This window comes from Ixodes scapularis, unplaced genomic scaffold, assembly GCF_016920785.2.
Source record: "Ixodes scapularis isolate PalLabHiFi unplaced genomic scaffold, ASM1692078v2 PGA_scaffold2__306_contigs__length_199485367, whole genome shotgun sequence".
NCBI classification, from domain to species: Eukaryota; Metazoa; Arthropoda; class Arachnida; order Ixodida; family Ixodidae; genus Ixodes; species Ixodes scapularis.
The window spans coordinates 1,834,670-1,905,890 of record NW_024609857.1 but is presented as its reverse complement, the minus strand read 5'-3'; the positions used below and the strand labels follow the sequence as shown (position 1 = coordinate 1,905,890).

At 45.7% G+C, this 71,221-nt stretch overlaps 4 protein-coding genes across 4 annotated transcripts in view; 3 read left to right on the top strand and 1 right to left on the bottom strand.

The window, feature by feature from the left end:
* Window positions 1–1,119, top strand: part of LOC8040907 (basic proline-rich protein) — a 5,484-nt gene extending 4,365 nt beyond the window's left edge. The window contains exon 4 of the mRNA XM_042292147.1: window positions 366–1,119. Coding sequence (XP_042148081.1) covers window positions 366–605 — 240 coding nt within the window. The 3' untranslated portion in view covers window positions 606–1,119. The remainder of the gene's footprint in view (window positions 1–365) is intronic.
* A 320-nt stretch (window positions 1,120–1,439) lies between these two features.
* Window positions 1,440–2,795, bottom strand: LOC120849464 (presenilin-1-like). Its single transcript, XM_040221684.2, has one exon. It carries the CDS (start codon window positions 2,793–2,795, stop codon window positions 1,440–1,442), a length of 1,356 nt encoding a protein of 451 aa, XP_040077618.2.
* Window positions 2,796–9,995: 7,200 nt separating this feature from the next.
* Window positions 9,996–23,436, top strand: LOC8040909. The gene is made up of 9 exons (XM_029991498.4): window positions 9,996–10,162; window positions 10,242–10,371; window positions 11,136–11,266; window positions 14,814–14,952; window positions 15,200–15,351; window positions 18,694–18,850; window positions 19,620–19,768; window positions 20,741–20,867; window positions 22,134–23,436. The coding sequence occupies exons 1-9, from the start codon at window positions 10,111–10,113 to the stop codon at window positions 22,327–22,329; spliced, it is 1,233 nt and encodes a 410-aa protein (XP_029847358.3). The 5' UTR covers window positions 9,996–10,110; the 3' UTR covers window positions 22,330–23,436.
* Window positions 23,437–49,283: 25,847 nt separating this feature from the next.
* Window positions 49,284–68,662, top strand: LOC8040912. The gene is made up of 5 exons (XM_040221691.2): window positions 49,284–49,460; window positions 58,898–59,036; window positions 60,650–60,795; window positions 67,665–67,785; window positions 68,131–68,662. Exons 1-5 carry the CDS (start codon window positions 49,391–49,393, stop codon window positions 68,372–68,374), a joined length of 720 nt encoding a protein of 239 aa, XP_040077625.2. The 5' UTR covers window positions 49,284–49,390; the 3' UTR covers window positions 68,375–68,662.
* The last annotated feature ends 2,559 nt before the right edge of the window (window positions 68,663–71,221 follow it).

The following is a 71,221-nucleotide window of genomic DNA, read 5'->3' as shown; positions in this document are numbered from 1 at the left end:
AAAAAAAACAGAAAAGAAACAAAAACGTTCAGAAGAAAATAGAACAAGGCAAAAGCGTTTGGAACAAAATGGAACAGAACAAAAGCTTGCGGAACAAAAGATATGTATATTTTGTTCCGAACGCTTTTTGTTCACGCACCCCACTGCCCCACGGTGTGTGAAGGCGACGCCGATGATCAACGACTTCGCCGTGATTTGTCGCAGCTATTGCTGTGGCTGTACTAACCTAACCGAACACAGGACTGCTCAATATTTTATTTTAATGCAAATATATACTTTTTACGGTAGTCGCCTTCAGAAATCCAAAGCTACCCTAAATGTTTTCGTCTTCCCTAAATCAGCTTGTGGCTTTCCCGGTCTCGCAGCAGCAGCAGCCGGAAGCGATGCAGCAGAAACCTTCCTTCCCGATGGCCGAGGTGATCCGGCGCCAAGCCCGGCTGGTGCTCAACGTGCCTCCGTCGGACGAGCGGCTGGGCGTCAGCTACATGCCGTCCAAGATGATGATGACGCCCCGCATGGGATCCAGCGGCGACCTGAACCCGGCGTCGACCCTGGAGACTGCCAGCACTGTGCTGCGCTTCCTGCTCAGGAACCAGGGAGCCTGAAATCCCCCAAAGATCCGCTTCGCCAAAACAAGAAGGGCACGCGTGGCCCCCGCTCTCACTGCACGCTCTTCGGAGGGAAGCATCGATCCCAGCGATAACCCCCTTGTTTCTACTAAGGTACAAATGGATGCACGCCAGGTAGCCCAGGAAGGGACGCGGAAAGTGCGCGCGCACTCAAAGTCCACGGTGATCCCTCTAAAAGAAGTGCGATGAGGACTTTTGAAGGCGCACAAATCATGTCATCGGCAGATTGTATCTGCTTTCTCGTGAGCCCCAGTGACATCGAAGTTCCATATAAATTTTGCGTTTGGTTTCAGATGCGCGCTTGTCCGAAATTAACTTCGAACGAAGGGCGTGCTGTTACCCCTTGGGATCAACGTGCAGATTGTCCACTGTGATAGTTTGGTGGTGAGAAATTCGGTGTGTTGATCGCGAGTAAACATAAGAACGGAAATAGGTCCGCATCAATTTTTACGTCGTGTTATTTTTTTAATAAACGTGCTTGTTCACATCACTGAAGGTATCATTTTTTTCTCGCATAAAATAGACGGCGCAAACATTATACCAAACCAGCATTGCTCAGGCAGCAATACTAAGAACAAAACTTCATGGAAGCAACACGTTTATGATGCCTGACACAGGATCATTCACATTCCGTTTACTCGAATGACATCTTAGAAATTGGCGATCAGCGTATACTAGGAACGGTTTAATTTAATTATGAATCGCCAACATGTTGTTTAGCCAAGTGAACTTTGAATTTGATCTATGAATGATATATTACTCAGCACTAATAGTGAACCACAAAAGACATACGTAGATACAAAAATAACTCTATAGTGACAGAACCCCAGTTTCTTCCATGAATGGTTCTACGAAAGAAATCGTCGAAAAATATGCAAACATGCCCAAGCTGATAGACAACGGCAAGGCTGGCACCGGCTTCTGAGCGATCACGAGCAACGCCAGGGTGAGAATAATGCCGATGACAACATAGATGTAGCAGATGACCACCGCGGACACCGTGCCGTGTCTTGACGCCTTGCCTACCAGGATGCTGTAAAAAATGAAGTCACCGAGGCCCATCTTCATGCCCGTGTCTTCCGGCGCGGCGGCATCTTGGCGGCGCTGACGGTGATGGCGTGGTTGATGCGTGTGATGATGATGATGTGAGCATAAGACATCTTCTTGGCGTCGTATCTCCTGAATAGCTTTCATGCGGGACACCACGAACGAGTCTTCTGTGTTGGTAGAGCCTCTGAAGTTAAGCAGGCGTCTCGGAAGTTTTTCGGCGTTAGTTGGTGTTTGCGCTGCTGAACTTCCGTCCGGAGACCCCGGGGAAGAACTCCGAGTTGGCACTTGAAGGATGGAGTTTCTTAGGCTTTCAGGGGCTTCCAGGAGTGCGCTATGAGACCCTTGAATGAGCAGGTCTTCTGAGCGTGGCAATCGTCGGACGCTTGACAAAGGCTCTCTGGCAAGGTTGACGACACCACTGAGGTCATAACACCACGCGGAAGACGTAGAAAAAAGGAGTGCCGGAAAGAGTGGTTCGTTCCTTTCGTGTGCTGTCTCAATTAACATCCGGAGAGGGCCGATGACGCAAAGCACGGCGAACATGTCCCATAGCGAGACGAGGATCATCAGTATCCACGCCGTCCACTCTGGAAACGATTCTTCCAGAACGACGGCCATCAAAATTGACACGTAAATGACGAAGCCCTGGTGCATAACGAACGGGCCCTTGTAGTACAGTGTGCCCATACCGGTCATGCCGATGTTCCAGACGATGAACGAACAGGAGAGATGATCCATGGGGAAGTTGAAGTAATACACACACCGCCCCATGTAGTAGTAAGTGACCACGAAGAGCAGCACTCCGGAGCCCGTCATGAGCCATGCCTTAATGACATTGGTGTAGCCTCCTTTGTAGAGCAGGACCAGGGTGCAGTTGACGATCATGATCATCGAGAGGAAGCTGAATGCGTTGGCGAACGAGTTCATGAGCAAGACGGGCTCCGCGTCGTACTCGACAGGGTAGCGCACGTACGGCTGGTTCATTCCGTCGTTCTTGCTGGGCTTGAGGATTCTCACGAGACACGCCACGGAGGCCATGCAGATGGAGAGGGCACATATCAGAGTGATTACTTGTCGCATGATGTGTCTGTATTGCGCTGTCATGCTATGGCCCATCTTGGCTTTCCGCCTCCGCTGGGCTTGGAAGATCGCTCGGTAGTGCCGGGAGATGTATGAGGACGTTCTTACGAAGGCTGTGACCGTGGACGTGCTTTTGTTCGGCGGTGATCGCGTGCTGTGCGGCACGGACCCAGAGAGAGCGATCTACTTTGTCTTTTTTGACAAGATTATCCCGGGTTGGCCTATCAACTGACAAAAAAAAAAAAAAAGAACAAACGAAAACGCAAGTTTTATTTTTCTAACAAACCCAACAAGCTAAAATAAGCACTTAAACGCAAACAGGCGGGACGTAATATTTTGCCGCTATGTGACACGAAAACAAATTCCTCACTTTATTTGTCCTCTGTAAAACGTTCTAATTGGAAGTACTATTCGTATTATTTCACACCCGTTATTTTTTTTTTTTATTATGATCACAACTTCATTTTTTTTATTGTATTTTTTGTTCGGTCAGGCAGTTGGAGTTATGCGCGTCAACAAAAAGTCTCAAATGTGTTTGGGTTAAATAGACCTTTTGCCAGAATTACCCAAGCATCAAACAGCACGAACGCTGATAATGGTACCTGCCAAAACGCCGAAAAATTGGGTTCTGGGTATATTTATACAGCCTAAAGCTAGTCTGCCTCAACGGGCGACTTGTCTCTCAGCTGTAGATGAGCATTTAGCCAGTGCAGTACAACCTCTAGCCTGGAGTCTTAAACGTGCACCACGCAGTAGTGATTCACGACCGCAAGCCGCTACAATCATAATGTACGATGCTCATCCAGATCTAGATTGCACCTAGACCCGAATCTAGATCTGAATCCAGATCCAGTTCCTGATTGCTCATCTGAACTCTGAACGCGTGAAGCGAAAGCTCTCACTGCAGAACCCAGAGTAGAGTGAACTATACTCTGTTTCATACTCAGTGTACAATGCTGTCAGTGCTGCTGACACGAGCATGGGGCTTAATCTCGTTGACCTCTTTCACGCGTTTTCGCGCAAACAAAACCATAGATGAAAATACGCGCACGCGGCAGTATCTTTGACAGCGTGGTCCATTAAGTATAAAACAGAGGGGTAGCTTAGCGATGTAAGCGTTTAAATATATTTAAAACCAAAGGAAAAAATAAACAGAAGGAAAACCGGAACAGTGTGGTCACTCCTAATGGGGTACTGCCAATCCCGGTCTAAGCAAAAAAAAAAAGAAAAAAAAAAGAAAGAAAAAAAAGGGGGGGGGGGGGGTGAGGGGAGAAGGAAGGAAGAAGAAAAGGTTGAAACAAGACACACACAAATCAAAATGATAGTCAGCGACGTCTACACTCTAAGAAATGCCTGCGCGTCTACTTACCCACAAAACACTCAAAGAGCCAATCTCTGCGATCTAGGAAATCAGCTCTGCGAATGCGGAGGCGGAACACCCATCTAGACCTAAAATCGAAGTCTGCGCTGTGGCATTACGCAATGCAAAGCGTCATGCTTGCATTGTGTAGTGCCACAGCCCAGACTTAATTTTAATGTCTATGCAGATATTCCGCCTCATCATTTGCTGAGCTGATTTCCTAGATCGCAATGATTGTCTCTGAGTGTTTTGCGGGTAAGTAGACGCGCAGGCATTTTTTAGAGTGTACACTCTAAAAAAAGTTTGTGCTTCTACTTTCACGCACGATACTTGGAGAGCCAATCACCGCAACTTACGGAGGCAGCTCAGCGAATGACCATGACGAAACATATGTTAAGACCAAAAAACGCAGTCTGAGTTCTGACATGAAGCAATGCAAAACGTCACGCTTGCATTGCTTAATGTCACAACTCAGACTGCGTTTTTTTTGGCTAAACATATGTTTCGGTATTGTCATTCACTGAGCTGCCTCCGTAAGTTGCTCTGATTGGCTCTCCGAGTGTTATGCGGGAATGCAGACGCACGGACTTTTTTTTAGAGTGATATAGACCAGCACTGTTAGGTCTGCCGCCTCAATGGCAGAAGGCCATGCTACCTGTCATAGTCACAGGCCGCACGCCGGTACGATGCTGATCCAGATCGAAACGGGCAGTGGTGGGGAATGAACCCAGGACCCTATCTTGGATCCCTGGATTCTCCAGGGTAGCCAGGGCGGCTCGCATTGCATTTGCTGTGCTACTGGCAATTCGGTCGTCGTCGTCGCGGTTGTTGCCGACGGTTCGGTATTGCACCTCATTCGACATAAGTGACAAAATACACGGGGGAAACATATGAACGGAAGTCAGTTCTCGCCGCCAAACCAGCAAGCCAATCCTGTTAGCCGAAGGTCATCGCAGTCGCAGCACCACCGCGTACATCCTGGACCTTTCTACGCTTGCCGTTTCACAGCAATGCATGGCACGCGCCGGCGCCCTGATCACCCTAAGGGGATCGGTGGCCGAGTGGGCTAGCGCACACCAAAGCCGTACATGTAAAGAGTTTGGCCATTCGTTGGGAAGTATAGGAGACAAATTAGGGGGCACCATTGGCCGAAAGCGGGCTGGGCGTGTTCCAGGGCGTCTTCAGAAATTCGAAGGTGACCAACCAGAAGCCGCAAATAATACCCTGGCGGTGGTCGCAAGAAACAAACCTGATAAGTGCATCGGTGTAACTCTGACTGAAAATATGGCACACGTGTTTCAATCACGCTCATCCAAAATAATGGTGGAAGAGTGCGACTAGCGGAACAATCGACATAATCCTTGCGCCAAGCGCCGAGGGCCGGGAATCTGTCGTCCGAGCGGTCACACACTGTCCGAGCAAAACAGAGTTGAGCGGCGCATTCGCTTCTTACATCTTTCTGCATGATCGTGATGTGATCATGATCGAAGCATCACGTGCACCCTATTTTCAACCACAAAGAGTTACTACACTTCACTCTTTCACGCTTATTTACAGCATATACGAACATAGACTTTTGATCAGAACTGTTTCTCGCTACCACCGCTAGGGGATTCTTTTCGGCTTCTGGCTGGTCAAGAAAGCTTGCCAAGCCCTCTTTCCGAGTCTGGTGCACGCCCTGGCCCTGCCCGCGCCTCCCATTGACCAAACTCTCCCTATACACGGCTCTTGCGCACACCAGCTGAGAGCACGTGGAGCGAAAGCTCGCGCTGCAGAACCCAGGGATCCTAAGCTCAATCCCCACCCCTAGGGTGCCTTCATGTGCGCTTTGCTTAGGGTGGTGGCATCTCGCCATTTTGTCATACACGTTTATTTTTATTTTTTGTTGAGAAGCGCGTGAAAGAGCGTGTCCCTGCACGCGCTTGTGGCGCTGACTGTGCTATGGCGACATTTTGTCTTCGTCGATTTCTTTGTATTTTGCCCGTGAGCGCGTGCTGTCGGCATCTGGTACTACAAAGGGTGGTATCACCCTAAACAGAAGGAGATTGAGGCACCCTACCCACCCCTGCTTGTTTTGATCCGGGTGAACATCGTACAGGCGTACGGTCGTGTATCACTACTAGCGGTTTTACTGCACTGGCTAAATTGCTCATCTGCAACGAGTGAATCGTCGCAACTTTGAAAAAGGCTGACCAACTACACGCTGTATAAATATCCACACAACCCCAATTATTTTAAGCTGAGACTGCAGCCTTAGCTACAAGCGCGAGCTTGCCCGCACTCCTGATTTTGAGACGTTCGTTTCTAGCGCGAGTGCTCGTTTTGCAGAAGAACGCTTTAAAGGGGTGACCTTCATGCTCCTCGTGCTTCCTTCCTCTAGTTCCCTCTACTCAAGGATCCTGGTTTTCAAGAGACTACTTCCTAAACTTCCTGCACGCAGCACTTCGCGCGTTGAATTGGCCACAGTGAGGGGTGGCATGGTTTCGATTTCGATTGCTTCATTGACGAAGTAGTGTATCTGAGCACTGCATGAAAATTAAGTCAGCACTCGCTTGTATTGCACTCAGTCATCTTCGTAAGAGTAGTTAAAACCGGACCCACAGCGACCGTACGGACCTGCCTAAGCTAAGCGAGGAGTATGGCGTACATGAAACGGCGATACGCGATTATGGCAGCAGCGCCCTGTTAGATGCAGAAAACTGCAAATTGCTTCGTGCTAAAAGAAAGCTGCTTCTTGAATGGGTGAATGCAGCACAAAGGACGTGGAATCAAAAACCAGTTGTACGAGGCGCGGCTTGAAGACGGCATTGATGAATATCGAAGACTCCTTCATGTGCCTCGGACGACACGCGCAACAGCGCTAGCCGCAACAAGTTGCAATCTCGATTCCACCGCGGGCATCTTGCTGAGAAAAATATGTAAAGTTGCCGGACATGCGAATGGAATAAAATACCGCCAATAGCAGGGATCCCACGCCACGGTGGGGAGCGTTTGTGCAGCCCGAGCAAAAGCTCTCCTATCTTCCTAGGATGTCTACAACAGCGGGACTCCGCGCAAAAGCGTGACGTTGTTACCACGTGATTCGCATGCAGGGGAGCAAAGGAAGGGATTTCTTCCCCCTTGCGAATACACTTTTAAAGCAGACTAACTTCTGGCTTTCTATACATATATACAGCAGAAGCGCTAAGGTCTATTCGCGACTCCAACGAAATTGATGCCACTTGGCGGCTAAAACAATAAACTGCCGGCAGGTTCGCTTGCCAAGACTAAATCGTGAAAGTAGCTTAAAAAACGCGCGATTAAAAATGCCAATAGTGGGGCGCCAAGCGTGGCTCCCACGTTCAGCTTTTCTTTGACTTCAGGCGGTGGTGAAAACGGGACTTCTGTCTTCAGTGTTCCCTAAATCCACTGGATCCGAGAAAAGTAGCGCCAAGCACCCCTTATGGTCGCCATTTTCGGTTCATGAAATGAGCAATTTCTCGTTGACCTCCCCATCTTCGTGAAAACATTCAAATTCCCGGTGACAGGTTACTTTATAATGACGCATCTTGAATACCGAGGTCTTGTTATCCATGCACCGGCGAAACAAGCGCACATCTTTGCACCGCCACCACATAAGGCGTCGGTGCGTGGAGGCATTAGAAAAAATAAATTTCCTGTCTTGAAATGGGCAAGAACACCAATACCATCTGCGCAGATGAGCATGATTGATAAGTGAATTGCTTGCACATTGCCAAAGACGCTTATATTGGCGAGGAACGCTTTCTGTATACGATAACGCTTCCTAGCGATCTTCGCGTGACTGGTTCAGAACGACCCTTTCGAAGCTTCGAAGATTTGATTGTACGGAAGTGGCGATTTTCATGGAAAATCAAACCGATTAGCCATTCACCATGCGAAGTGATTGACTTTTTTACTTTATGCCCAAGATTTCGTGACTGGATCGATCCAGTCGGCGAAACAGCGCGACGCAAATCTATTCTAACTAACGTCCTTGACTTCCTAAAGAAGACCGGCTTAGGAAAAAAACCTTTAAACTCTTCCCCAACCCACCCCCATTCGGCCCTACCGTAGCCTACATCACCAGTTTTCTTGTGCCAATAAACGTCTACCGAACCGAACCAAAATGTCTGTATGTTAGCATCTGCTTGTGTCCTGACAGCAGGCAGGAAAGGCAATGGCACTACTTTCCCAAGATCCAGTGACTTTAGCGCTCCCCGACGCCTCAAGTTTCACTGATATTTACTTTTAAACAAGCCCTCTATTTTTTAATATCGGTGGACCCCTGCTCGATTCCTCTTTTATTTTGATCATATTAGATATCTCATTTGATTGCAACGCACACCGAGTTTTATAAAACTAGTTTAAATAACACTTCCGCAAAAAAAAATTCGTTTAAACTTTGGTCCATCTTCATTGTTATGCGCTGCGGGAGGACATGGAGTTTTCGCACTGGAAGTTTATGCGGCGGCAAATACGCAAATATTTCACTACCCTTCAGATTTATTTTTATCTTGCCACCGAGGCTGCTCTTTGATGCGTTCGTAGTTTTCATACATAGTTATAAGTTATAGTTTTGAGTTATAGCCATAGCTATGGCTCTCGGTGAATTTAGTTTTTCGTGTTTTATACCGCATTGGTTTATTTATTATGATTATGAATTATTGAGGCTTGATTTCTACGTTTTATTAGAACATCGTCAACCTCACACAAACCAAAGTTGGTCAAAACGAGAAACTATAACTTGAGGCTCTACTCGACCGTTCGAGACGTCAGTACGAAATCAAATCATCTTCAACTTCCGATAACTGGGACAACAATTTATATCTGTATGCCGAGTACATAGCGAATATATCAAGCTGTTATCGATAAAAATAAACAATGCCCCCCCCCCCAAAAAAAAAAACGAAGGACAGAAAGAAAAGTACACACAGCGCTATGGTGGGCTAGAAGGGGAGGCATAGGGGGGGAGCTGTGACGATAGCTCGCTTCGTCCAGCTGGAGAAAATGGTAAGTCTGTTCAGAACGAAGCGTTAGATTCGATATGCCCTCAGCAGTGCCACAACGGCACTCTGCCGCACAGCGAACATTAAGAAGAAAATTATTTTACCGTTGATCACCATCGCGAAGTGCCGCATAATAAATTGTTCACCAAAATGCAGCTCACTTACTACTGACCCTATTTCTAAGCATTGGTCGGCGCCGAAGTAGAGCCCGTTCCCATGTTCGGAATCTGTCGAGTTCTTTTGGGACACCAAACAACGTCGTCTTTCTGCCTGCAGATGTCGAGGATACATTGCCATCTCTTGCAGCCTGATACGCTGCTTGTTAGTCATAACGAAATTCGGTAGCGAAGCTATGGTGGGTCGCCCCTTTCCGGAGGTGCAATGGGGGACGGCGGATGTATCACTGGGGCGCGATGACGAAAGAGAGACAGTCAGAGACAGTTGGAAGAAAAACAGTCAACACAGGTTGTGTTGTCTGTTTGTCCGCCATGACCCTCTTTTGTTATCGTAAATTAGAAACCAACACGCTCAACCATCTACATGGAAGTTTTACCGGCAGTTGTTTTTCGGTCTTTTTCATACTTATCCGAAAACGTGGAACCCTAGCTATTACCATGGCACTGCGTACTATCTCCTATCGTCTCGTGCATATCCCTCCGACAAGAGAGCAGCGCAGGGCTGAACGCAAAGTTTATATAAGATCGAAACCAAATTCCGCTCCGGAACCTTGTCGCCAGCATTCAGTAACCGAATTGCCTCGCCACTAAGTAACGGGAAACGACTGGGAAGTGTCTCGCGGTTGAACCGGAGAAATGTCGCCGGAACCGGACGAGCCGCAGAGCGATGACGTATGATTCTCCCACTTGATTGTAGTGTTAAAAAAAGAAAAAGAAAAAGAAAAAAAGGCAGGGCGCTCTTCTTTACGAGTCCAATCTGCCGCCAGCAAGTCGCATCAACAAAGCGCTCGAACTTCTCAGGCTTCAAGATGTCGGTCTTCTACGGGATCTTAGCGGCAACGTGTCTCATTTTCGGCATTGGTGAGTGAATGCGCAGCCAGTCGATGTTTGGAAGAACCAACCCTCTAATGTTATGCGTTTCCGTCGTTTCTCCATAAAGCGAGTGCGCAGGATCCACCGCCCAACGTGTGTGAAACCTCGTTCATGGACAGCTGCTACGAGACGGCCATCAACGAGTCCATGCAGCTCATCTCCGAAAACCTCCACAACAGACTGGGACACTTGTGCGGGTGAGGCGACCTTTGTATCGTGTAACAAAAAGAAAAAAAAAGATTGGGTTGTGTGTATGTTTATACAGCCTAGAACTTGGTCTGCCTCAACGGGCGACGAGTCTCCCAGCTGTAGATGAGAAATTTAGCCAGTGCGGTACAGCCGCTAGCCTGGGGTTTTTAACGTGCATCATGCTGTAGTAATATACACGACCATACGCCGGCACGATGCTCATCCAGATCGAAACAGGCAGGGGTGGGGATGGAACCCAGAATTCCTGGGTTCTTGAGCGCGAGCTCGTATAACAACAGAGGAACTAGCTCGAAAAGTGTGGAAATATTCTTCAAGTGTGGAAACATTTCTTGGAGGCATCTATTAATATACTGAAGTCGAAGACTAAGCATCGGTCAAACGGATTGACGCCGTGAGTTGCTTGCGGGGTAAAATAAATTTCAGTTCTCTTTTTTTTTTTTTTTTGTGGAAAGGTGAAAAAGAATGTCAATTTAACTGCAAGATGTGTTATCCTAATTTGTACCCTCGGATTTTTTACCACCGTTCTAATGACCTTTGCCGACGTATTTCTCAAAAAAGGCTCCAGACAAATTGAGGTTTTGTGAACGGATTCTAAAACAAATAAAGCACTGCGTGTTGTAAAGTTTCCGCTTCTCAGTTGCTGTCATTTTACGGAGATTTATACATGGATCAGCCCAACTAACCTATTGGTTTGAATGATCTGTTCACTAGTCATAAAGGATTTTGTTTCACCTCTTGCATGTTCAATCAGCCGCCTGACGGACGCGAATTCGACCATGTTCTCGAGCTGCGGCAGCTTCGCAGAAACCTGCAGTTCCGGGGACCCCTGGAAGAAACCCATAGAGGACGTCATTGGGGCTCTCTGCAGCGAAACCAACGTCCGTGAGTTGTCCGATCCCAGATTTATTTTTTGACTGAATACAAAAAGTCTCACGGCCGGCAGCTAAGAAGTTATCAAGATGTGAGGAAACGATGGGGATTTTGTGTTTCTGTGTCTTTAGGAGAAGAAATAAGCGGAACAGTCTTTGCAAATACACTCTAAGCAATAGGGGGTGTACAGCCCTTGTCTTACATGTAACTCCCCAAGCTACATTTTGTCGTTCTGTCCACTGACGTCGAGGCGGCGATACCAACTTTTACAATCGGCTTGATAGCTGTTGGATAAAATGTACTAAATAGCTATCGTGCATATCAAAGACTACGAAACAAAATTACTGAGGTTTTGCAGCAGGGCAAAAAAGAAAAAAAAAAAAACCTTGATTGTTTTAATGTAGCCTTTTATGAGTACATTAGCTATTTTAATAAGTTGTATGGGTCGACTCTCAAGCCACCCGTAAAAGTTGATATCGCCAGCTCGACGTCGGTGGGCAGAACGTCGAAATGCAGTTTTGGGGTGTCCTATATGGGACAAGGGGTGTACCCCAATACAGCCTCTATTAGAGTGTACGGTGTTATCATGGTCAGAAGCACAGATAGACTAGATGGCGCAAGCTACTGCCTTTCACAGAACCTACAGCCACTACCATCCGTTATTTTGGGCTGTGGCAAACATCGAAAGGCCTGACCTGATTAAGGTGGGCTAGATATGGGTGCCGCCCGTGCGATGCCTGCAAAGGGTACTCATTAGTTTTCAACGGTGTCTCACTGATTGCTGAAGCATCGATTGTCTGCTAAGTGACACTGTAAAACGCGCTGACAACTAGTACAACTAGTATCGATAGTGAAAAAAAGTAGAAAAGATAAAAAAGACTATACAATGCAAAACAAAGCAATCTTTATTTCTCCTTTTTTTTAATACAGTTCAAATGTAAATCCCACATAAGCCAATGCTGGCTTGTGTGGGGCTTCGGCTTCGAGTAGCTTTGCAGTGGTTACTTGCGTTCCTTGGTCGCCCCACGCACGTTCCCCAGGATGGGTGGATCCGGACGCCCCCCGGACGCCGGGGGGCGTCCGGACGCCGGCTCAGGAGCGGCGATAAGAGGGCGCCGCTCGAGCCGCCGCCGACCGACTCATTTCCCTTGGAGACAGGTTAGGACACCACCAAGGTCGCAGTCGCTCTGCTCATGCATCATACAGGGTGTTTGCTGCCGACGCCCCTCAATCCCGTTGGGCATGTTTGCACAATACATGCCTCGAACATGCCTGCAGACAGTTTTTGCATGACCACAGGAATGTTGACTGTCTTCTGTGCGATGTATTAGCAGTGCGACCACGGCTTAAAAGGACCAAGAAGGCTGCCGATGCGCAATCCAACTGATAAGGATGCCGCGCATTTCAAAACGCAGCTATTTAAAGTCGGCGTCAAAAAGCGTTTGAAAAAAAAAATCATATACGCCTCGCAAGTGGGCTTATTTTCGTCTTCTGCGCATGAGAAAGGAAGCAGCGGTGACGTCAGAACGCCGAGCCCTGATTGGCTGATCGCGACCCCCTATCTGAGCGTCGTCTGCTCCTTTGAAACTTCGTCTGCTCGCAACGTCGTCTGCGTCTGTCTTACCTTTCCTGCGGCTTTCGGAAGTCGAGCGAGCTCGACTTCGTCTTTCAGAGGGTGCAGACGAAATAACTCGAGCGTTACGTTGTTTTTGTTTAACAACTAGCCGACGCGCATCAAGGAGGGACGTCAAAGGACTTACTGGCGAGGTGTCCCGAGGCGCCGAGGTTTGTTTGCTAAGAACCGAGAGGTGAGGGTGGTTAGTGCCCGCAAGTTCCCTCCCAAATACTTTTTCCCTCCTTTCGTGTGCGGCGAGACTTCTCAAACGGCGTCGGCGGGTTGGCGCAGTTAACGTCGTCTGCTTTACGTCTGCTAGTCAAAGCGATGGCTGCTTTACCTTTCCTGTGTCTGCCGGAGATTCACTGCTTTTCTACCGGCGAGTCACCGTTGCCTCGGAAAACAAGGAGATGACAAGAGGAAGAGATTGACCTCCTCATCAAAAATTGAGGTCAGCGACCAAAGTATAAAACGGGAAGGGTTCACAAGGGTCGCGCGGGCATATTCCATTCAGCACGCCAGCCGGTCGTGGGCAGACGGTCGCCGAGTCGGAGTGCCTGCTAGGCCTATCTGCCGTGCTTGCTTGGTCGTTGTCGGTGGAATCGTGGCCGTTGGAGCTTTTCCCGGGTGTTTGTTGATCCGGCGTTCTTGTTCCTCGTGGTCTGTTCCAAGTACTTTTTACTTTTTGCTTGGTGCTTGAAGTCGGGACACGTGAGAAGCGTACGTAGAAAAATAAACGTTTGTTGGTCGTCGCGAACGCGACGCTGTCGGCCATGCTGATTTGATTAAGACAGCTTCGGAGCTGTCGTAGGATTTCGTCGTAACCTGCGCCAAACTTACGAAAATTTCGTTTCGTGAATACGAATTTGTTCTCAAGTTTTGTCTTACGCATATTTTTGGCGTAAGATCGTTTTGTGACCCTGGCCTCTGTACTTTCGAAAGTCGCAGGAAAGGTAAGACAGACGGAGACGACGTTGCAAAGGAGCAGACGACGTTGCAAAGGAGCAGACGACGCTCAGATAGAGGGTCGCGATGAGCCAATCAGGGCTCGGCGTTCTGACGTCACCGCTACCCCCTGCGCAAGCAGCAGACGAACTTGCCCTCCGCATAGAGAAGCGTCTAAACAGCGACAAAATGTCTCGAACACTTGTTGCCGTTTGAGCGTTTCGGAAACGACAGCTGCTGCAAAGTTGGCCTACTGCCAAGTTGACTCCGCCTCTTGGTCCAGCTGCATCGTGGTGTCGTGTCGAGGGTACACTTCGGCATCGACTGTTTACACGCGTCTCGCTCCAGCTACGTCGCGCGCAGTGTTCCAAATACTTGCGTGAAGTTTTTTTGTTTCCTTTTTTTAATAAAAGCATGCTTTCCTGGTAGGGATTAGGCTTTTTCTAAAGCAACTTTCAGAGTGATCTTGGGTCAGCCGGATCCAAACCGATAATGACTATTCGTAGTTCTAATTCCAGCCGCGAGCAGTATCGCGCCACATGGTCCAGCACTCCTCTACGTGGTAAAGAGGTGTTCACCTATTTTTTAAAAAAGCTGCTTGGGACTTTTAAAACACTTGTGCCTGTCTCCAAGACGTCTTAACAGGCTTATATACAACCGGGGGCCTCTTGAGCTACCTGGGTAAGAATACGATGTCAGTATTTTTTACTGATATTTTGGGCGAGTTGGGCGCGCTGTGTATGTGCTAGTATTGCGCTGTAAAGTCGGTAACCTTTCTTTATCTTTTCTTTTTTTAACATCTGGATAGGAGGTAAAGGGAAAGGCTGCAAAGTGCGACGTGACTTTGCGCCCTTGAAAAAAAAAGGTACTCGGTACAGCCAGCAATCAGGTCGGACACAGAAAGAACTTAACTTGATCTAGTGGATTCATTAATCAAAATAATTTCTATTTGTGTTCGCGTACCGGGAGACTGACGCGGTGACTGCTTTGCGCACGCAGGTATTTTCTCAACGCCGCTGGTGCCTTCGGCCCGGTGTTTCCACGTGGACTACGCCTTCGAGTGCATCAGCAAGAGCCTAAACGTGTATGGCAATCTGACGGACTACATCCGCTCCTTCCGCAACGAGAGTACTTGCAGGTGAGCTCCGCCAACACTTCTCGACGTACTCTCTGCAAACCTTAATAGTTGCTAAAAACTGATTTTTCTGCGACAGTACAGGCTCTGCATTGAGTCCAATGCCCGCAATGTCTCCCTCTGACGCCGCAAATAAGAAATATAAACGTCTTGGAAGTGGTGCGCTAACTGTGATGAGAACGGTCATAAAGATTAAAACGCAATGCACTTTGACTGAAAACTCGTTTTTCTTTTTCTTCGGTTCATTAAGGCGAGTGGTGGGCAAGGTTCGCGAGTGTGCTGTTGGCGTCTTCGATATCTGCCACAACTCGGAAGCACTGCACGCCATGAAGGGCGCCCTGCTGAGTATCGTAGACGTGGCCCTCAACGCCACCGGTTGCGACGCCATCGAAGAGCACGATGGTGAGCACCCCCTACTGAACGCTGGTTTTTGGCAAGTTGCCAGAACAGAATATAAAAGCGTCGGATGTTTACATTGCTACGCGTTAAGTCAATATGATAGCACATTCTATAAGTACAAAATTGTTTAGAGCGCAACTCTTAGGCGCCTGTTTCCGGCTTGAGTGGCGTGGCCGTCGGCGTCGGCGTAACCGCGCGGTGCATTATGGGAAATGCCCTATATTGCAACGCGCTGGTCTCATTCGTGACCCCCGCGTTGCATTATGGGACGTTTCCCATATTGACGTCACACGTGACGTCACGAGTGACGTCGATCCCGCGCGTTGCATTATGGGAAACGTCCCATGATGCAACGCGTGGGTCGCACTCGTGACCCACGCGTTGCATCATGGGACGTTTCCCATAATGACGCCACGCTTGACGTCACGGTCGTAAAAGTCACGACGAAGTTATGCCTCCTCTCCGTATCCTCCCCTCCTCCTCCTCAAGAGCTGCGCTCTAATTCAGCATTAGAGGGTATTCTAAACGTCTTTAATTCTTTGTCTACGTGTCTAGTTTTCTACGGTGCGGTCGGGGAGCCAATTACAGTTTGTACGAAGAAAACTCGGTGCTTGAAAAGACTGATACAAACATACACACAAAGAATGTGTTTGCTGTTACATTTTCGGTTGCTGACGAATAGACGCCTGCCAAAGAACAGATTACAAGCTTTACTGTCATAAGATCAATATGTGACACAGCAGCCGTCCGTTCTTCAGACGCTGGAAATGACTGGTGGCAGTGATGGCAGCTGGAGCAGCATGTATTACCGCGTGCGCAGCTAGCCAAGTAGGCAGCACACTTCACTCCCACACAGTTGGCCGAAGTTCGAATCCCACCGCTACTTGTCGTTTATTTTTTTTCTTTATGATAGGAGAAAATTCTGAACCGCTGAAGAACCGTGTAGCTTGTTCATGCTCAGAATGTATAGTTCCAGAACGAACAATGTAAAATGTTGTAGGCACTCAGGGAAGGCCCAAAAGAAGCCGCGTGGCACCGTACGGAGTCAATCTTTCGCCAGCGCTCGACTCTGCGCTCATGTCGGCATTCGACGACATCGACGCCGTCCTATTACCCTCCGTTCTTCACTTTTGCTTTTGTTTTGGAACAAGTTCATTATACCAGGGGTGGAACGGCTGCGCCATTTGCGCCATTTTGCGCCAGACGCATTTGTCTGCGCCATCCTGCGCCATTTCACGGAAACTGCGCCACAGCCAATACCTTGCGCCATTATGCACCAAATCGCACAACGTGCGCCAAAGAAAAAAATATTTTGTCTTGGTTTCGGTTCCTATCGACTCGATTGGCAACAATTAGCCCGTTTAGCTTGGTCGGCCTTGCAATCCTTTGTTCTGTTTATTCTCCCTGTGTATCCCGAGTCGGAAGCGCGCGAAAAAAACTCGGGGATCGGATTCGAATCGCTACACCTGCGACTGGACTGTTATTCTTCAACCATAAGCTGTTAAGCAAGTCGGCCGAGGTGAGGTCGAGTCGTTAAGCGTCAGATTGCCTGAGGCTCTGCAGCCCGGGATCCGGACGTCAGCCAATTGAAAACAAATGAGCAAAATACTCCTTTTAGTACTTGATCGTTAGAAGTTGAAACCGCATTCCCGCAAGATAATTGCGATTTGATAGAACTGAAACGCGGTCCGATCCGAAACCTTGCCGGCCAGCTGCTGTCACGCGAGCGGTAGATCTGCTCGGTGTACTTCAACCTTGCTCCCGCTAATCGCTTTGAATACGATAACTCCGTTAATTGTAGTCTGCTGCTTCGATATTGAGTTGCACAATAGGATAAAGTCGAAATTTGTTGCCCTGTTCCCCCACGCAACTTCACGTCCGTTGCCTACGCACGTCATGTGGTTCGCACATATAATTACTATGTTGAGCACGTGGGGGTTGTGCGATAAGCAGTGCTGATTTGCATTTTGAGCAGCTGAAAGCCACTCAGAAAATATCAAGGACACCATCTTCAGAAACATACGGTACTTGCTTTTTGGTTCTCATTAAGGCTTACAAAGTTTCAAGTTTTGGCATCTGTTATGCTGTTATCCCATCTACCTAGGTCCCTAACCACTCATGTTCATCTGTGCTGCTAAGCACAATTGAAATTGCTCCCGTGCTCGTCTAAGACACAAGCTGAAGTGCAGTGAAAACTGATCTGAGCTGCTCCTAGCCTGCTCCAGAATGTAGTTTTAGCTGCTCCCAACCTGCTCCAAAACAGCGGTTTCAGCTGCTCCCGTGGCTGCTCCCAAATACATTTCATGAGTTCCACCCCTGTTATACTAAACGTTTAGTTTCTTTCGTTATTTACCGCCTCGCCAATTGTCATTCGTGGCAATATGACTCTTTCGACATAGACAAAATTGAAATGCGCCTAGAAATTAAGGTCTATAAAGTATTCACATGATCATATGATGCCCAACTGTGATTGGTCCTTCTGAAGAATTAAATTTCTCAGTCAACTTTACCAACAAATTCACGACGCTAAGTTTTAAAATGGATCCAATCGACGTCGATTTTCGGTGCCTTCAATTGTCGGTCCACTAGCCCTCCTAATTGTCTTGCTCTCCAACTCTTCATTCTTTAGCGAAGGTTAACTGAATGCGAAAAAGTTGAGGAACTTCTTTACTTCCCTCGACATTTTTTTTCTCGACAGAGTGGTTTAAGCAAACACGCTGCTTTTTGCGAGACCGCGATGAAGTTAGAGACTTTTTAGTGTTGTCTCGTTTACCCGCAGTCTCGGGGTTTTTTCAACCATGTGCAATGTACACCAGCTCGTTTGCGCCCTTACTTTTTGTTCATGAAGTTAGGCCGGAGATTAGAATTCTGGTCTTCGGGTATTCCGCCAAACACTTGTTCATATCGCTAAAGCCGTAGTCAGACTGCTAATTCATGATACAAATGACAGTCTACAAACAATCTCTGAGGCCTTCCTTGTATGGTAGTCCCATTGTTCATACTGTCTTCTGAGGCCTTCCCTGTATGATTGTCCGATTGGTCATGCTGTCTTCTGAGGCCTTCCTTGTATGATGGTCCCATCGGTCATGCTGTCTTCTAAAGCCTTCCTTGCCTGATGGTCTCATTGGTCGTGCTGTCTTCTGAGGCCTTCCTTGTATGGCAGTCCCATTAGTCATGCTGTCTTCTGAGGCCTTCAATGTAAGATGGTCCCATTGGTCCTACTGTCTTTAGACATGCCCGAAGCACGTATAAAGCCTTAGAACGTACTTGAGGAGTGTCTGACGTCAGGTCTGCAGCGATGTTTTTTGTGTGACGTAGACGAGCAGTGCGTCTGCGACTTTTCAGAGAGCGGCAGCGCGGTGCCGCGTCCCAGCGAGTGCCAGACGCAGATGACCCGCATCACGGACTGCCTCAAGGACATCGTGAGCCCTAACACTGTGGCTGGAGAACTGCTCGAGAAAATCCGCACGAGGCCGCAGGACTTCGACGCCACGTTCTGCAGGTGCGCCTTAGCTTAACCCGCTAGTCAGTATCCTACAAGATCACTAGAGCTATCGCCGATCAACTAGAGCTATCGCCGATCAACTAGAGCTATCGCCGATCAACTTCCCGAATTAGTGAACGATTTAAAAATCCGCAAGAAAATAAGCTGCGGCGAAAAGGTTATCATGCACTCTCAGAGGTAACTGCATGTACAATGACCCGCGCTGCACATTGGATACCACTCATGGTTCTTATCTTAATTAGTTCAATAAACGAGAATCGCAGTCGCTATCATGCACTGATGTTAATGCGGTCTCAGTGCAAAAAGAATGCGCGACTTTTTGCCAACGAGACTACACAACCGTTGCAGAATGATGCCCATTGCTTTTCCCATTTGTTTAAGCGACTAAACAAGGACCAATCATTCGTGTTTCTGGTTATTCGCGGTGTATTCCGGGCCCCTGCGGGAGTAACGCGCGATACAAAATTCACGAAACGGAAACGCTGGAAGTGCAGGTGACTTGGTTTATATAAAACATAATGTTTAAATACATCATTTTTTGTTGCTGTTGTACACTTACATGAATGTAAGCGCTTTCGCGTTAAAAGGCGTTTACTCCGTGTATCTTAGACCAAGAATATAATTTAATCGAAACATTATTGCGCGTCTTTCGGTCTAAGTGCTTTCTTCTTAGCGAAAACTTTACATGGAAGTGGGAGGGACATCACTCGCACCGACCGGCAAAAGCCTTTACAGTGTGTGTCGATGTGCCGCTGTTCTGGGGCAGGACGTACGAAAGCGTGCTGCACTGCAAGAGCAACCTGACTTCGAGCTCCTGCTACTCGGCGAAAGCCAGAGCTGCCCTCGCCAAGAACATCGACGCCTTCTCCAAGGCGAGGAGTTTCCTGTGCGCCAACAGTCGCAAGAAGCTCCTCGGTAAGTGCTTTCCCGCGAAAAGTTAATATTACCTATGTACACTTTCGAGTCTCCGATCACCGATCCCCCATTTTACCAGGGTATCCGCTGAGAATGGATATCTTACTGCAATTTTTTTTAATACTGCTCTGGCGACAGTGTAACTCACTGCCTGCTGGAAGGACATATTTGATAGAGTTAGTTATGAGCATTTTTTGTAAGTGAATTGCTTTCACATGTCTTTTTTTCAGTTTACCGATCCCATTTGTAAAATGTCACTGACGCTGGCTTACAAGTTCGAAGATACGTATTGACCGTGACGTTGGGACATATTAAAGAACGCCACCTTGCTACGGTCACTGACGAGAAGAGAACGGCAAGGATGCGTTTCAGTTGCCTCCAGGGCGATCTTCTTACCCTTGACGACACTTCGGCGTCTCATGAACCTCGAAACGTAGAGCTAAAGCACGACAGAGGAAAACGAGCGCGTGCTTGAGGCCGGTATAATAATTTTAAACGCCCTGAAGCTCTCATCCTATAAGTGACTGGTGGTGATTTTCATCGCGTGTTTTCGAACCTGCTTGCGCGGTTTCGTCTTGAGACCGCCAGGCCCTGTAAATATCTGATTTGCTCGAGAAGGCTGGTGGGAGAATCTGCTGCCACAGCGTTTTGTTCTAGCGACCAGGTGCCGTCGATTTCACTGGAGTAGCCAATTGTTGTTACCTAAAGGGCGCTTGTCTAGGATAAAACTATGTAATGACTTCCAGATGCGAGCTCACTGAGGAATAGTTTACACGGCGCTTTCTTGTACACCCCATTACGTTGTTTGTATGCGTCATGAATACTGTAAGAGGGAACTCAATAACCGCACTCATCTATGCGGCCTGGATGCGTACTTAGATTGAGTGTACTTTGTGGCGGAAGATCATTTTTCTCTCAGTTGCTGTTAGCTCGCTAGGAGATCGTCTTGGTGACCCTTGTAACCTTTTCCAGAGTTTGCGGACTCCTTCCAAAAGGACGGATGCAATCCCAACGATGACGTAATCAACGAATGCTCCCGCGACTACGTGCGGAACGTGACTTCGGCCGACACGGCCACATCTATGGAGGAAGTGCACAAGTAAGCATAACTGAAAAAAAGAAAGGTAGCGGTTTCGGTAGTCCCAGACGGCTTGAATTACCTACGTTCGTGCGACGTATAAACGGCTTGGACGGACGTCACATTCTTTTAAGTTACCGTTTCCAGCTGTTGCGGCTTCTATACTTCGTTTCACCTTATGTTGTACCGCAGCGAACGCTAGAAGCGCGAGCTCATAGCGTTGGCAGCCGCTCTTAAGTCACGAGAGCTTGTGCCGCCGAGATGTACCCTAGAGCAAGGAGCTCGCGCTTGTGGCCTTTCCTGTGGTACATCATAAGGTGAAACAGAGTATAGTCTGTGGCGTTGAATTGAGACTGCAGCCTATTGGAAGAAATCAGTACGCGTGGCCACACTGTAAAAAAAAGCCCGCGTCTACTTTTCCGCGTAACACTCGGAGAGCCATTCACCGCAGCTTAGGTAGGCAGCTCCGCGAAGGACGATGCCGAAACATATGTTTAGTCCAAAAAAACTCAGACTGAGTTGTGACATTGAGCAACGCAAGCGTGACGTTTTGCATTGCTTAATGTCACAACTCAGACTGCGTTTTCTGGTCTAAAGATATGTTTCGGCATCGTCATTCGCTAAGCTGCCTTTGTAAGCTGCGCTGATTGGCTCTTCGACGCACGAGCTTTTTTTAGAGTGCAGCGACGCTAACTCTTCTTTGCCATGCGAGTAACAATGCTTGGATTTGGGCTAGTTGGCCCCAATCAAAGCATCTTTGTCATGCGAGGATTGATTGCTTCGAATATTATGTGCACGCCACAGTGGCTCATGAAGTATCACTATTACCTTCGTATTGGGTATAGGCTTCTGCTACCCCGGGGTATTTTTAGAAAGGACTTGAGATATCTAAATTTCTTCGCTCCATACCTCTACTTCGTTTCAGCTTCGGTCCGAGCGCGGCCGATGTTACCAGCAGAAGGGCCAATCAAACAGCAAAAAAAGCACAACGTCATGGCGTGCTCTTTGCGGTTCATAGGACCAGCCGGTATTCGCCGTCTCTCTGTGCGCGCTCCTCCGCCGGCTAGTCCTATCAAGAGCGGAGAGCACGTCATGACGCTGCGCTTTTTGCGCTCTTTGATTGGCCCTTCGGCTTATAACATCGGCTGCGCTCGGACCGAAGCTGAAACGAAGTTTCAAAGTCCCAAAAGCTGATTATGCAGAGTAGATAGCCAACCTACGTAACACAAGGTACCACAGTATCGCATCCTCAGGGAGTGGATAAGCGACGTGGCTCCGTGTGCGCAGGTCCTTCCGTGCCCAGATGGAGTGCATCCGCAAGGAATTCAGCGACTGCAAGGACAAGAGCCCCGCCAGGCTCGTGTCGGAAGCCTTCCTCGACGAGGCCACGGCGGCGTTCCTCGCCGGCGGCGCCGCCTCGCACTCGTCCCTGTGGCAGTGGCTCGTCCTTGCGGTCGGTGTGGTGCTCCTGCGCGGTGCCTAGATCCACACGAGCTGCGCTCCGCCAGACGGACGTGAACAGACATCCAGGGGGCGAAAAACTATCAGCCATGTGAACCGAACTTTGGACATGTCGTAGCGTGCGGACGAACGAAGCGACACCTGAAAATGCTCCGCTCAGAGTGTTCATCCCGGTGGGGTTACTGGTATACAGCTGCCATGCGACACATTCGAGTAAATCTATCCAGAGTGTTAATTTGGAAACTTGTGGAAACCGAATGGCGGAGCGCCAGTTCGTCTGCTCCTCGCATAAGTGTTACCATGATGTCAGAACGCCGAGCTCTTATTGGCTGGTTGAAAAACAAAAAAAAACGGGTAGGCCTCGAGGCGTCTAGCTTTGAGGTCTACTCCTTATCCTTTCAATCAAAGCCAATCAAAGCTCGGCGTTCCTCTGACGTCACCGCAACCCCTGTGCGAGAAGCAGACGACTTGTTCTCCGCATAGGCTTTGCTCCTCATGCCTCGGTAGAATTGGCGAAGGACAACTGTACATCTGGGTGCATGGGGATGTATGCATATCTCAGACCGACTGCGAGATATATAGAGGGCATAACGTTGTGTACATGCAATGGAGGGAGCTATGTACCTGCCAAACTATATCTGAGCGCAAATTGATTCCGATCCGTTCACGTTGTTGCATGCTCAATTCATGGTAACCGCGCAAACTCGTGCGAGCCGCGTCTTTCTTGGTGCCGGAGACAAACTTTTTTTCATCAGGGTAATTTATTTGACAATCGCAGATATTATCAAATAGCTGCGATTGTCAAATAAGACATATTATTTTGTTGAAAAATATTGGTTATTGTGAAAATCGCATATAAAATTTGAATGCGCTAGAGAAGCATGGTTACACTAAAAGACTCAGTGCGCTGCAGTGTGTTGGCTACGCACATTGTGGCCAACCTGAAACAATGGTGCGGACTGTTGCATAGGTAGATAATCGAATAGGCGATTATAACGTCATAATAAAATATGTCCATTTGGATAGTGCCAAAAAACAATTTCAGAAGAGGTGAGTTATGTTATTCTTAGTATTACCTCAACCGCCAAATAACGTTGGTGATATTAAAAGAAATAGTGTTCGAGTTTCAGATCTTCTGGTGACTGTATTATTGAGTTGATGTTAATTAAAAAGATCAATTTTGATTGACAATTTTTTTTTATTTTATGTTTACAGTTTAAGATATACAATATTATTATATAAAATGCGCAGACTAGTCGACCAGCACGAAAACATGTCTATAACGTCGTGCGACTGCTTGGCTGGGGTTCTTTAAGGTGCATCACGCAGTAGTGATACACGACCGCCTACCGGTACGATGCTCATCCAGATTGAAGCGGGCAGAGGTGGGGATATGAACCCAAGAATCCTGGGTTCTGTAGAGCGAGCTTTCGCTCCGTGGGCTTATAACTGCGGTGCGATAATGGACGCTGTCACCGATCCCAAAGACCTGATCAGCTGTTAAGTAAAGAAAGGCTACATGCATAGGTACTTAAAAAATGTCCTCATTTTGAGAAAAATGTCTTGCAATGTAAACTGCGTGCGGTGCAGAATTTTGTATATGCATTTAAGCCGCGGTTCCACTTCTAATACATCATACAAAAGACAGTCTATAGACACTGCCTGAGGCCTACATTATCATGATCCACACGAAATGTGGGGCATGTTTTGAGCTGAAATGGGTTATTATTTATGAACTTTCCTAAGTTTTTAGACAAAACTAAAACACTTTTTTTTTATTCGTGCTCTAAAGATACATAAAAACTTTCTTTTCGTGCCTCCGGGACGGACTCGAAGGTGGTCATGCGTTTGTTTAATTGCCTCAATACGGCCTCGAATGGGTTGCATCTGTTTTCTCTAGCATTGAAACTGCGTTTTCCACTCACTGCAGAAGAACAGGATGATGCGAAGAAATATCTTTTATGCCTAGGCTCAATGACAACATGAGAGTAAAGATTCGTTGGATGCTGTGGCGATGGTGGCCAGGCGCAGAGAGAGCTGGCGTACCTCAGGTGGTTCGATAATGAGATGGAGGACGAGGACGAATTGCAGAGCGGTTCCAGAGGGTGATGTTTACGAAGGTTTAATTTATAATTAATTTTTACAAACTATGTACGTCGGTAATTTAACAAAGCCAGGGATCCTAGTATCATTGACGCGCGATGAGGCGCTCAAGTCCATACCAAAACCGCACTTTCGCGCGTGTCTCCGCCTTATGTAGGGGTCCACCCCCTTTCTCTCTGGCCGGAACATACAAATCAGTTTTAACCTGACCGACGCCACGTGGTGGACCCCCACCCAATAAACTGCAGACAAACAACAGAAACACCACTCGATACCCCAAAGGACTCTACGTAGTAGGTTAGGTGCACGACATACTGTAATACTGACCTGCCCATAGAATGGCTCCCTATAAGAGACGCTGTCGCCGATGAAGCGCCTCTATTTGCCATTAGGAGCACTCAGTAAAGGCTTTCCTGTGACCCAAACTCGGTTCACAGCCTGTTTGCCGAGCACACTGTCCGCACGGCGCGCAGCTGCTGAAATCTGATTACTGTTTCTCGGGAACACCTGCCGTAGCGTGGCGCCAGCAGACTGGCTTCACACTACGCAAATTGATTAGTTCGACAAAAATCAACTTGTGGCTCGACGGCCACGAGATACTTCGGTGTACCTCTGCAGCACAGGCGTAATCAAAGCGTTTACTGGTGCGAAGACACAGCCGAATCGTAAAGGTAAGTATCACGGAGGTAAAGCCATGACTTGTCAGTTTTGCTAAAGCAACGGCCAGTGCAACATTTTTCTTGTCGCCAGACTCACGTATGTGCGTCAAGAGTTACAATGCGGTCGAAGTAGTATCTACAAAGTTTACGTGATTTGTGACAATTGTTTTTCGTAAATCTAACTTAGAGCCAGTTCTCTTCCGCCGCATTATTTTGTGGCATTAAGCCCATCGCATTTATTTCTCCGGCAGTTCGTATAGCGATTTTTTTTACGCGATATCAACCACTTGTTTATTGGCGCGTTTTCTTTTTTTGCACACTTTGTTGCACAGAATAATTACAGTGCGCGGACATTCGGGCAAAACTGGCGGGACACTTGCCTTCGTTTCTGGTATAGAGTCATGAGAGGCGGCCATCTGTGATTGTTGGTTTTCTCAAGGAGATCGTTGACGCGTGTAAATTTAGGTAAGCGCTCTCAGGAAAATATTTTTGTAAGAAGAAATTGACTCCCACCCTCTAGGCGCCTAGGTGGAGAAGATCTCTGATAAAACAAGTTTTAAAGGGAAGTCTCCAAGGTGGAGAGGATTTACGTAATAATAAATCGGCTTCCACCTGAAATAGAAAGCAGCTCGCGAGCTCTGGGTGACTGGTGGCCGCTAAAGAAATCTGCCTAGTCCGGCATTCGACCCGGGGATCTCTCCAAGATTAGCTGAGCGCTCTACCGATTGAGCTAACCAGGAGCTGCCAGACAGTAGAGCAAGCCGATGTCAGCAATTGCTACCGGTCTTGATCATAGACACCGGAGAGTTCAAATCAGTCGTTAAATATTTAATATAATGAGTTTTAGGGGAAGTCCCCAAGGTTGAAAAGCTTTACGTAAGAATTACTTGGCTTCCCCTTGAAATGGAGCGCATCTAGCGCTCTCTGGGCGACTGGTGGCAACTGTTAACATGTATTTGCTCTGCCGACTGCCAGCTTCTGGTTAGATCAGTTGGTAGAGCGTTCCGCTAGTCTTGGAGAGGTCCCGGTATCGAATCCCGGACCAACCGGATTCTTTCAGCTCTCATGAATCCCCTAGAGGGCGCCAGCTGCGCTCCATTTCAGGTGGAAGCCGATTTATTCCTTCGTAAATCTTTTCCCTCCTGGGCACTTCCCCTAAGACTCCTTATATCAGAGACGATTTGTCGAATACGTGATTAGAAAATTTGTGCCCAACTCCCTATATGGTACTCTTTTCCCAGAGCCTTCGTACCGTATGTTGTAAGCCTGGGGCGCGGCCAAGGTGTTATTTGTTTGCCGAAAAAAAGTTCGATCTAGCCACGTGTCAAAAGTTTCTTTTTTAAAACTGCGTGCCTCGAAGCTGACTGTGAACTTCTGGTTTGACAAGAAAGCTCTATTTTTTTCCTCCTTGGACTTCCAACTACCTTCTTCGTAGAAAAACAGCTGAAACAGCTGGAATGACATGTTGTTTTGCCTGTTGCAAATGAATAGTGATAGACCGAATCCGCGGAACTTCGGCAAAGTTCCAAAGATTCGGCACAAATTCGGCAAACGTCTGCGCACGTGCGAGAACACGACGGGGACATGGATTGCAAATGGACGCCGTGCGGTCGTGCTGTTACCATCGGTCGTGCTGTTACCATCGGCGAGGAGCGGAGTAGGCGCCATGGTAACTGTGTGCTTGTCAGCTTTGTGAGTGTGGTTTCCTCAATAGTTTATTCTTCAAGAACAAAAGATCGGCCAGGAATTCATGCAGTCCACCTCGCAAGTGACAAAGAATGCGGTACATTCCGGATAACGTGATTTTAATTTGATATTTCCAGTGACGCAACGAGGTAGTTGCAGCATTGACTGACAAGTACTTTGAAGCACCCCTCGTCATTATAGAAATGCTGTTTTCGGCTCACAAGTAGTTTGTGCCAAAACAAAATAATAATGTTTTTTTTTATTTAGCGTTATCTTGAGTTTTTCATTTATACGCATAAAACTAAACACCGAACCAGCATGCTTGGCGTTGCACATCCGACATTCCTAACTCTTCCCATCTTCCTAAACGTTCGCGTGCGCTCCAACATCGGAAACCGGCATTTTAAAAGTTAAAAACATTTAAAAGTTAAAAACATTTAAAAGTTAAAAACAAAGTTTAAAATTTAAAAACGAAAAACATGCATATTTACAATAACATTGTTATCTCTTCTCGTGAAGGTTCGGCAGCCGTTGCGTTCATTTTCGCGCACAAAACGGTGACTCGCGAAGAAAGTAAGAACAGTGTGTTTACCGCATTTATTTCAACAATGCACACACTTGCGTGCTTACGCTGATGATGCCTCATAACCAAAACTCGCCTATCGTAACTGTGCCCGCTACCCTGCTACTACCGAACCTCGTTGTCACGCCACTTCTGCAAAAAGTCACTTTAAAATTACCAGTAAACACACAAAAACGACACCAATACAATTATCTTGTAGAATATCATGTCATTTAGTAATAGCTGTGTCAATATGCAATAAAAAAAAAAAAACTTAAGAGCTTTTTTTCCTTCAAAAAGCGAAATATCAAATTTTAGGTTTTGCAACAATGTATTTTTGCCGAATCTTTCACTTGGGAAGCAGAGATAACAGAACCGGCGCAAGTAAAAACAGGACTAAGGCAGTGTTGTCCCCTATCACCTCTACTTTTTATGATATGCCTGAATAGAATGAAAAATGAATTAGAAGAGCGAAATTTATGTTTTGATATGTCATATATGAAGAGGGAGGAAACGCATAAACAGTTATACTAGAAATGTTTTACGCAGACAACACTGTACTATTAGCAGACAGCCGGGATATGTTACAGGAGCTGATTAAGATCTGTGGAAAGGAACGAAACTCCCTGGGCCTGAAATTCAGTAGCCAGAAGTCGGGGATAACAGTTTATAACGATTAGAAAGGGGACCCACTGAAAATTTAAGAGGTTTAGTAAAACACGTAGAGAAGTATAAATACCTAGGAGTATGGCTGAATGCGAGAAAACAATTTATGTAGAAGATCAGGAAGAAACTATGCTGAAAAAAAGAATGCAACAATTATGAAGCATAAGGCACTATAGAAATACAATAGATACGAAGTTGTTAGGGGAATATGAAAAGGAATAATGATGCCGAGATTGTCTTTTGGCAGTGCGGTATTATGCGTGGAATCTGAGGTCCAATCGAGCTTAGAGACCTGGCAGAGGAGCGTGGGCAGACCGGCAATGGGGGCGCATGGGAATACACCAAATTAAGGAGTGCAGCGAGAAACGGGCTGGGCATCTTTCGAGGCGACCAGTAAGTTGATATTTGAACAAAGACTAGACACAATTGAGAATACACGATGGGCGAGAAAGGTATATAAGATTTGAACATAAAAAGTTTGATCACTATAAATAGACAAATCGAACACAAAAACTAGAATTCAAATACCAACCGTCATGTGCGGGGGCAAAACAGACTACCTGATTAAAAATGGAAGTAAATGAAGCCGAGAGAAAGATGTGGGAAGAAAGAATGTAGGGAAAATCAGCTTTAACTATGTGCAGGGGACGAAAGCAGGAAATAAGAAAGGGGCATTGGTATGATAATTCACGCGGGATCTCTTTGTTATTCGAGGCTAGAACAGAAGTATTCAGGACTAGGACGTATAGGACAAAACATGAGGAAATTGATACGCGGTGTGCCGTATGCCAAGGAGAAGGCGCGACAAGAGAACATTCGGTGTTGAGGTGCACAGGGCTTGCTCCCACCCTCGACGGGTTTGGCCGCCGCGCTAGGGTTTGAAAACGAGAATGGAAGAATGGAGAATAAGTGCATTTTAATAACAAAGAGGAGATTGGAAGACTGGTGAATATTATCCAGGGAGAATTGAATAAAGTACAACTAACTGGCACAGCTGGGAACGGGGAGATAAAAAAAATATGAACTTCTTCCCGCGTGATTCCGCCTCAAAGTCTCCCTCCAGCCTGTCTCCCAGAGTCTCCGAACACGCCTACCCGGTGCCGGGGTAACGCCGACTAGGTTTGACCAAAGGAAAATTAGCGACTACCCTGCCGGGGAAGAAGAGGCGAGGGTAATGTTTTAAGTTTTGTTTTTCTTTTTCCCGATGTATTAAAGGTAGGTTTACTGATATTCAACACACCCGGGTGAGACTTACGAAACTGCAGAGGGTAAGTATATTGGGGAAGGAAATAAATCATACTTTTGGTTCTTAATTTCTAGGTTAGATGGCGAAACCTACCGTCCGTTACATACGGTACAGCCGTTAGCATCCATCCATCCATCCATCCTTTGACGATCCTTAAAAAAGTTCAGCCAAAATTCGGCTTTACCGAATCTTAAGATTATGATAATAGTGCAACTAATTCAAAGGTGTAAGCAAGCTGGAAAAGAATGACAAAAATAATCCCTGTCGAAGGAGAACAAGGGGGACAAAGGGAAAACACAAATCTCCAAACACAGCTAAGTGACTGGCGCGCGACAGAAGAAATCCGACTAGCCCTAGCATCAAACCAGGGACTTCTCCATTTCCAGTGGAACGCTCTACCAACTGAGCTAACCAGGAGTTAGACGTCAGGAGAGCCAACGGGTTTTATCAGCTGCCACCAGTCTAAGACCAACAAGGGTGAACGTCTGCATTTTAATGTTGTGATGATATCGCAAGTAATGCAAACATCCAAGCGAGCTGGACGCTCCTTTGCATTACTTGCATTATCATTATAACCTTAAAATGCAGGCGTTCATCCTTTTTGGTCTTAGACTGATGGTAGCTGATCAAAGCCATTTGCTCTACTGACGTCTAACTCCTGTTTAGCTCAGTTGATTGAGCGCTCCACTGGAAATGGAGAGGTCCCGGGTTCGATACCAGGACCAGGCGGATTTCTTCAGTCGCGCACCATGCAGTCACCTAGCTCTGCTTGTAGATTTGTGTTTGTCCTTTGTCCCCCTTGTTCCCTTTTCTAAGGATTACTTTTGTCGTTCTTACCCAGCTCGCTTGAACCTTCGCCTTACCGGCATTACCCTCATGACCTTAAAATGCAGGCCGTTCACCCTTGTTGGTCTTACCGCTCATTCACACTGTAAGCGGATCCGCGTTCGCAAAGCGATTGCGAACGCGGTTGTATAAAGATCCAGTACAATTGCACGCGCACTTGATGTCATCGAGTGCGCGCGTAATTGCTCTGGATCTTTATACAACCGCGTTCTCAACCGCTTTGCGAATGCGGATCCGCATCCAGTGTGAATGAGCGGTTAGACTGTTGGCAGCTGATAAAACCCGTTTGCTCTACTAACGTCTAAGCCCTGGTTAGCGCAGTTGGCAGAGCGCTGCACTGGAAATGAAGAGATCCCTGGTTCGACACCAGGACCAGACGGATTTCTTCCGACGCACACCAGTCATTTAGCTGTGTTTGGAGATGACCTGTGTTTGTCCTTTGTCCCCCTTGTTCTCCTTCTCCGGGGATTATTTTAGCCATCTTACAATTCAGCGCCAAATTTTTGATTCGGCAAAAGTTCGGCCCATTGTTATAAATAACCTTGAAAAGGGCGTTAGAAATTGCGGCACATTCGATTTGATTTTCTCCGATCACTTCTAATTAACTTCTACTGTACGACCTTGCAAAAAGGGTTCGGTGTTTTCGGGTAAACCCAACAAAATACAAAAAAAAAAAAAAAAAAAAAACTCCCCGGTAAAATATTTGTTAATTGGAATTTATCCGAAAACCGGGAAATATCAAGGTTAGAATAAAAAAATGACGGTAAGCTTGTTGAGAGCTCAGGCTCAGTGGTCGCAAAAAAGTCACTTTAGTTTTTTCTTTAAATTTTGAATCATTGACCAAAAGGGGTTTACCGTTTTGACAGGGTTCGTTCAAGAACAACGAGTCATCGCAATTCCGGGTCAGGAAAGGATTAACTTTCTTTTGTTTCTGTTTAGACCATACCATTTGTGCTTGTTAGAGGAGGAGGGGTCGGTTTTTATAATAGGCGTAATAGCAGGTATAAATTATGGGAATATGAACCCATACATTTTATATAAGGGGGCCGGGCAGCTGAAGTTTTTGTTCTTTCCAGCGACTATGCCAAGATGTTCATTGGCTTTCAAATATTAATGCTTATCCAAACAACAATTGTTTACAAGTTTTGTCGTGGGACATGTCACAGTTAGTATTTTTCATAGAAAAAGCGCTAATGCCAAATTCAGCTAAAAAAACATCATTCGATGCAGGCAAATTTAAGGTTCGTTTGTGTATGAATGAAAGTTTTTGTATTAAATTTTGAAAATTTGAGAACGCAGAAAAATTAAGCCGTGCATTTCGGAGAATTGTAAATACAGCAAAAATGAAAAATCTACTCCAATAAACTTGGGAAAACGCAGTAACGTTTGTTGGAGCTGATGGTGTTGCTCAAGCCCGCGGTGTTGTGCGGATCGATGCGGCCTTCTTCGGTGCTGAGTCGGAGTTGGGCGAGGGAGGCTTCGTGACACTACAGTGCAAACTGTTTATTTACACTATGATACACGAAAACGTTCAACACAAATCATCTGCACACATCATGCGCAAAGTAGAGGAATTTGGGTGACCCGTTACGGCGGTCAAGAAGGCAGCCAAAACTCCGGGCCTCTCACCTTCGCTCGGTTTTTTGAGGGCTCTGACCTCGTCACCTTCGGAGAGAGGTCGGCTAATTACTTTAAAATTCTTCGGGACCACGTGATGCCCGCCGTCCAATAATAGCCTGGGGGTCCAGATGGTCGTTCGTTAAGTTTCCAACGGACAGCTCCGAATCTAAAACAGTGGTATCGATTACCGCCAGTGCGGCGCCGGACCGAAGCTCTTAGGTTGTAACCCGAGGGGCCTTCCTGGAATGCGCGAGGCAGCAACCGCCCGCAACGATAAAGCAAAACATAAACACGTAAAAGCAGACCCGACGGGTGGTGGGTACAAAGGTGCCTACAAAAGAGATGTGCCTCGACGGAGGACCTCCACGGCCTCTCGCCAAGTGAAAACAAAAAACGCAAAATAGACAAAATGGTCGAGGGGATCGCACGCACCGCGATAGAGTGCGACCGCCCTCTGACCGCACGGGAAACTCGCCGTTTTCCCCAGAATTTTTACGAACAACCTTCTCTTCGTCTTTTGTCCTCGTCCCAGTCGCGCTGTTTTTCAACATGAACTAATGTTCATGTTGAACCTTCAACATGAACCTCCAAATTTCACACACACACACACAAGAAAAAAATAGACTCCGAAAATTTGAACTTTATTCATAGCGTTACTTGGGCAGTACAGCATCAGGTGTTCGCAAACGACGGTGACGCATGTGGGCCTTGACCCACGGTTGCTTGATGCAGACTTTGTTGAATTTGTGACTCAAAGACGTAGTACCTATGAACAATAAGATACCGTTGCTGAGTAGGTCTGTAAGTGTAAAAAACTCCTCATAATATTTTACTGTGTTCAGTGAAATGTGCTTCGTTTAGCCTGAACTTGTTTGTAGCGCCTAATGTTTTAATAAAGAAGAAAAACAAAAACACTCCAGCTGGTGTTGAGGTAAAGCATCTGGCTGTAAATCGAGAGGGCTTGGGTCTATGAGGGAGAATTATGTCCATCAAAAAAAGTCGCATAACCTAATCAGCTATAAAACTAAGCACCTGAGCTCTGTGTGCACATAATAGCTGAGGCTCACAGTGCGTTCTCTATGAACTGGTAAACCACAATGATATACGTGGAGACCATGCTGAGAATGGCCAGCACCATACCCCGGGTCACTTGGAAGCACTTGCAGCCCGTGGCGGCCACCTTGGCCGAGTTTATAGAGACTATCAGCACGTGCGCGCTGTGGTTCACCTCCTCGTTGTTAATGTCCACCTTGGTGCTTATCTTGAGGGCGTGCACGAAGCTTGAGCGGAACACCCGAGCGGGATCGGCCAGAGCGAAATTGACGCCCACGAAGACTATGAGCATGGTGATCAAGTCGGTGAGCATGTAGCCGTAGTCGTAAGGACTGGCCTTTCGCATGCCCAGCAGAATCCCGGGCGTGGAGAGAATCAGGGTGCTCACGATGTTCAGGTACCAGCAGAACACCACGGGGTGCCCGACACGGTCAAATCGAACCAGGATGTCACTCAAGCGCGTCGTCAGCCGCCGCAGGCTCTTCACTTGACCGCCGCTGACGGAGCTCTGCCGGGACACCTTACGGACGATTTCAGCGAAGTTCTCGCACAAGTAGCCCAGGTACAAAGAGACGCAGGCGTGGAAGCTGATGAACCAGTAGATCACGCTCATTATGGTGGCGTAGGCCGTGGCGTCGAGAGTGCTCAACACGTAGCCTAGCTGCTTAGGTATGGTGCCGTTGGACACGTCTCCTTTGTAGAGGTAGAAGTTGAAGTACTTCTGCACGTCCTTGTAACCACAGTAGCTCGACGCGTTCACGATGGCTACGTAGCTGACCACATCGAAGCACACTGCCAGGACTGTGGCGCGACGTATCCTTCTCTCGATGCCACGAGGTGGTTCCTCGAAGATGTGAAATCCGTCCACGACAATTCTCAGCAGAACCCTCTGGAACACGAGGAAATGAATAAGACACAGAGCGGAGAAGATGTTGCGAAGCACGTAGCCGCAGTTGGCGAAAAAGCCGAAGAAGCCTCCGTCATGGGTGACGTTATAGATGGTGGCAGCGCTAAAGTGAATTAGGTAGCCGAAAACAATGAAGAGGAGAACGCCAGCTCGGCGCATACTCTTCGCGATGCTCCTGGCGTCAATCTCGTGGCCGATGTCTCCTTCCAGATCTCGAGGTAAAACTCCCAATAATTTCATCATGACAAGCATGGCCCGAAACATATGGAGAACGTCGTTCCTGCCTATTTCTGAAGAACCACTTTTTATCAGGTTGTAGTGCGCCCAGTTCATTCTTCGGTACTACCGAGTTGCAGAACGAATTTTTATGTTATCTGCTTGTAGTGGGGCGCAGTCTTTGGATGTCCTGCTGCGGTTTCTATGCCCTTAATATTGTATTCTGACGCTGGTCACGTCCCGTGATACTGGAAATTTAACGAAAGGAGCGAGCCAACGGACCTGCTAGTCAATATCAATTTCCCTAACGATGTACAATGACGCACACTTTGATCCTTCTTTCCTGTTCCGGCGCGGTGCAGAACTCTAGACACTCATCCGGTTGGCAAGTGATTTGAATATCGTTTTTTTTTTCACTTCCGTCAAAAAATCTATATATAAAGGTGAAACGTAAAACAATTCACTGAAAAGTGTCATACATTTGAAATTAACCCGACAAAATACGGAAACAAAATCGCCGGTAAATTTATTGTTATCTTAGATTGATACTAGAAGTGTCAAAATTCATGGTTACAATCTAAAATAAGACGGCAAGTTTCGCCGGAGCCCAGGATAAGTGGTGCCAAGAAGAGGTTAATTATTTTTCTTTCTTTTTTTTTATTCTTGGACTAATGACAATAGAGGGTTTACCGTTTGAACAAGGTTCGTTCAGGACAACGGGTAATTGCAATTATGCGTCATGGCAAAATTCACTGTTTTTGTTTGGACCACACCATTAGTGCTTATTAGAGGAGGAGGGGTCGTGTTTTTATAACAGGGAAAAAGTTGAGCTCGTAAATTTCGTAATATGGGTTAGGGTAGCTGGAGATTCTATTCTTCCCAGCGACTACGCCGGGGTGTTCAGTGGTTTTAAAGCATGGGTTATTCCATCAACACTTGTTTACAAGTTTTGTCACGGGGCAGTTAGTATGCTTAATGTGAAAGGCGCTAATGGCAAATTTAGCTAAAACATTATTTGACACAGGTGAATGTAGGATTGGTTTGTGTGTAGATATAAGTTACTTTAATTTTGAATTTAAACAAAAAGTTGGGAGCGCAGCGAAAATAATTTTTGACTTCCGCAGAATTGAAACTATTCCACAAAAAATAAATTTCGAAAAACCTCACTTATTACGTTATTTGGCCAATCCAGTATCAGGTGTTCGCAAACGGCGGGGAGACATGTGGGCCATAACCCACGGTTGGTTGATGCAGACTATGTTGAACTTGTGACTTGATTGATTAATGTAGAAGTGTGGCCTAGTTGGTCTGCAGACAAAATTAAAAACAAAACTGCGCAAGGACGAGGACAAAGTAAAAGGTAGCCGACAGGACACAGCGCTGTTTCTTGTCGGTTATCGTTTACTTTGTCCTCGTCTTTGCGCTGTTTCGTTTTCAATTATTTGTGTGACTTAAATACCTAGTACCTATATGCCCAACAAGATACCCTTGCTTAGTTGGTCTATAAGTGTAAAAAAAACTTTTAAAATTACTTTAACGTGTTCAGTGACACGTGCTAACCAAAAGGATGCTTTTAGCTTGAACTGGTTTGTGACGCCTAATGCTGTAATAAAGAAGAAAAAAAAACTCCAGCTGGGTCCAGAGGGAAAGTATCGGGATGCAAATCGAGAGGGCTTAAGTTTGTGAGGGAGGCGCATATGTGTATCTAGCACTATAATTTATTATTAATATTGCCGCTTGTTGAAGGAACGCTTCTGCGTACATCTAACAGATTCGTGTTTACTCTTACACCAAGTGCGAAAGATAACGAGACCAGAATGACCTTTCCAAGCTAGTCTCGCACTAGCTCACTCCCACACATTCTATCTCGAATACTCCAGCACTAAGTGTAGTAGATGAGGAGCCGAGCGCGGCTTTGCCGACTCATTCTGACCCTCCCGACGACGATGTACTCTTTCGCCAGCGCTCGACTCTGCGTTTCCGCCGACTCCGACGCCAGTCAGTCAGTCAGAGTCTTGAGAGCAAGGAAATCAAAGGAAGTGTTGCTGAGCCGACTCCGACACCTGCGATGTTCGTTTACTTTGGGCACAGCAGGGGCAACGCGTTCTGAGCTCGCGCTCTGTTCCACAAAATTTGAGACACTGCGCACGCGTCTACGGCCCAGTGACTCAGCATTTTTCGCCTGGGTGATAAGCACTGGAAAGATCTATAGCCGCTGGCCGATCTAAAATCACAAACTGCCGCAGCATCCAATATCATGGCCCAACGGAGAGAGAAATCCCGCGCCAAGAAAAGTATAGAATAGCCGAGGAGACAGGTAGGTGCTGCCATCTTTTGTGCCTGTGGTCAACTGCCTCCGTCCCCCGTAGAGAATGGGGACCGTACCTTCAAAAACAAACTTTCCATCGTGGAATACGAATAAAAATGGGGTAAAAAAAAAAGACATTTCTTCGCTCAAACGTTGCTTTTTTTTTTTTCTTTTTTCATTCACTAAAATGCTTGCAAAAACTTAATTACCAAGATATACAAAATATCAGCTTTGTTGCATTGTTTACGCGCCGAGTGATTCTACAATACGTTTCCAACACAGTACGTTTCCAAACCTCACGACGCAGTCAAGTGGCTGGTGTAAAATATGTCGAGGAATTAGCCCCGAATATTATGTTTCCCTGGCCGTATAACTCACCTGCGCAGTCCCCATAAGTTTCACAGACTTTTTTAAAACAAATTTCTAAAACACAAACACACTCACACACACACACACACACACACACACACACACACAGCCCTTAGGCAGTTTTCCCCCTCCGCTAAGCCCCTCCGCAACACGGAACACTACAGCCAAGGCCATCGGCAGGCAGGCGCTGTGGCGGTTTCTTCGTTGCGGAGAGCTTAGCGGTGGGGGAATCACGGTCTACTAAAACTCCCTAATGTGTATGCACTTACTGACACTCACTACGGGTTCGTCATTTGACCGTGTCGGCAACTCTGAAACAATACCATCGACAAGTGACCATCGCTAACTGCGAGGTTCAAATTAGCTTCATGTGCCCATTCCTCTTATCGCGCCCATATCGCGTCCGGCACCTAGAACCGTCTCTAGAGAAACCCGCCATGGTTTGATCTAATTATAGTCATGGGACTGCCGGCGCACAGTGAAGTCGGCGGCGATAAGGCTCTCGAGTGGAGCTCGTGCAGTGGACGCAACATTGAGACAGCCACTTTCATGCTGCCGCCCATTTCCCGAGCGAGCACGAATCTTCTATTCCAATTAGCCTGATTGCTAGTCTAGCAGCTTTTACTTCTTGTTTTAGTGTTTTTATAGATGAAAAAGCAGACAAGATGGCGTGAGACATATGCTTCTGTTCAGTTTCAAAAAGAGCAGACAAATACGTATAAAACTTGCGTATAAAAATATTTGTTGTCTAGACTGGCACAGGAGTGTTGTTCTCAAGTTCTTCCACTAGCTTCGACTAGTTCGGTATTTTGTTTAAATTTTACTGTAAAGGGGCGCAAAATTAAAGCAATGAAGTATTACTGTTCACAATTGGCACGAATATAATCGTCGAATTAATTTCCCCAAATGGAAAAAGGGAGTCCCTTATGAATAAAACGTATTCTCTTGATGAGCAAGAAAAAATTAAAAAAGGGGGGGGGGGGGATGCTTTAAATACATGCTAGTGTATAGGTTAATCTTCCCCGCATTTTGTGCACATACCAGAAAGCCTGGCCCCGAAAACTACGTTGTTTGCAAAAGCACTCCTGCCTTAAAGCGCGTATTTATGGTGTCAGATGCTCGAGGCATTCCTCACGACGCTGCACCAAGCAAGAATACTTTGTCACTCGAATACACAACTTGCACTGAGTGCGAACCTTCTGCAGTGTGCATTTTGCAGAACCGGATTTTATTTTTCAGAAAGCAGAAACTGCAATCACCACCAGCAGATAGTGCGATGAAACCCCTTGGAACCCACATTAAAGATTACTGTGTCCTGGTGATATTAGATGTTCGCAACACTAGCCAAAGTAGATTTTCACATTGTAAAACTGTGCAGTATATGTAGCAGTGTCGCGATGGTATAGACCATTTCATCCTCCCTCGCATGGGCGCTGCCATCTTGGAATCACGTGACGCGGCAGCCATTAGGTTGCTTCAACTTGTTGTTCCGCTCCCCCCTCCGCGCCTTGGTGGATGCGTTGTATTTGTGTTTTTCGCCGCGTTTCATCGCGCTTTCTTGCCTTACTTCGGAAGCTGTTGTCCGATACGTGTACTCGAGGACTAAGACATCACGAGGGTACAAAAGTCCTTATGACAACTGAGGTTTGTTTACTAATAGTGGCGGAACATAAGAAGCGCATATATTTATATCGCGCATTTAGGATCAGAAGGCGACAAGAATAGACAGCGCAAGAAGGCTATCGGTATTTAATGAAAGTATCCTTTTTATTCATAATATATCGAAAACAATTTATGTTGATTATGTGACGAAACTCGTGGAGGAAATAGACAACGAGCGTTTAACTTGTATTTTATCTGAGGCTAGAAATAATGGTATGTCAACTTCAGGCGATTTGTTTTGTTCATAATATCACACCTACATGTGTATGAGGTTCTCAATATATATATATATATATTTTTTTTTGCAGTGTAACAAATAAGCATTCGGTTGGTCGGTTTACTTATGAAGTTTAAGAAATTGTGTACAATTGGAGGGGGGAGGGGGGGGGGGGGGGGGGGTCGCTCGCATTTCGAGAGTCATTTAAGTGATTTATTGATTATCTTTAGATAACCAGATCAATTTACGAACAAAAAGTTACGGCGCAAACAAGCTGGTGAAGGTTTAACATTTTGGACAAGACCCCCTAGTCTCGGTTTTTTTTCCAAATTATCAGATCAATTTACTCAATTTATTTTAACACAAAGACATAACGTCGTATCTATTTCGAAATCCAAACGCGAGTTTGGTTCAGCGTATGCGCAACAATAACACCGCTTCTTTTTTTCCACCTTTTTTGTGTTTGCTGTTTTAATTTTTGCCAGTATGGAGTGTTTGCAACATTTGGCGCCGGGAAAAAAAACCGTCTGCATAACAATCACCCGAGTCCAGTGCTGTCGATGGCGGATAGAGGTTACTTTTGATGGTTGGCAACGCAGAAATTTACAAAGCGAATCTGTTCAAACAAATGAATATTTGTTCACACAGGCCCGTGAAGTGGTGCCTAGCGCTAGAATTCAGCCAAACTTTCTGATGTATTTCTCCCGCGCCCTTTAATTTTATTTGACCAATTTTACGGAAGACAATTGCAGATTTAGTTTGACGGGCCTGTGACTTATATCATATCTTGAGTAAGCAAATGTTCATATAAGAATAATATCGCGAAATGCTGCTTATGAGTACTTCAGGACGTTTGATAATTTAGGAAATTTCCTACTCGGCCTGCGAAAATGTCCTCGAGTACTGAATTAAAAAAAAGAGGCCGAGACGATACTACTTGTTTATATAAATTATCTGCGTCATTACACTATACTTTTTTAGTCCGCGAAGTTTACTAAAGGTTGGGTGCTCACATAAACCAAACAGTGAGTACTAAACTCGCGAGTTCATCTGTTCTGCCCGATTCAACACATTGCCAATTAAGCTGTCGATATGCTACTTTACATTCCCGTGCTAGTCTCTTCATTAGTTTATTTTTCTGAAAACTGGTGTCATCGGGTACGACCGTAGACGATGGTAATCTTCCCTGTGCATTAGTCTGGTGTTTCTCAACCGACCTGAGCTACATCAAAGGAGTTCGTAAAAAAGCCCGCAATTTAGGCTCAAAAACGCCTTGTAGTCCTCAAAGTGGGCCAATGTCACTGTTCCATGGTTTGTGTGCTACAAGGAAAATAATTGTATGATCAAATTAAGCAAAAACCACGTAAAACAGCAACATAATTGCGTGCACGTTCAAACCGAAACCAACCAAATTGAAGCAACCTAATGGCGCCGAGTGCATCAGCGTCCTCTATCCGCCGGTGAGGCAACTACTAAAATGAAAAGGTCTATACGGCAGACTTGTACGTAACTTAAATACTCTACTGAAGCTACTGTATCTTAAATACTTTTGTGAGTAACTTCGTATCATGCAAATACTTTCGAACTTCAGTATTTAGTACTCTTAAATACTTTTTTAAAGTAACTTGTACTCATTTGAAAGTTACTGAAACACCACCCTGTTTACTTGCAATACGCCGTACTGAAGTCGTTGGCTCATGCCCCTAATCACCCGGTTAGCTGCCACCACCCGCTGCTCTGTCTCAAAGGACTGACCCCAGACCTCTGGGATAGTGCATATTTGCACATGCACCCTCCCAGAGACCTCGCTCAGCTTACGTACCCCAACTTCTATGTGCCTGCCGAGGTTCTGGCTCTTTCTCTTCAACACATCATTGAGTCTGCATGCACTACTACTAGGTTATCTCCCTCCATGTTACCCCAGAGCTCTTCCTTAGCCTTGGCCATAGCTTCTACGAAGCACTTCCCTGACTGGCCCACTACGTTTACCCTCCCGTCTCCTTTAACCCTGGCCAGGAGGCCCCCTTTATTCCTTGTTACGTTCGAGTGTCCTACCACCAGTACCCTCTTAGTCTCCGACTGTCTCTCTTCACTCTCTCCCCCTCCGTCTCTGGCATGCGGCTGACTCGCTCAAAGCTATCTGCACTTCCTCACTTTGTGTCTGTCGGTTTATCACCACGTCCTTTACTGCCCCGCTGGTAACCTGTGCTACCTAGGCACTGTAGGGTCGAGGAGCCACTTCCGTCCCGCTGACTTCCACCTGTTCACTAACGCTTCTTCCCTCTGAGAATGCCATTCCTGCTACGTTCGCTGTCGCCTTCCTCCTCAGCTGCTCCAACTCAGCCTCGCACTTTCTCTTACGCTGCCCCCTAAAGCCTTCCACAGTTCCCCCTTCTTGAGGTCCTCCACCTGCATCTCAAGCTCCACCCGCTTCTCCGGCTCCTCACTAAGCTCGCCTACCATGCGCTCCATCTTTCTTTCCCATTCACTGATGAGCTCCTGAAATTCTACCTTGAAGTTCTCCCTCTTGGCTAACACCTCGATCTCAGTCTCCACGACCACCCGCTTCTCTCACTCTACGTTAAGCTCCCGCTTGACCTTCTCAACCCTAGCTGAGCAATCCCCTTCTAGCAACTTAAATCCCTCCTCAACCCTCTCGCAGATTCGGCTACCAAGCTACCCTCCTCCGCCTCCACTAGGCTCTCGAAATCTGTCTCATCTAGATATACACACCGCATGCACTGATTACACGGATACTAGGTCATCACCTCCTTCGTAAGGCTTTCTACGCCGAGCCATTGCGCCTATCTACCTCAACCGCATTACGCATGAAAACAAAACATTCCCTCCAAAAGTTATAACAAAGTCCTACTCTAGTCTTACTTGCCAGCGGCCTCCCGGTGTCCTAAACTAACCTAACTTCCTATCCTAGAGCTTTCTAGATCTGCAAACTATTTCATACTCGCTAGAACAAAATCTATTAAAAAAATAAACAGCAAATACACTTACTTAGCTTCGCACGCTTTCAAAGAGCTGCCGCAAACACGTCCGCTCCGCTCGAGAGTTGACAGACAGGCCTCTATGTGCAATAATATGTGCAAAAATATCAGTGTTGTACACGTCAATCGAAAAAATAATCGATTTCAATAACAATTACTCTTTGCTAAAATGCATTAAAATAGATCACTTGATTACTTGAAAAGAAAAGGGATTGGCCATTATTTGAAAAAGTAACCTTTACTCTTATGATTACTTCAGAATTTCAAAACGACAGACTTTCTGCCGGTTGCAAAACTGGTCTTTCGTATTTACTGCTCATTATTAGATTGAAATCTCGGAATTATAAGCTTCTTATCGTTTTCACCTATTTTGGTAAACCATCCCCCTCTCTGAAGACTTGATTCGAGGGTTTTTTGGTAGGAAACTTGAACAAACAAGGGGGGCCATTAGAAAGGGGAGGGAAAAATAGTAATAGCTTCAAGTAATTTTAGTACTTTATAAAGTTATCAAATTACTATTGTAATTGCTTCCTAATAAATGTATTCTAATGATTACAAAATTACTCTAAAAAGTTATCCATTACAAGTAATTGATTACTTGCAATTAGTACCACACTCTGAATAATATCTTCAGACGTCCATTTTATCAAACGTTAAAAGTGCGCTCATTGTTACAGTTGCAGAATAATGTTTATAAACCCGTGTCACTACTAATTCTAATTTGATATTAGTTATCTAAACCGAATTTAGCGGTTATGGATTATGCACGAACTCCCCAAACGTCATATAAATATTTCTATTTCATATAGTATTTCGTATTGTATCTTCTAAAGTAATTATCGCTCTCCGCGCCTTTCTTTTACAATATAGCGGTATTTATGACCCGCTCCCTCTTCTTTTTGTGTAATTTATGAATGAGAGCTTTATTTGAGACAATAAAGTACGTGTCTGAACAAAAGAAAAAAGAAAAAGAAAGAAACCTGAGTACACTAATGTGTCTTTTTGTCTGACGTACATCACATTTATAGCGTTCATAACTTCTGAAGTCTTCTATCAGCTGCGAATACTGCCAAAATTTAGGTTTATTTGGGAATGAGTGAGAACTACGAATTAATGTAAGCACAAGCCAGACATTCGTTGTGTAGGTCACTGGTTAACAAAGAACTTAAAATTTTACATAAAAATACATCATCCGTACCTCATAATGTCCGTATTAGAACTAACCGGTCAATAGTCATGCAAATTACGATATAGCCAACAGTGTAATTATAATTTTATTTGAAATTAGAGTCTTCATATTAGTACAGCACCTAAGCTACGTGCGAAGCATTTTCTTGGCTGGTGATTACTTGCAAGTCTGAATAATCATGATGAAACCTGAATATGCGTGCATAGCCATGAAGAATAATCCTTTACGATGTCTTAAGTAAATGCCGGATATCTTGCTTTGTAGATGCAGACACTTGTAAGAGGGATTGAACGGACAGTGAGTGTGAGAGAGAAGGAATAGAAAATAATAAAAAGGTAAAACCGCAATGAACAAATAGCACGAAAGGACGGGTAGAAAGTGCAAATAAGGTACTAATTACATATATGACCGGTAAATTGTGCTAGTAAGGTATGCGTTGTAACAATCCTCGGTTATTCCTTTCTAAACGATCCTAATGTTCGCATACAAGCGGCAGGAGTGTGGGCATTGGGCACATACACAGCGTCCGAATAATGGAACGACGAAGGTACTATGCATGCCCTGGGCCCAAACTGCATGTGAGTGAACAGTGTGTTCATCTATAAACCTTTAACTACCTGGTGTAACTAGACGAAATATTTCTGCATCAAATGTCAAGAGAGGCCTAGGGCGGGCCCTCCGGCAGCATCAATGAGAAAAAGATCAGTAAATAGAGTAAAGAGGTATTGTTTTGGCAGAGGTATGTGCCTAGAGCGTATGGTGCATCATCTGGTAAACAATGACGACGTATGTAGACAACATTGAGAGCACGGTGATGGTCAGTCCGCGCTGAACGTCGAAACAGTTCCAGCCACTCATCTCGACCTTGGCCACCTTGACAGCATTCGCCAGCAGCAAGAGCTCGTGATTGAGCCGCACGTCATCGGGATCCGCCCTAGAGGACATCTTGAGTACGACCAGCTGTGCGTCGCGGGCAAGACGTCCCGGGTCCGAGGCGGCCATGTTGAAAACGACAAGCAGCGCGACGTTGCATGCCACGTCGACCATCACAAAGGCGTATGTCCATGGCGTGCTGTTATCTGTTCGGATGATGATATACGGCACCGACAGGACGAAGCTGATGATGATGTCGGCGTACCAGAAGAAGAGCACCAAGTTGAAGATCTCGTCGAAGCGAAAGATGAGCTCGCACAACGCCGAGTGGTACTCTCGGAACTCGCGGGCCCTCTTGAGAACCACGACGCGCTCCGACGCGAAAGTCCCGGACAGTGAGACAGCCTGACATCCGAGATACTTGCAGACGGAGACGTGGAATCCCATGATCCACTTGGGCATCGTAATGATTATGGTGCAGAAGGCGATGTCCAGGGCAGGAACGGCGTAGTAGATCACGCTTTTGGACTTTGGTGCAAGGTCGTACAAGTTGTAATTGTAGTAACCGTCGAATCCGGACTGATACAACTCGGTAACTTTGACGCCGAGGAATGCTAAGAGGTTGGCGAAGGCAAAGACGGACATACCAATGACGTACCCACGAATAGATTTGATCGCATTTTGCGGAAGTGTCTTTTGAAAGATGGTTGTAGAATCGCTGAGCAGAGAAGAGACACTGGTGCTAACACTTGTCATGTAGAACGCGGTGAAGAGCGCAGTCGCAATGCGAAACAAGTAAGCCACGTCCGAGAAAAGACTCAGCAATCCATTCGGGTTCCGTCCAAGCGATGTGAAAGAAGAAGCCGCGTAGTGGATCCCGTAACTCGTGAACACCACTAACAGGATGACACTGGGGCGCACGTTCCTTAGAAGACTTTTAGCGTTTCCTTTGCGGGGGGCAACAGAATTTGGGTCTGGCTTAAATATGACGATTCCGTGAATCTTTAGAGCTACAAGTAGTTCTTTAAACAACATCTCTAACCAGTTCTTGTCTTCTTGAAGATGCTCACGATTTGATTCGAAAGCCCTCGAGGTTGCTGCAGAAACGCGAATTACTCTTCTAAACCTATCTGGAGTGGACTTCTCCATCGTGTTCCTCACTGCTAGCGAACGGTCGTCGACTGGCACGTTTTAGGCAGAACTACACTTGCGTCCTTTCCAACAATTGCACCATAAGCAAATTCAAAACTACGAGATGAAAGCAAAATGCACAAGTGAGAGTCTCGCCTTCTCGTCCTCCCCTTGTATCTTTTCGGACAACATTAGTAACTCCTCGTCGCTAGGAGACAGAATTGTTCGTACAAAAGCAACATGTACATTTCCGCTTGTCCGAACGTCAGTGTACACTTCTGGGCGACCCAGTACAGAAATGATGCGACATCCGGACTAGCCTTACGAGAGGCTGCGATTCGCTTTCCGATATGACATGCTAAAGGCCAGCCCGGAAACAGAACGTAATTTATAAGCAAGAGAACAAGTCTGCATCCAGTTCATTTATGTTGTCTGCTTCGTTTATTAATTCATCATCTTGACAAGAAAAAAAACATACTAAGTTAAAAGGAAGGGATTTTCTTTTACTGCCCTTATCGACTATTGTGGCCTCGTCGCAATAGCCGACAAGCAAAAGGTGGGATTTTTAAGAAGTACAATAAGCATAATTTTGTTTATGCCAACACTGCTTCGCCTTTGAATAAAGAACGCTCTTTGAAACATGTATATACGAATAAATTCCTGCAGTCTTTGAGAAGTCTGCGTCTTTTTTCGATAGCAGCATACCCCATTTGAGCGTTCAAAATCCGCTTGCAAGACCAAGAGTTAGATCCCCAAAAACGTTAGTCGTTGATATTTCTTTAATCGGCTAGTCAATAAGAAGGATGATCGGTACCGTTCCAATGCAGCATCGCCTGCAAAAATCTGCCTAACACTTCGTCACTGAGATCGCGTGGCTTTATAGACATAATAGAAATTAAAGAAAGTTAAAAGATACGAAATACGTTTTATTTACGTAAATACAACACGAGCAAATAAAGTTTCCTAAAAGTGACAAGTCGTGGCAACGAATTTGGATATAAAGCAAACCCGGTGGTCTGTTAACATTTCTGCATAGGAGCGTGGTACCGATCGTCCTTCTCATTGGCTAAGCTGACTCAGTGGAGGCTCATCTAGTTGCCAATTTGTAGAAATAAATGTGAGATGGGAAGTAGAAGACAGGGTACACCTTTCCACACCTTTGCGTGTCTGTGTGTGTGTGGGGGGGGGGGGGGGGCGTGCGACTCAATTCCGGACTAGAATAAAGGTACGGCAACGCCGTCAATCTAGAAAGCTGTACTGTTTAAATGTGATGCATCACCTATTGGGAAGGAATATTACACGTCAAAATGTCCAACCCGACTAAATGTCCAACTGGTGAAAATGTGCAATATTGGACATTTCGTCTCGGTGGACATTCCATCTCGTTGGACATTTTGACCTGGTTGGACGAGGCACCCTAGGTTGGACATTTCGCCTCGTTGGACATTATGACTCGTAGTACATTTTGACCCGATTGGACATTTCTACTCGGTGGACCTTTTGACCCAACTGGACGCGCCCCGGAGTTTCGTTGAAACGGTAGTGATGTGACCCCATACGTAAATCTGACTAACTTTTGTTTTGAGAAGAATAAAAAAAAAAATGAATTCTAGTAGTAAAAAAAAACGTATGTAATGAACAATGCGGACGCTTAAAGTCCGCTAAAAGTTAATCCTAGCGTTATGAAGAAATTGCCATAATCCAGATTAGAGCTCTGGTTAAAAGGTTGGGGCGAGTTTTTAAAAGTTTAAATTAACAAATGAAACTTGTTCCCGTTAACGGAGGCTACTCATAATCGTACATTCGCGGGCTCTGTTGGCCACCATTTCTACACTCAAAATTTCCAAGCATTGCCTAAAATGAATTAGACTACGCTATGTTCGGAAAACTTGGGTGTCTTGCTCCAACCGATGGGGTCATATTCTGGCGGGATTAAGGCTCACCGCGATATGAAGGTTATTACGATGCTTCAAAGAGGGTTTCCTTCTCTAAGACTCTGCAAATTAGGTGACACCTAAGGTAACAATCACACATATCCGCAGCGAATGCGATATTGCTTTTTATTATTAGTATAAGGTGATCAAAACAAAGATAAAATAGCCCTAACTAAGACTTTAAATAAGCTATACTCCGCTTCTCCTTATGTTGTACCACAGCGAATGCTAGAAGCGCGAGCACATAGCGTTGGGAGCTGCCCTTAATGTACGAGAGCTTGTGCCGCCAAGATCTTCCCTAGAACAAGAAGTTCGGGCTTGTAGCCTTTCCTGATGTGCATCATGAGGTTAAATAGAGAATAGTTGGTTTATAACCAAAAGAAACAAAAAACGCAAAAAAAACACGAAAAAAAAAAAAAAAACGGCCGTGGTTTATTTATTGCACGTGCATTCGCCATCACTTTATTTTAGCCGTCCACCTCAAATCTTTCCCCGGACAGAACGAGCAGTGCGTACAAAAAAAAAACAAAAAAAAAAAAACAGCATGCGTCAGGTTTGGCACCACATACTTTGTTCGCTTTCATCCTAGCTTCCCTTCCTCGATAAAGCGGACAGATGACTGCACCCTCGTCAGAATTAAGGACCCTGCTGGTTACATGAGTCAGAAGGCCTGGGACAGGGGTCGGCGCATTCTGCGCCTCCCGCAGTTTTTCGCGCGTTACCATTTATACCTGTCTCAATCATACTTGATATAAGCAACATTAGACAGTGTTCCAAAAGCTTTTATTGCAGGTATTGTTAACCTAAACAGCACACCATATTTTACGCACTCAAAAATAGAGTCTCCTTTCCAAGCGCCGTTAGTTAGCTCAATGCGAGACTTGGAGCGCACCAATGCTGGCAACTCTGTCGACGCAATCACAGACATCAACAAACGTGGCAGATCGTGCGCAAACCAGGTCGAATCTTGTCGTACAGAGAAGCGCCTTTTGTGTTAAACGGGGTCACGGGTCGACCGGATCCACACTCGGGGACAGTGGGGCCACACATTTGAAACAAAATTGTGTCTCCACTGAAATTGCCCGACGAAAAAGCATACGGAATAATGTATCGCCTTTTGTATTAAACGGGGTGCCGCAAGGCACTACAGAGCGGAGTGGGCAGTCATTAAACACGGATTAAGCACCTTGACGCGGCCATTTTGACGTAGATGGACATTTCTTCTCGTTGGAAATTTTGACACCATTGGACATTTTTATTCGATGGACCTTTTGACCCGATTGGACATTTCGCCTCGATGAACATTTTGACTCGATGGAAGTTTTGACCCAATTGGACATTTCGTCTCGATGGATGTTTTGACTCGATGGAAGTTTTGACCAACTTGGACATTTCGTCTCGATGGAGGTTTTGACACAAGTGTCATGTGGCCTATTGGATATTTTGACTCAATGGACATTTTGTCTCGTTGAATATTTTGAACAAACACCGAGAAAAAATGCCAGCCAGCGTTCGGTGGAGACTGGTGCTCTAAGTGAATCAACGCGAGTTCCTGCGGCAGAACGCTGATCTAGGGCTCGCGTGCAATATGGGCACAGATCTGGCTCCCAGTTGGTAATGTACAAAAAGCAGCACTACGCCTTTCTATCTAGATTATCTTGGGTTGGGGCACCAACCCAAGATCAATAAAAAAAAGAGTAAAAAATAAAGAGAGCGTAATTTTAAGTCGTTGTTTGTTGACAGTTGCCGAATCCGGAGGGTAGGTGCGCAACAGCCTCTTGGTAACTCTTCGGGTACCGTGCAGTGGTTCCCGAACGTGTAGTGGTGCCCGAACAAAAGTCAAGTGGACAACCGCCCCCAGGAATGTGAGGAGTCGGAGGACTCTGGCAAACACGACGGTGGTGTCACATGCGGAGCGGTGCGTAAAACGAATGTCCCGCGTAGTAGCACATTCTACACCCGCGGCCTGTCAAGTGCGTCACGAGGCAGCATGCATGCCTCTCGCTGTACTATACTGCCGAGGCTTAGAATTGACCTAAACACCAAAGCTCTATGCCAACGTCCATTAGAGTTTGGGGTGGAAATATTACTGAAAAGAGGGATTTAGGAAAGTCCCAATCCCACTGATTACACATCACACAACATACACGGTCTGCACACATAATGGCACTTGGGACACACCTCAAGCACATTCCAAAAAGGTTTGCTTCGGACGTTTGTTTCTCGTTTGTTCGCAAACAGTTTTTGTGTGACCGTCGTGCAAGGAAGCGTGTTTGCCTGCAGATTGTCTTTTATTGAATATATTAAAGCAGGGTGAGCGCGGCTTATGTATGCGACATAAAAAACGAGCGTAAGGAAATGAGTTGCTCCGGTATGGCAAATCGTCCCAGCTAAACACAAATACAACCATGGTAGATTACTGGTGATGCGCTTCGTGAGCTATGCACTGCTTTGAACTCTTTTTGTGTATCCCGCAAGAATTCCAAAACATTCCTACGCTGCATTGCCACCGCTGCATCTGCTAACAAAAACATGTTTTTGTTTCGCTCGAGCATTACGAATGAGGCGGGGTTAGCTCTAGCGCTCAGACAGCGAGCACGTACCCGACGTCAGGCGCGAAAGAGGGAGTCAGCAGCAGGCGTCTCGTAAACAACGGCCGGGGGACGGGAACTCCTCGAGGGGCGCTCTTTGGACGGAAGCCGCCAGGACCGGAACATACGAAATTGGCAAGAAACGGAAGTGTGCGGCAGTCGTGGCAGGAAACGCGGACAGGGCTCTCGTCGGCAGCATCCGGCGAGTTGGCCGTAGCCTCGACGCGTTAGCCAAATGCAGTAGCCATGCATCCCGCGTCCAGCCTCTGCTGGGTCCTCCTCAACTCCTGCCTCTGGGCCACCCTTCTGCAGCCAGGTAGGCACGCCTGCGGCTTCCACCCCTAAGCTGCGGTCGCACTGCAGACGCTAGGAAGTTTTAGGGAACCGTTTTAGGGCATCGGATGCAGCACGATGGGCCTCCCGGTTTGAACTGCGCGAGAGTTCTTCGGAAGCGCATGCGCAGTTCGTACCCGAGGGCCCATCGTACCGTATCCGACGTGCAAAAACGGTTCCCTAGAACTCCCTACTGTCTGAGGAGTATTTACAGTTCTATCACATTTGTCACACAAAAACCGCCTGCAGACATATTCGAAGCATAACTCACATGCTTCGAACATGCTTAACCCTTGAGTTCAAGTCTTAACGTCCTAGTCTTAACGTTCCAGTCTTTCCTTTTTAAGATGTTTTTAGTGGTCAGGATTTGTGTCCAAACGAATAGTATTGAAAACGTGCGTAGCCTCAGAAAGTGCAGGATGTTGGAACGCTTCCATAGGCAGCTAAAATCAGCCATCGAAGAACATCGATGCACCACGTCTCCACGAAACTCAGTGTCTCGTAGCGCGCGTCACGAGACACTCAGATTCAAGGTTTCCTGGTGCATCGACGGTCTACGATGGCCGGCTTCTGCATTGAAACTAATAACCATTTGTAAATATTGTAAATACAAATTTAGTTACATAAACCAAGCTCGCTACAGTATGAAGAAAGGATCAATGCGCAGTTTTTTTTAAGTATTTAGTGGGAGCATGTACACACTCTTAGAAAAAAGGGTCAGTATAGTCCTCCCTAAAGGGAGGAACGCTCTTGACACATATGTTCCTTCAGAAAGGGAGAAACTTTCGTCCCTTAAGCAGGGGAGGAAAAGTTCCTCCGTCGACTGCATCTCATTATGGCGGCCACGAATCGAGCAAATCGAGCTCGGTAAGGCTTAACGAGAACACTAAGTCTATTGCACGAAGCGAGAGGAGCAGGAAATAAAAACGTAACACGAGCTTTCCGCGAACTGTATTTATTTACGAAGTTTCTTTACCCCTGCAGGTAAAGAAACTTACGTTTCGAAAACATGCAGTCACTCAGTCTTCTCATCGTCAGCACTGCGATGTTCAACGGAGACAACCGGCACTCAGTTCGCGCACTTTATGTCCTACCTTTGCTATTCCTCGAGCCACAATTCCTTCGTCAACCGTTGCGTCAACCGCACATCACGGAGGAGTGAAAAACTTTCGCCCGCAAAACCAAAAGCCGCTCTCAAAAAAAAAGCAAATCCGAAGCAACCTCTTGGCTTATCTCAGCACGGTAACACGAAATTATGGCGTAGCCGCGTAGCGTAAAAGGATGTTAAATCGCTTGCCACCAGATGGCAGGGTCAAGCAGAGTAATCGCACGTAGCTAGGCTAGGTGGCGCTAGGTACCGCCCAATTCATGTTTTACAAAAAAATATTTTTATTTCCTTACGCCGCAATTGCGTTTCGTGTCCTACGGAATCTCTAACACATGTAGACACGTTGCGCACACTACAAACATCAAGTCAACATATATTGAACGCATACACAGGCATCGCACATACAAACATCAATACAACAGCACACTATCCCGATCACTACTACCGGGCCCTGCGTTTCCGTCTTTTATAGTGGTCGTTTTGAACGTACGGAATTTTTCGGTGACTCCCTAAGCAAAAAAAAAAAATATTCCGAACATGTTCATTTTTTTCCAGCAATGTCATACATCTGGGGCTATTTTTAATGGCTCAAGGGATGAATCTCTTATTAAAAAGAAGACGCTCGATCATGCCATAATTATTTGAAAGCCAATAAATCGAGCCGCTCCAATGTGGTTCCAAGCCATGAGTTTGTTTTCCCGCACGGCCCTTCGTAGCCAGTATTTATATTGTGGTGTTCGTTTTTCTATTTGTGCTGTTCGCGCAAAGCTGCAACTGCCGTCTTGAATTAATCTCTCTAGAGCGGATATCCACTCAGCTGGAAGTGATGCTTTACGGGCACAGAAATCGCTTTTCGATCAACTTGAATGCAGTCAAAGCCGCGACTTGCGACAACTGTTAAGTGTACGGAGCTGCGCCGTTGCGAGCTCGAAAACTTCTAGCGCTCATCCCAGCGCGCCACTTAGAGGGCAGTTTCTACAGGAACCGTAATATATTTAAACAGTAAATTAAAGGATAGCGTTTTTTTTTTTTTTTTTTTTTATTTTGCCTGTCTTTTTTTTTTTTTATGCTAAACTTCCATCATAAATATACGTACTTTCCGTCATACTTTCGTAGTGTTGTCTTTTCCCCAGAGCGCAATCGCTCTCGGGGACCGAGTCACATTGGCCACTGTACGATAGGAGCTTACCGTTCAGACCAGCGTTCCAACATGACTATCCACACGTCGATCGACTGCACCTAATCCCTCAAGTGGCTTTAAACTCTTTAATGTAAAGCGGAATGTCATCCTGCGACACCCCGGCCCCTCCGATAACGGCCCGACCAGCGGCATCAATGCCCGACAGTTTACGTCATCTCATCTTGTTGTTACAGCACTGATACGCGAACACACGGTCACATCGGCGATAATTCCAGTCTTCTGTTCACAACCCACAACACTGCCATCACAATGTCGCTGACACGAAGAAATACAGAACCACGTTGACGATGTTGCTGACACGCAGAAGAATCACGTTGAACGCCGGTTGGCACTCGGCACGGGACGACGGAACCGAACTCAGCGCGGAAGGCACCCAGGCAGCCGGCAGGAAAACCTGCCTTCCTTGGACGCAGTTCCCGCGATTTCCATAACGTCGAAAACGTCGACACAGTTCCTCGTGGTTTCGCTGCTGTAGCAGGCTGTAGTTCCGCATGTGTCCCGCAAATTGGAGACGGCCGTCTTACCCAGTGTATGTAGCGCTGCTGGCACTGCTCCGGAACTTCGCTGTTTCTAGCGGCTTCGTTAGCTCGTTTGATAAAATTAGTGGTAAAAACGTCAATGCAACCGAAATGTTCTGCACGTTTGGACTAGAAGACGGAATTACAGGCGGCCTTCGGTGCCGCTGAAGCTCAATCAACTCAACATTAATTTATTAAACAACGTGCGCGATGTGCTTGAAAAACGAAACCGAAAGAAGATGGGTCGGGAGGGCGAAAGCTTTCTCCGGTCTGCCTGGAGGAGGAAAACGTCTCGGAGAATAATAAGGACTTTAATTTTCCTTTCATCGGTCTGGGTTTGTTTATATGTGTTTAGGTAAACAAAAATAAAATAAAAAACTTTACAAAAAAAACCAAAAAAAAAAAACACTTTTCTGGGGATCGAACCGTTGACCACTTGGTCAGTAGCGCGATGTTCTACCCCTGCGCCAACTGAACAAGGAGGAACTCGCCCTCCTCCTTTCATCTGAACTGCCGTTCCTCCCTTCTCTGGGCAACTTGTCCGCAGCAAGGAGGAACAGTCGCTTTTGCTACCTTTCTCCTCCTTTTTTTCTTAGAGTGCAGTGCTTCCAGGCTGCTCCGGTTTAAAAACATCTAATGGAAACATTGAAGGCGAGCAGTCGTCAGATTTCTTCCATTCGGTTTGGTTTTGTCGTGTCGGCTTCCGCGACATTTTGGTGGTTTAAAATGCAGAGCCGGAGGTACTAAGCTTTTCCGTCGGATAGTAAACTTTCCTTCTCTGAATTCAAATCTGAGAAGCGTTAAAAGGCCGACGCTTCGATTGTCACTACCGCGAGAGCAGCCAACACGCGAAGGGACCATCTCGCGCGAATCACGTGCGCATAGCGTTTAATTTCAAAACTACAAATGGCCACAGAAAACCAAAGCATGGCATAAATATAACGCTTATAGTTTGCCAAAAAAGAAAAAAAAACACAACAACAGCAAATAGCGGTACCTCTCGGGGTGGCGCGTGGTTTCGCGGTCAGACGGGAAACTTCAAACGTGTAATCGCCGCCTTACATGTAGAGCGACTACCATCAGGGTTTAAGCCGTGTCCGGAAATTATTCTGTCCTCAAGGCTGCAACAAATGCCAGGCCTTTTGTATGATGTATAGGCAGTGTGACCCCGACTTGAAGCCACTCGGGTGGCTGTGTGTTTTCCAAGAAACCCTTTGGCCCCCGTGAAAGCTGAGCACCAATCACGTTTAGCTGCTGTAGTCCCCGACCAGCACCTCCTAGAGAGCTTTCAAGCCTGCGCGTGACGTGACATGACGTTACGTCCGGGAGGCCTGCACGGGTGCCGATTGGATGCGAGTGTCGCGTCAGCGTTCGCGTGAATCTATGAGAGGAAACGAGTCCCACGCGAACGCTGACGCGGCACTCGCATCCAATCGGCACCCGTACCAACCTCCCGGATGTGACGTCATATCACGTGACGCGCAGGCTTGAAAGCTGTCTAGGAAGGGCTGCCCCATGACATTGCCATGGCATTAGTTTTTTCCTCAGTGCCAGGGATGGGTTGTCTCTGAGCTTCTGCTCAGTGTCAACGCGCCCTTGTGCTCCTTGTTCAGGAATCTCGACGTGCTCTGCACTTAACGTGCGACTTAGAGAAGAGTAGTATTTGGGTCAGAAACCGACCTTGCAGACGTTTTGCTTCTTTAATCAGTGTGACAAAATGTGTGCATCGGTAAAAAAATTCTGTCCGGCCAAGCAAAAAAAAAAAAAAAAAGTAAGGGCACGCAGTAAGTACTTTCAGGGCGTACGTTTTTGTACGATCGCTTTGTTGCATGAATTCGCCGAGGAAACCAGAAACCATGGACAAAAATAAGCATGTATCTTCATGTGCTACCGATATTAGGTTTTTCAATGAGAATTAATCTTGGAAACGGAAATAGATTAAAAAGCGTATAATTCAGGCTGCAAAATTACTTCGAATAAGGAGAACCCCAAGTAAGCACGTGCGACGAAACTACTGCCAAGCATTAAAACTACTTTTGTATAGAACATAACCAAGAAGATATGCGAGAAAGACGGTATAAAGCAAATCTTATACCCGTGCCACACGGGTAACTCAAATGCCATATACAACGAAGGACATTTGAACGATCGGCCAATCAGCGCGCGACACCCCGAGCGGGGGGCGTTCCACGCGCGACAGATCGCGAGCCGATTCGTCGATCACACGAATGTCATTCGTTGCAAATGGCATTCGGGTGGCCCGTGTGGCACGGGTATTAGACGCAATGCTTATAACATCAAAACGTCGGTGGCACGCGAACTCTGTGCAACCTTAGAGTATCCTCCAAAGAAAATACGGTACCGAGCTCAAGATATAGGATAAAGCAGAAGACCATGATGTCAGTGGCTCCTCCTCAATACGTATTTTGAATATTTGATTTACATATAATCCAACGCGCTGTTTGCATACGACCCCGCGCTGTTTGCATACGACACAAGGCAAGCGGACAGTTCCTGCACGAGGTGTGGGCACCGCGCCTGCGCAGAAACCAGATTAAAGCGTCTGCGGATTCACCGCAAAGACGTGGCGGAATAGCTGCGTGTTGGTCTATAGTTGTCTGCTAATGTCTAACGGAAGAACACTGTTTCGATGTAATAAAAGCAATACTACTTTGAAGCTAAAGAATAGGACTGCAAAAGCTAATTTTCCTGCTTTTTGAAACTTCCTTTTCTTTTCTTTGAGTTTTGAAGTAACGAGAATATCCCATATAGGGAAGTGGCAAATTCACTCGCTAACCTCAATCGAAACAATAATAATTTAAAAAAAAATGACGCGATTGAATCCCATAACGCACCCTGAGTGCAGCAATTGCAGACATTGACCTCTACCTAGCATTATTCATGAATGTGAAAAAAACGGGTTTTGATAGCTATAAAGGTTCGCGAGACAAACCATATTTTTTACTTTTGTTTTCCCGTTTTTTTAGAGCGAGGTATCAAAGCACTAAGCTCGAAATGTCTCACCGCTTCCCGTCGCAGTGTCGCTGCTATTGCGAGTTCACTGTGGAGCCGCTATGTTTTGCACGGCCAAGCTGCAGCCCCCTGTCCTGGGTCGGACCCCGGCTTCAGAAATATCCTAGACACGCGTCACATGCGTCATGACCACGTTGACTTCGCGCAGTTCCTGTTGGCAAGTTGAGAAATGAAGTGATAGCGGTTCTTCCTTTTTTGAACGATACATCTGTCTGATGTCAGCCGGAAATAGGAAAAAAGTTATCTGTGGAGCGACGGAAAAACACACAATCTAATTAGGGGCTATTTTTCTTCGTTAACTAAAAAATGTTATATGTAGTTTTACACTTTTTTAAATACATTTAAGAAAAAGTGCGATAATACTTCCTTACTCTTTTTATATAGTTTGTGTATTTTGAAAGCGCGAAATTGAATCTAGAACGGAAACACTCAATACTCGGTGACATTATGTCGGAAAAAAACCTCCCAACATCCTTCGAGTGGCATGGCGACGTCTAGTTCGGAGTCAGTTTCTTCACGGCTTGGAGCAACCGCGTGTCTTAGCGAAACGTCGGTTGCACTCTGATGTTTTCTGCAAACTTGTTTTCAAGTGCTTGGCAGATTAGCGAGATACAATGTTGCAGATTTACAGTTTTGAAAAAACAATGCATGCCTGATCGGCAGCATTGAGGTTTTAAAATAATTTTGAAGGCCCCGGGACAGACTGCTGCTGCCGAGTGGTCTGACGGCGCCCGTGCTCAAAAGGGGTTTTGTATTTGATAATACAATCGTGACGTCGTTATAACATCAGTGTACACTAGTCCTGCGGCCCCCTGCCTGATGTTGAGTTTCAAGCTTTTCCGATGCCAGTGCCGCTCATAAACGACTGATTGTTTAGCCAACGTCACACCGGTTAGACATCAAACAACAAAACTGTCTGCAGACATGTTGTACGAAGCAAACATGCATCGGACATGATTAAGGCGCAGATAAGTCTGAAAAAATGTCTACAGCGAAAACCGTGTAATTTTGAAATACAATTCAAAAAATTCTCCTATTCAAACAAACACTTAGGAGGATCGGGCAAAAGGCCACTCATGTCGCCTGACTAGGTTCCGTCCCCCGTGGAGTTTAACAGCACAGCAGCGCAACGAAACTATCAAAATAAAAGCGTTACTACATATACTAACAGACATAAAACTTGTACTTAATAATTAACCAAATAGAACACCATATACAATACCACTTCTCACACCCCAGGGTTATTTCAATATTTACGCTAAAGTTAAGAAATATTCTTTTGAAATGAATTTAAATTTGCGAATTGTTTGCGAGCTACGAACCATTGACGAAATTTCTGGGTAAGTGTCTAGTAGCCGTGAAATTTGTTGAGACATTATTTGTGTTTCGCAATTTGTTAGTGTTCTTCGTTGGTGATGATGGGTGTGGCGGAATTAGTATATTGTTGTTCTCTTGGTATATTTGTAATGTATTCATTCCGGATTTGATTTGATTTTGTAGAATATGTAGATTGCAAATTTTTCCACGAGTGATTGTTCATTTGTTAAACGTGAATACTGCGTGAAGTAAGGGCGAGAATGTACGTAATATGAAACATTGGGGATAAATCGTACCGCTCCTTTCTGTAACACTTGAAGTTGATACTTTGAGGTCTTTGAGCGAGTACCACATACTAAACTGCAATAGGTTCAGCGAGACTGAACGAGAGAATGGTATAGCTGGTGTTTTAAACAAAAAGGGGGATATTTCGTATTCTATACGTAATTCCTATCGATCGAAAGATGGCGGGTCAAAGTTTATCAATATGATGCTAAAGTTAAGGCTTGGGCGAGTTGGTTCATACTTCGGATTTGCGTTCAATAAACTCAGTCGTAAGTCAGCGATGCGTCCGTGTTACTTATTTGTCTGGTCCTCGTCTTTTCGCGCTGTTTTTAACTCCGAAGTATCAATATGAGACGACCAATTTAAATTTTCTTTAAAATATACTCATAAAAACATGTAAGCCTTTACAGAACCAATCACATCGTTTCTAAATTGTAATCTAAGCATTCGGTCAATATTTTTAGTTTCCCCTAAATATTGCGCATTTTGTTTTTTGCAGTCTTTAATTCTAATTCATTACATGCTAACCAAGCACTTAGCTCTGCCATCCATTCATTAGCCAATACGCCAAGCTAATCTATGTTTGTACCGGAAAGATATGCATCAGTGTCACCTGCATAGAGTACGATGTCTGGAGTATGTGGTATGTGAACAATGGCATTAATATATATATAAAAAAATATTAGGGGCCCAAAGATTGGTCCCTGAGGTAGGCCGTAACGAACATGCCCGAAATCGGGGTTTTCCTTGTCGACAGTGGTATGTCGGGCACGATCTGATAAATAAATTTGAATGAGGTAAAAGGAAAGACCTCTTAAGCCATAAATGTACAACTTCTTCAAAATTATTTAATGTATGATAAAATCGAACGCTTTTTTAATATCTAAAACATTCGTATTGTGTAAATCTTGTTTTCAATGTTATTTTAACAAAATGTATCTTTAATACTTAGCAAAGAGTCCTAGGTTGAGTTTATTTCTGATCCGCACTATTGATCAACAATTAAATTATGTTTACTAAATGGGTGGAAGAGTCTGTAATTTATTATTATCTCAACAAATTTGCATGGTGTATGACGAACAGTGTGGCAAAGGCATGTACACACCATGGGTTTCTTACAAGTGGCAACATTTTTGCCAGCTGCCGAATGACCCTCTTGAGAAGGGAGAGCTCGGAGGGAGGTTGAATGCCTATGCGCAGTCCTCACGGCGAGGGTTTTTGGACTAAAAGGCTGGCGCAGCAAAATGAACTGGAAATCTTCATGATCTTCGCGCAAAAATGTCTTTTGTCATATATATATTGAGTCCCGTTATTTGTAAAAGACGACACAGTATCACTTTAACTGGCTTTATTTGTCCATTAAAGGACCGCAATCGATTTCATTTCGCGGCGCCTCCGCAAGGCAACGATTACGTAAAGGCTCATTGAACTCTTGCTCACATGACACCAGTATTTGTCCACTTATTCCCAACTATACTTGTGCTTTACCATTCAATACTACTTTAAAACATTTTAATTTGGTTTTGAAACCAAGACTATGAACACTGACAAATATTTTAGTTTTCAAATGACGCTACGATTCTGTAAGAACGTTCATTTTAGGTGTCAATTATATGCTTTTGTCGCAAGATCGAAATTCACGTGGACGGGCATCTCGAACGTACGCATTCTTAAGAAATTTTTTAGTTGTAGATACCTGTAGTATATTTTTTTCTGCAATATTACGTCCTAGCTGACACAGAACAGGGGTCAAATTTTGATATTATCAAAGGTTCGATCAACCACGCCTAAGCATCGAATAAAAGACTGTGTTGGCTTTGCTGACGGTGATTTGGGCAGTGTAGAGTTTCCTTGTCGAACTCTGGCACCTGACTGAAACTAACAGCCGGATAGGAGGCTTACTTGGAGTGGTGTATTTGTTCATGCGTCTCGACAAACAGCGTGACTTGACTGCGCAGGTGTATGCGAGTCGTCGTGCGAACCTGAGGCGGCGGATCGGTGCTACGAGGACTTCTTGACCAGCTTCAGCGGGATCCTGCACCAGCAGTCGCGCCTGCCACCCGGGGCCCTGCACAACGCCCTCCAAGACTTGTGTGGGTAGGTGCGCGCTACAGCGACTCGAGCACGGATCTATTTTTGTCGTTCGATCGTCTGGTTCGTCTGAGTCTGGTTCGTCTGATGGAAGATCAAAAGCTGCAACGAAAGGAGTGGAGGTCATGATCATTGGAGGGGTAACGTTTTTTCGCTCACTCCACAATTGGATCGTAAAGCGCCCTGAAACGTAACTTCATTTTACTTTTTCGTACACATTGAAAATGTATGCTTGTTCCATATATAGCAGAACACGACATCCCTGCCGTCGTTTCCTCATTTGTTGGAACGCGTCTGGTACTTCTCAGTTAAGGCAAAACCACCTACTCTTTCACGTATTCCTTCTCCCCTTTCTCGATGTCTAAGTCCTCGTTCGTAAAGACCCGGTGTTTTACGGATAGTCGTAGAGAAGGCAAAGCAGCCATTGTTAGGATTAGCAGACGACGCCGGCGTTCCGTGCCCAGACGCCTGGCGCCACTGTCCCCCTCTGCGCGAGGAGCCGACGGATAAGTTGTGTTTCCGTCCTTGTACTTTTTTTACCAGTCTCGGGTTAACCAAAATGCTCAATATTCATCAGGTAGCCTGCACCCTAGCCATTTCTCCCTCGCTCGCAGTGATTGGCGGGAGGCAGTGAAGAGAGACAAGTACAAGTGTCCTTGGCGTCTGCCCACTACCCTACCAATCAGAGCTCCACGCTTTGTGAGCTGAGGGTACGGTGACATCTCGGTCACATGTCAGGGTCTGGAATTTCGGTGCCGAACGCCAACCACCGGCGTCGTCTGGTAATCTTAGCAATGTCTGGCTTATCTTTTTACCGATATTTGCAGTTCCATTTGTTCCTGACAAACGAGGACTTGGCCTTCAAAAGATTTTAGAAAGAATACATCAAAGAATACATTTTTTGGGGTCAAAAAACGAAGAAATAACGCAATCCGACCGACGAGAAACCAATGACTGTTCCTTGGACTCCGGACCAAGGAGCAACTGCGGGCGGAGATTCACGGCACGCGTGATAACGAGCTGTATAGGCCTCGTGGCACACCTGAGGTTAGGACAGCTATGAAACGTCGCTACACTCTAAGAAACCTCTCCGTGTCTACCTACCCGCAAAACACTCAAAGAGCCAATCTCTGCGATCTAGGAAATGAGCTAGCGAATGATGAGGCAGGGCATCTGTTCAGACCTCAATATTAAGTCAGCGCTGTGGCATTACGTAATGCAAGCATGACGCTTTGCGTTGCGTAATGCCACAGCGCAGACTTCATTTTGAGGTCTGATGAAATGTTGCGCCTCATCGTTCGCTAAGCTGATGCCGTAGATTGCAGAGATTGGCTCTTTGACTGTTCTGCGGGTAAGTAGACGCGCAGGCCTTTTTTTGAGTGTAAGTTTGCACGGCAAAGTCAGGAAGGTACGAAAGGAGTTCTATCTCTTACCCAAACGAGAGCTCCTCTCAAAGTCTAGGGAGGTTTTTGCTCGAGTTCTCTCTGCCGGACAAGACTTCTTCCATCCCTTTTCTTGCCAAAATAAGCGTCACAAGTGAGATGACAGCGGGGATGGAGACATCGAGTGAGCACAAACAGTATGGCTACCTTTGAGACATTAACGAGTATGCCTCGCAGGGGACTCTCCGAGCTGTCTCAGTGCCGCAAGGATATCGTGGACGGAGGCTGCAGCGTCGATGAAGGCAGGCAGCGCTTCGACCGCTGGGAGGCCGCCTTCAAGGCGGTCGAGGAACGGGCGTGCCTGGACGAGCGGCTCCTGACAGGTGAGACGAGGAAGTCGTAAAAACCGGCAAAATATTCGCACCCCATTAGAAGGAAATGTTTTTTTTCGAGGTTTAGCAGGCTTTTTGAAGCCAAGGCGAAGTGAGTATAGAATATAAAGGCAAGCCTACAACCGAGACAATGCTGTCTTGACTCGGATCAGGCTCGCAAACAAGCAAATATATTTCCAAGTTTCCCTAGAGCCTTCCTTCTTTGGTGTCGTAACTGTAAAAGCGGCCTACTAAACCCACCCGCACTTTCAGAAGTTCCTGCGTTAATTCATCGAAATTTGTGCTTATCAATCAGGGGTTGTTATCGTCATCCTTGTCAAGCTCGCTTCGCATTAGTTTCATTATCATCATAACCTTAAAATGCAGGCCGTTTACCGTGGTTGGTACTAGACTGGAGGCAGCTGCTCAAAAACGTTTGCTCTATTCAAGTTTAACTCCTGGTTAGCCAAGTGGTTAGCTCAGTTTGTAGAGCGCTCCACTGAAACTGGAGAGGTCCCTGGTTCGATGCCAGGACCAGGCGGATTTTTTCAGTCGCGCACCAGTCACCTAGTTATGTTTGGAGATTTGTGTTTGTCTTCTCCCCCTGGTTCCCTTTCTGCAGTCATTATTATTGTTATTGCAATTCGTCCTCTCCGTTTTCTACTGAGACCTCGTGGCTGCTGGCGCAGCTTGGAGCGCATTGTGCAATAGCTCACAACAAAGAAACTAAAAATGCTGTGCTCTATCCCCACAGCTGCCCGTTTTTAACTAGATTGAACTACTTAAAATGGGTTTCCTCTGACCACGTGCAAATGGAAACCCGTAGGTCACAGGATAATGTACTGAACCGCGCCATATAACGATCCCCGCGTTTCAACGAACTGTGGAACAAAACTAGAGAACCAACCGTAACGGCAATTTGTTCTGCTGCTTTTTTACTAACGGTTGTCGATTCAGCTCCACACAATTTTTTTATCAGTTGTTATACAACACAGCTCAAGTTGGGTTTGTACCGCTGCTCTTCCTGCAATCGATTGCATTATATTACACGTAAATTAAAAGGCTAGAAACTAGAAACAAACAAACCGAGCCGAATTAGGAAGAAAGAGATAAAAAAAAAAAACGTTTGCGCTGTATTTGTAGTTTTTTTTTCTTTTTTTTCTAAGGGTAAAACATTAAAACAATTTCCTGAATAAGTGTTAGCAATAAAAACAAAGATTTTTGTATATACTATAAATGACTAATGGTCAACAGTAAATCTTAGTGTGTCGTAGAGCGTTCACCTACAATTAATAATAAAACTCTAGTTTATAGATTTATCAGGCAGAGAGGCATGGGGGGGGGGGGGGGGGGGGACTAAAATCTGAACTCAAAGCATTTACAAGAACCCAATAACAAGGTTTCTCCGTTACATCCGGCTCCTGGTACAACCGAATGGAGCAAAGCTTTTACGTTTTTGTTTCCTCTGCCGTACAATAAAATATCGAAACCAGGCAGCGCAGTGTCCTCATAGCGCGCGTCCGACATTTCCAGATGCTCTTTCTTTTTTTTCCTTTCTTTATTTCTTTCTTTCCGGATTGACCGGGAGGTGGACAGAGACTAAAGGCGTGATGCCTGACGAGGTCTCTGTCCCCTTTACAGTTCTAACACAGCAGTGCGGGGTACATAGATTTTTGAACACGAAAATTAGAGAAAAGAACCTATAAAATTCTATACAACTCAGAAACAATAAAAAACAGGATCGATCAAATATCCCACGATAATTGTTTTCAGCAAAGAAGGATAAAAACAAATTGGTCAGAAACATGTTTTAACAATTCAAAAGTGAACTATGGACATGATTTAATAAGTACACAGTACACATATATCAGAACACAATGTCACTGCCCACCAGAAGTGTCTTTAGTCTTTTTTTGAATTGGAGTATATTGCAGTTAAAATCAATTAGATCTTCCGTATTATTCAAGATTTTGGCGACTTGGAAGCATGTCGTTTGTTTTCCGTAATTGGTACGTATTTTTGGAGGTCGTCTGATTCTATGTCTAAGGGTGTGATACGCTGTGTTTTCTGGCGGAATTGCGAAGAGTTTTTTTGTGTGTATTATCTGTAACAATTTAAAATAATAAATTTGATTGACTTTAAGTAGACCATATTTGCTGAAGAGCGGTTCAGTTGGGAGATGTTGAGGCTTACCTTTATAATTTTCAAATAGTCGCAGAATTTTTTTTTGTAAGATGATCAACCTATTATAATTGGTTGCCGATGTCGTGCCCCAGACTAAAATGCAATAACACAGTTTGGAGTAAAATAAAGCGTAATATATATTCTTTTTTAGCCACAAAGGTATGAGATTTCTTATTTTATAAATACATCCGATGGCTCGGGATAGCTCAGAGCTCAGTTTATTTATGTGCGTGTTCCAACTTAACTCCCGATTGAACCACACACCAAGAAAATTTTGTTCTGTAACCTCCTCTATAATTTCCTTTTCAAAATATATTGTCACCTTAGTGTTGTCGCACCTATTAACGGGAGTGAAAATTATATATCTTGTTTTTTTTACGTTTAGTTGTAATTTATTATTTTGAAGCCACACTGATAGATTGTCTAGATAATTATTTGTCATAGATTCTAAGGCCGCTTTAGAGGTTGAAGCGAAAAATGCGTTAGTGTCGTCTGCGTACATGACCAGCTCAAGGGATCCCAGAATATTTGTGATATCATTCACATAAAGAAGAAATAAGAGCGGGCCTAAAATAGACCCTTTCGGAACACCGTACTTTATTTTGAGTGAATTAGAATAATTGTTGTTAATATAAACATACTGCATGCGATTTTGGAGGTAGTCTTTTATTAAAGTCAGAGCAACCCCACGTATGCCGTACCTTTGAAGCTTAATTAGTAATATGTCATGTTGGATCGTATCGAAGGCCTTTCTAAAATCTAGGAATAAGCCTAAGGTGTATAATCTATTTTCAATATTGCTTATAATTTTATCCTTTACTTTTACAAGTGCCTGCTCTGCAGATTTAGATTTTTGAAAGCCGTATTGACATTTGTTTAATACATTGTGCCTGGAAAAAAAATTGTCTAATCTAGAATTTATAACCCCTTCAAATATTTTTGAAAAAATTGGCAAAACCGAGATCGGTCTATAATTCTGTAGAAGGTGTTCCCCGCCACCCTTATAGATTGGAGTAACTCTTGCAATTTTTAGTTCGTTAGGAAATATTCCGGTTTCTAGAGTAAGATTGATTACATGTGACAAGATATAAGATATTTGTTGGGAGACATATTTGACAGGCCTTGGCTTGAAGTCGTCTACGCCAGCTGCGGCGTTATTTTTAATTTTACTTATAAGCCCTTCTACTTCATATGGCGTAGTTGGAAATAGCATTATCGTGCTTGATAAGGAAGTCATTGCGTCTGTGATACAGCATTGCGAAGTGTCTTCGTGTTCTGGTGGTGAACCAACGTCAACAAAATGCATATTCATTAGATTTGCCATTTGCTGTCCACTCACGTTCCTGCCGTCGATAGTGACACTTTGCGTTCCCTGCACACGTTTTTTCCTATCAGTAATTTCGTTCACAGTATCCCATATCTTTCTTGGGTCATTGTATACCCTTGAAAATATATTTTGATAATATTCGGATTTGGCCTTTTTAAGGTCGGAGTTCAATTTATTTCTTGTTTTTTTTAAATTCGATGAGAAGATTTTGGTGCCTATATTTAATAAAATTATGGTACATCCTATCTTTTATCTTAATACGCCTGTATAAGTCATTTGTAATCCAAGGTTTTCGTACATGTTTTTGACGATTATTTACTTGAATAAGCGGAAAAGCGACGTCATAACAAAGCTTAAATTTGTTAGAAAAAAGTGCATACGCAAGGTTGGGGTCACGTTCCAAAAGGACGTTCTCCCAGTTTGTTTGCTCGAGCAGGACAAAAAACATTTGCAGTGATTCTTCATTTATGCGTCGGTAAGAGTAAGTATCGCGTTTCGGTGTATTTTTGCCACGATAGAAGGATGTCAGACAGAAAACTGGCATGTGGTCGCTTATATCTTGTGTAAATATGCCAGATGTGGCTTCCCTAGCGTTGAGATTAGTTATACATATATCTATTGAACTAGAAGTTTCTAAAGTCACTCGGGTGGGCAGTGTCACAGCGTTAGTACATCCCCAAGCAGATAAGAGATTATTCATCTCTATTACGTAACTATTACATTTTAGTAGGTCGATGTTTGTATCACCCATAACTAAAAATGGTTTGGAGGTCGATCCAAGAAAAGATAGTAAGTCTTCCAAAAAAATGAAAAAATCTTCCTTATTACCAGTATCGGCGGGCGTAGTCCGAACGTCGATCGGCCTTTCCTTTTTATTGTTCTCCGAGCGTCCGAAAGGGTCCAGGAGGCCTCAACCGGACACTCAGAAGAAGAAGAAAAGGGAGACGGGCGACGAGGCGGACTGCCTGAGCTCGGGAAGGGACTCGTCCCTGCCCGGTTCGATTCCGTCAACGACGTTAGCGCCTTCTCGCTCGGTCGCGTGACCAGCGGGGCTGCGGACGCGTGATCCAATTTAGCGGCGGACGCCGGGAAGGGCGCCTCTTCGCGTTGTCAGCCGAGGATCGTTCGGAGCGTACGCCTGGTGTCCGGGGCTGCGTGTATGCACGATGGGCCGAGGCCGGACAAAGGAAGCGAGCTGTCCGTGGACTCGAATTATGAGCTCCCAGATTTCCTGTGCAGAAGGCTCGCACAATGGTAATCTCGCAAGCCTAGCTCGACTTTATTTATTTATATATTTATTTATACACACCCTTCATGCCTCGGGGGCGTTATAGACCAACACGCGGCCCTGACGTCACGCAGCTGCGGTGGCGCTGTCGACGGCACTGCGCATGCGCAGACGCTTCACGCAATTTCGGTTTCTGCGCATGCGCAGTGCCCACACCTTGTGTGGGCAAACGCCGGCTTGTTTGTAAACAGCGTGTCATTTTGGGGGGCTAGTCAGAATTGCTTGGAGTCGGGTTGGTAACTATGGCGTCCGGGAGGTCATTCCAGTCCACAACTGCTTCAGGGATAAGCGAATCCTGGTGTGCTTGACTCGATGACTTGGGACGGGCGATCTTGCATGAATGGTCCAGTCTTGATGATATGTAGGTGAGCGGGTTTAGAAGAGGCATTTTCAAGAAAGGCGTGTAAAAGATTTCGTGAAGGGAAAGGGGGGAAAATCGACGAAGGGAGGAGAGTAAATGTTAAGGCGAGACTTTATTGATGATACACTTCAGGAGGGCCAATAGTCATTAAAAATGAAGTGAGTAGCAGGGTTTTGAACGGATTCCATGGAGTTCGTTAAATTTTCCGATGAGGATGCCAGATGGAGGACGCATATTCTAATTTAGGCCGGACGATAGTGGTGTGCAAAATACGTTTTAGGTTTTGAGGTGAGGATCTAAAGTTTCGGTTAATGTAGCCTAGAGAGCGGTTCGGAGAGGATATAATGGTTTTAATTAGAGTATACTATGATAGATTGAGTGTGAGATGTAAGCCTAAGTATTTTTGGGGTTAGTATAATCAATGAGGACGGAGTTCAAAAGTACAAGATAGGCAAATTGAGCGTATTTGCAATCTACTTTGAGCGAACTAACATTGTCTTTTTGCATTTTTGATGGCAATAAGACTTGTCGCGAAAAATTTGTCGCGCTACTGCTGACCGTAAATCCAGTGCCGACTTGTCGTTCGATCTTCCGGTGTGGAAGCCAGATATACTGGCATTGCGTGCTCGGGTGTTTCTTGTGTTCTGCAGAGCGGTTTAAAGTTCGCACTTGTATGCGGCATAGATTTCGTGTGATGTGATATTAAAAATGTGGATAATTTAAGACATTTTCCTTGTGTTCGTTTTTCCAGCTAATTTATAAGCGAAGTTTCCATCGACTACGTGCAAAAAAATAATGATCTTGGCGTTGTCGGTGGCATGTCGCGTCTCTGTTTGGCCCCAAATGCAGTGACGACTTCGGGGCACCGCAGCTCCGTCGAAACAGCTTCAAGCTTCGCCGCGAAGGACCGGATTAAACGTGGATTCAAAATTGGGTGCAAAAAAACTTCCAGTCTGCGAACTAAAAACAAACAAGAAGTTCCGCCCGGTTTAAAACCTGATATTCGTTCACTCTTCATTTCAGATCCGAACTGCAGCTAAAAATTCGCCTTCTGATTTTGATTTGACATTTTCGTAAGGGAGTGTAAAAGTAAGCGCCGCTATATTTTGTTTCATACGTGCGAGCGAAGCCCAAGCTTCAAGTTCAAATACTGAGTTGCCGAACAAGCGGAGCAGCACGTGAAGTGCACTTGTCATGCGTCCTTCGTAGCGTTTTTTTTTTTTTTCTAAACGCAGAAACAAATAAGAGCGACTGATTTTGTTACGACCAAGTCAACCCTTTACCTTGTATTGTTATTCATCTTTATATGGCCACACTGGGGGAGTATTGCAGAACCTAAACGGCCGCTGGGTTCTCGTCACTGCCAACGCAGGTTTTGAGTGGAATCGCTGAGACAGGGGAAGGGCAGTAAAAACGGCTCTTCACTGCCTCGGTATTTACGTGCGAAACGAAGTTGACCTTGACTTTGCACCGCTCTGCTTCGAACGTGTCCTACTGGGGGGCACTTTCTCTGCTCATGCAAAACACCAAAGTGCGCCGAACATTTTGGCTCTGCGTTGGCAAATGTGAACATCCCCAACCTAAAGTGAACATTTAGTCTCAAGTGGTCCTCAAGAAACGCATATATTGAAGCTTTTGACGCTGCTTCCGTAGTTTTTGCACAAAGCGTGAACTTGAATCTGACATCGACAATATGTTTGCACCTTCCTTCTGCTCCACAGACCTTGTGCGAGCGCATTCTTGCTGGAACCTGGACCTGTTCGGCTACTGCGTGCGTGCCAACACTTCCCTGTCGGCTGTCCGGGACCTGCTACACACAGAGTTCAGCCAAAGCGAGTGCAAGTGAGTTCAACAGCTAAGGAACTTTATCTCTGTACACTATATTTCATTTTAAGTTCATTTCTTAACATATCTAGTAACGAAATAGCCACGCAAAGCGAGGTTGAAGTGGCATGAATGGGGATTTTATTGGAAGGTGAATAAACTAGTCGATGAATAAATGACCGTCCTTATATTTATAAACTTTAAGGACCAAGTTCTAGGCTGTAGTATCTGAAGAACTCTTGTGAATGACATCTATAAATAAGTAGACGGGCGAAGAGGACTCATGCTTCATTGTGACAGCCGTGCACGTTTTGGGCTTGGGACTTCAACAGATTTGCTTCAGGCATTGCACCTCCTTCGCAGGAAGCTACAGGAAGCCCTGAATGGCTGCATTCACGCCGGGTACAGCGGCTGCGACCCCGAGAAGGTTGTCCGTGACGGCGGAAAGACCACGATGCACACGCTCCTGAACGTCTTCCTGGGAAAAACGGGTTGTCCGGTGCTCGCTAACACCGGATACACGGCAAGTCCGGCTCTCGCGTGGATGGTGGCCCTGACAACGACAGTCGTCCTTGTGCAGCGTCGAAGGCAGGGCAGACTCGTATAGGGTACACGGTGGTCACCGAAAAATTATCACCATTACCTTGGCGCGTGCAGTTTGAACATCCCTCCGAGGATACAATGATAAAATAATATTTCCTAAAAACTCTGGTCAGCGTCCTAGCGCCTTGGTTTAGGATATGCACGCCATCATTCGTTCTCAACCTTTTGCACTTTTTGCTGCAATAATATTTTTTTTTCTTTTTTAGTCTGATTGTAACTGGGAGAGTAAACCGATAGTCTTGGAGTACATTTTGAAATAAAAATGACTTTTGTTTGTTTGTTCACAGAAGAATTTTAAACCTCTGATCTTAACACACAAACCATTGTGACAACGGGTGTCTTAATTTCGCAGTTTAATACGTCGCAGCATGGTTGGCTAAATTTAGTTCGCAACAAGAACGTTCATGTCCCGGCCGGCTATTTTTACACCTTGGCGCTCTATGCTTATGTTTAAAATACAATGCAGAGGAAAATTTCTTCTGAAACAATTGCCATTCCTGCCTGGTATACTGCTCAACACCGTGAGGGCGAACAAAACATTGGTGGTTTTTGTTCTCCATTCAATACATACACAGTATTGATGGGCACAAAACTTTATCACCATGGTTACTGTCCCAAATGAGCACTTTCCGCCACCCTTAAAGTTTTATTTGCAGCTTTTTAATTTTAACAAAAAAAAAAGAAAACAAAAAAAAAGAGCTGGCGATAGCTTTTTCGCGTGAATAGTGTCGCGCTGTACACTCCCGCCGCTTGCTAGGCTTCCTCTGGAGTATAATCTAACTCGTAAATTCTTAGACTGTAAAACCGCGTGAGCCATCGCAGAAAAAATAAGTATAATTTGCTGCCAATTATAAGTTACAGCTCTAGGTATTTGATACACACATGCGGCGTGCATGTCATTTTGACCTATTCAACGCCCGATTTGATCAACCCGCGCTGCACAATCGCTCCCAGTGAGGTCAAAAAACACAACCAGTGCAATCAAAATAGTTTAGCAACTCACAATCCGGTCGGCCGGGTCCCGTTCTCTCGTCAGACTATATCTCAGCTCTTCCCTAACTTTTACTAGCTGTCCTCTCACTTAGGAGTTCCGACGTAAAACCTCGGTTGTAAGAGCTAATTAATCGACTCCGGAGTTGACTCCAACAGCTTCCCGCTCGCTTTCTCTTTAAACTTCCCGACACCTCGCTTCTTCCTTCTCTAAACAGCCCCCGAACCTTTTGCCTCCCACGCCCTCTCTCTCCTACCAAGGATCTCATGCCCTTATAAGGTATCTGGCGAGCCCCCAGAAGCACGGTGCCAGTCCGGCGAGAAATGCCGGCCCGGTACCGTGACGCGAACCTATCCACTGTAATGGTTGCACGCTGGTAGACATGCGGAACATAGCAGTCCCGGCACTGGAGGAGGGACGGAGTTCGAAGGGTTTCGCCTGGCGGAAAACGTCGACCTTGGCACTCGATGCTTGAAGAGTAAAATTGGTCTTTAAACCGGCGCAGAATGTGGGCCTCGGCACAGGAGCTGCGGGGAAAGGGGAATGGTGTATGTGTGTGTGCGTGGGGGGGGCTAAAGGTTTTCGGCCATATGTTTTTATGGGGCCGAAGGATCTTTGCACGAAGGACTTCCAGCTTGTCTTGTCGAGTCTTCAACTTGAACTCGTATTTCGCCTGTCCTGTCCGTCTTGTACTTGTCCCTGTCTTTCGTGCTAACTGTTTTTGAGATGTTTAAGCAACTAGGTCATAAACTTATTTCGTTATTATTGTGTTGTAGTGAATTACAAGGCAGGGAATAAAGACAGGAGCAGAACGTGGCAAATCGTAAGCACTAACTTGAGAGACCGAAAAACGGAGATTGATGAATGCAGACGATAGGTTTAGTGTGCTCGTTGTTCCGTGACGAGTTGAAGTTGTTTTTTTGCTCTTCAACTTTATTTATTTTCATACGATTCGCGACGATGGTGTTTCTGTGCAAAATAAAGCTAGAAAAAACAGTGCTGTGTCTGTTTACTATTCGTTTTTGTCCCACGTTTTTTGCCGTTTTTTCCCCCCATCCCACACGCACCAACTAGCCCAACTACATGCTTTCTTTCTTTCACTTGCTGCGCGTTCCTGTGTCGCTACCTCTCTGTTGATTCACACACACGCAAATATAAACTTTCTCGGCGACAGTGTAAGAAAGTAAAAATGTGTGCCACACTAGTTTTGTGTGTAACGGGTACACACAAGACTCCTCGGCCTGTGTTAGCTATTTGCCCTGTCTACTGCATCCAGCCAAAAACAAACTCAGGGCGTCGATTATCTCAACGACATCAGGCAAAAAGACCGAGTAGACAAAGCCCTAAAAGTTCGAGTCCCAGTCGGCAGGGCTGAAAGATGTCTACCACCATGCTTGCGACACCAAGCCCCAGATTTTCTATGCTCGCGTGTGTCCTTTTATGCCTAGGTAAAAATAGGGGAATTTCAGTTGCAGTGAACTGATTTGCAACGTTGCACGAGCAATGCATTCTGAGATTTTCGAGGTGAACTTCTCCGTTGTCTGCCATTACCGCCCCCCCCCCCCCCCCCCTTCTTCAGCCCTCTCACTCAGGTACTGATTTTGTCATAGCCTCCTTCTGTATGCTGATATCAGAATAGAGGAAGCTTGGCCAGAGGGTAGTTGAAAACTAAAAACAAAACTGGCCAAGTGCAAGCGAAGACAAAGAGGGTGGAGGACCTGCGCTCGCGCACAGAGAGCATGCTGCTCGCTCCCATTTTCATAGCTCTTCTTACTTCCATTTTAAATGCGAAGCAAAACCGTCCGCGAGAATAAGGTACCCAAAGCTATGCAATGCTGCTGTTGTTCCTGGGTCTTCAGT

What these genes read in the sequence shown, in the direction of transcription:
- LOC120849464 (XM_040221684.2), bottom strand. Translation starts at nt 2,795, where the DNA reads ATGGGCCATAGCATGACAGCGCAATACAGACACATCATGCGACAAGTA.
- LOC8040909 (XM_029991498.4), top strand. Translation starts at nt 10,111, where the DNA reads ATGTCGGTCTTCTACGGGATCTTAGCGGCAACGTGTCTCATTTTCGGC. An exon ending in CGCAACGAGAGTACTTGCAG is followed by an intron (nt 14,953 to 15,199) that starts GTGAGCTCCGCC and finishes CGGTTCATTAAG; the next exon opens with GCGAGTGGTGGGCAAGGTTC. An exon ending in CGCCATCGAAGAGCACGATG is followed by an intron (nt 15,352 to 18,693) that starts GTGAGCACCCCC and finishes GCGACTTTTCAG; the next exon opens with AGAGCGGCAGCGCGGTGCCG.
- LOC8040912 (XM_040221691.2), top strand. Translation starts at nt 49,391, where the DNA reads ATGCATCCCGCGTCCAGCCTCTGCTGGGTCCTCCTCAACTCCTGCCTC. An exon ending in GGACGAGCGGCTCCTGACAG is followed by an intron (nt 60,796 to 67,664) that starts GTGAGACGAGGA and finishes TCTGCTCCACAG; the next exon opens with ACCTTGTGCGAGCGCATTCT. An exon ending in TTCAGCCAAAGCGAGTGCAA is followed by an intron (nt 67,786 to 68,130) that starts GTGAGTTCAACA and finishes CCTCCTTCGCAG; the next exon opens with GAAGCTACAGGAAGCCCTGA.